Source organism: Chenopodium album, chromosome 10, assembly GCF_948465745.1.
Source record: "Chenopodium album chromosome 10, dcCheAlbu1.1, whole genome shotgun sequence".
Classification (NCBI taxonomy): Eukaryota; Viridiplantae; Streptophyta; class Magnoliopsida; order Caryophyllales; family Amaranthaceae; genus Chenopodium; species Chenopodium album.
The window spans coordinates 51993117-52047408 of NC_137843.1; the positions used below are offsets into that span (position 1 = coordinate 51993117).

At 37.6% G+C, this 54292-nt stretch overlaps 1 protein-coding gene and 2 pseudogenes across 1 annotated transcript; all 3 read left to right on the forward strand.

Moving 5' to 3' along the window:
* Positions 1–9501: 9501 nt before the first annotated feature.
* On the forward strand, positions 9502–15138 carry LOC145565378 (UDP-glucosyl transferase 79T1 pseudogene; annotated as a pseudogene).
* A 23337-nt stretch (positions 15139–38475) lies between these two features.
* LOC145565379 (UDP-glucosyl transferase 79T1 pseudogene) lies at positions 38476–40078 on the forward strand (annotated as a pseudogene).
* An 8923-nt stretch (positions 40079–49001) lies between these two features.
* LOC145565380 (uncharacterized) lies at positions 49002–49496 on the forward strand. Its single transcript, XM_081625406.1, has one exon. The coding sequence runs from the start codon at positions 49002–49004 to the stop codon at positions 49494–49496; it is 495 nt and encodes a 164-aa protein (XP_081481532.1).
* The last annotated feature ends 4796 nt before the right edge of the window (positions 49497–54292 follow it).

A 54292-nucleotide genomic window follows, 5' to 3' on the forward strand; every position in this document is an offset into this window, starting at 1 on the left:
GATCAAACCGGGCCCAATTTAGTATTTTGGCCATAACTTCCTCATTACTCATCGGAATTGGGCTTATAATATGTCGTTGGAAAGCTCTTTGCAAGCCCCATCCAACTACACTATTATTGAACCCTTGTCATGGACCAAACTAAACTGGATTGGTTGTTTTCATAAAATAGAGTTGTTTTCGAAAACAGAAAGAAAGAATTTTAATAAAAACTAAACGCAACACTTGACCTTTCACACTTTCACCTCGTTCGATAATCATTCGACGCAAAAGGTATTCATCACTGGGTTTGGTTTTGGGGAGACACATCTGGGTGTCTACAACAGGTAACCATGACACTTGTCAACACGTGATTGGTCTAAAATAAATAAAAATAAAAAAATTAAAACATAAAAAAAAAAACCAAAAAAACCCAGCCAACTTTCCTACCGTGAAACCCTAACCCCCACCCCCCAAACCTCACCGGACCTATAAGGCCACCTCCTTTTAGCCACCGAAAACAACCGGCAGCCAACCCTGACCCCCAAAACCACCTGCCCAGCAAACCCCGACCTAGGGATGGCAGTGGGTCGGGTTAAATGGGAGACCTGCCCCATCCCCGCCCAAGTGGGGCAGGGATGAAGGGAGGTTTGACGGATGATGGGGCGGGGATGGGTATAAAATGTGTACCCGCCATGGGTGATGGGGCGGGTATGGATTTTAGAGTAGACCCGCCCCATATCCGCCCCGTCCCGTACCCACCTTATACCTAAACCATATTTCTTATAGAAGAGTTTAGAATTTATGAAACTTGATACCCCCTAAGACCCAATAAGCTTGAATAGTGAAAGTCCCAATTTTCTTAATCTAATTTGATATAATTGTCATTAATGTGATACAATAGAGCATCATGGCAATGGGTTTGGGACGATTTTAGGGCGGGTATGAATATCCAAGTGAGTGATGGGGCGGGGATGAATCCTATCTTGTACCCGGTGGGGCGGGTATGGATGTAGATATTTTACCCGCCACGGGTGATGGGGCGGGGATGGGTATAAGATTTTTAGGCGGGTATGGGTATGGAGGTACCATAATCCGCATCTGACCCGCCCCATTGCCATCCCTACCCCGACCCCTAAAACCACCTGCCCGGCCAATCTCGACCTCTAAAAACCAATTGCAGTCACCGCCACCACCTGCAGTCACTAGGGGTGTGCAAAAAAAAAAAAACCGTAACTATTAACTGGTATTACCGACTCATTATATATATATAGGTTAATTAACCTTACCGTTAAAAATAAATGGTTACGATTAACCGAACCTTTAAATATAGTGGTTAACGATTACGGTTGCTGTTACACTTTTGAGTAAACGGTTAACCGTCAAAATAAATAAATAAATATATATATATATAATATATAATATATATATATAGGGGAGGGATCCGGTAAGAACCCCTCCTTATATAAGAACCCTAGTTATATAGGAACCAATCTCAGCCATAGGATTAAGTTATTTTGAACGGTTAAGATTAAAACAATAACCCTCTTCAGACCCACCGTCCAAAACTTTCTCTCTCCTTGAACTTCCAAACCTCTTTACTTTCTCTCTCCTCAAACCCCAAAATCGAACACAAATTGCTGCAAAATTGAAGTGTTTTTGTTCAAATTTCGCATGAATTTCGCATAAACAACCTAAATTGTTCAAATCAGGTATGTTTTTTTTCGATTTTGTTCAAATTTTGCATGAGTTCAAGTCAATTTTTGCGATTTTTCTGATTTTTTTTCGGAATTGCATCTCTTTTTGCGCGATTTTTTTGAATTTAGAATTCAATTTTTAGATTTCTTAGTTTTTATTTTTTTTATTTTTTTATTTTCGATTTGTTTGTTTTTTACCAGGTGATTTTTTGTTCCATTTTTTTTTATTGTTTTGCTGTTTCGATTTTTTGATTTCATCTTGCGATTTCTATTCGATTTTTTTGTACGATTATTAAGTCCTATTATTCAGTTCGAATTCTACTCATATTTATTGTTTGATTTCTTTTTTTCTTTTTTTTTTGCTTCATTTTACCAGTTTTTCGATAATTTTTAGATTATTTTTTGATGATTTTGCTACCTCTGTATTCGATTTCTTTTTTGAATATGTGATTTGTCTATTATGTTTTGCAACTAATTATGTAATTTTAGAATTTCTAAATGAATGAAATGACTTCTGTGAATTGTAAATTAGATTAGCATGTTCTAAACTATTTTCAGCATGTTCTAAATTCTTCTTCAGAATGTTCTAAGTTAGTGATACTTGTTGCGTTCTTGATTGTTAGTAATAACATTATTCATGGATCTATTGGTTGGTTGGTCGGTGACTCTTGATTATACTCTTGATTTTTCAACCAAATTGTAACTCAATTTTGTAATCTAGTTGATGTTGTATTGTTCTACATTTTAAAATGTTGGCCTCCATGAACCTAGTATAGCAAGAAGCAATATGTACTTTTCTTAGTTGCTTAGTGCCATAGGCTGTTAAGTAGTGTTTTTTGTTACTAGTAGAAGTTTTTTCTTTTTCTTTATTATTTTATCTTCCTTGTAAACATTCACAAGAACCAATTCTCACATAGTGACATAGACTATAAATTGACATCGTTAGTGGCTCAATAATCTGACCTCATAAGTATGCCATAAATTTTTAGGCTGAAATTTTGGAGTCTATGGCTGCTAAACACTCTCTGTAAATTACTCTTGAAGTTGGAATCAACTAGATTGTGTTAGATACTAAAAATATGTAGCCTCTTAGAACTAGAAAGAGGAACATCTTGCATTTTGGTTCAATTGTAATCGATATTTTATCTCTGCTAATTCTCGTGTATTAGCAGAGTATGATGATATATGATGGTATGGATTGAGGAAGTTTCCATAGGTGCTAGTACTACTATGTATATTGATGCTTTAAGTGATTAAAGAATAAGATCTCTACCACATCCATACTCCATTTTATATCCTATTATTTGCTTTCCACCTTTTGTTTTGGTAATCTGAAGTATAGGTCCTAACATAGACAAGTTTGATTATTTGACTTATTCAGGATGTGGGTGCAGTACTTTATCTTATGTACTTATGGGCATATTCTAGGCTAGAGCTATGAAGCTATGCTGATTGTATGTATATGTTGATTGCAATGTTGGACTCTCATGACATCTCGTTTATTTAGAAAAAAACTAGAAGATACAAAGACAAATTTTGAAAATAGGTAGAACATAGGCAAAATACAGTTAGAACATAGAAAAATTTAGAACATAGAAAAATTTAGAATATAGGCAAAATAAATTTAGAACATAGAAAAAAAATTTAGAACATAGGTTAAAACTTTAGAACTTAGGAATATAAATTTAGAACATAGGCAAAATAAATTTAGAACACAGGCTTACAAACTTAAGGACATGAATAAAATTTAGAACATAGACTTAAAATGTTTAGTATATAGGCTTAATAGTTTAGAACATAGGAATAAAAATTTTAGAACATATAGAAATAAGAATTTAGCACATAGTCAAAATACATTAAGAACATTGAAAAATTTTGAACATAGGCAAAATAAATTTAGAACATAGAAAAAAAATTTAGAACATAGGCTTAAAACTTTAGAACATAATCAAAATAAATTTAGAACACATGCTTATAAATTTAGGGACATGAAATAAATTTAGAACATGGGGGAAAAAATATTAAATTTAGAACATAGGAAAAAATTTAGAATATAGACTTAAAAAATTTAGTATATAGGCTTAAAATTTTCAAGACATAGGAATAAAAATATAGAACATAGCCTTAAAAATTTTAGAACATATAAAATAAAAATTTAGAACATATAAAAATAAAAATTTAGAACATAGGCAAAATACATTTAGAACATAGAAAAATTTAGAACATAGGCAAAATACATTTAGAACATAGAAAAATTTAGAACATAGGCAAAATAAATTTAGAACATAGAAAAAAAAAATTTAAATTTAGAACATAGGAATATAAATATAGAACACAAGTTTAAAAACTTAAGGACATGAATAAAATTTAGAACATAGGAAAAACTTTAGAACATAGACTTAAAAAATTTTAGTATATAGGCTTAAAATTTTAGAACATAGGAAAAAATTTAAAACATAGGCTTAAAAATTTTAGAACATATAGAAATAAAAATTTAGAACATATAGGAATAAAAATTAAGAACATAGTCTTAAAAAATTTAGAACTTAAGAATAAAAATTTAGAACATAAAAAAAATTTATAAGATAGGCTTAAAAACTTTAGAACAATAATCAATCAATCAAAGCCATAATCCCATAAGCGGGGTCGGCTACCCAAATTTGATTATTTCGTGTGGTCATCATCCACAAAAATCTTCTTCCTCCAACCCTTACGATCCAAAACCTCATCCTCGTACAAGTCCATATACTTTAGAACATACGAATAAAATTTAGAACATAGGAAAAAAATTGGAACATAGGAAAATAAATTAGAACATACGCAGGATAAACATAGAACATAAGAAAACAAAATCACTATCCTATTATTGCTTTCCAACTTTTGTTTTGGCAGTCTGAAGTATAGGTCCTAACATAGAAAAGTTTGATTATTTGAATTATTCAGGATGTGAGTGTAGTGCTTAATCTTATGTACTTGTGGGCGTATTCTAGGCTAGAGCTATGTAGCTATATGCTGATTGTATATATGTTGATTGCAATGTTGGGCTCTCATGACATCTCGTTTATTTAGAAAAAATTAGAAAATACAGAGACAAATTTAAAAAATAGGTAGAACAATAAATTTAGAACATAGGCAAAATACATTTAGAAGATAGAAAAATTTAGAACATAGGCAAAATAAATTTAGAACACAGGCTTAAAAACTCAAGGACATGAATTAAATTTAGAACATAGGGAAAAAATTTAGAACATAGACTTAAAAATTTAGTATATAGGCTTAAAATTTTAGAACATAGGAATAAAAATTTAGAATATAAGAAAAAAATTTAGAACATAGGCTTAAAAATTTTAGAACATATAGAAATAAAAATTTAGAACTTATAGGAATAAAAATTAAGAACATAAGCCTAAAATAATTTAGAACATAAGAATAAAAATTTAAAATATAGAAAAAATTTAGAAGATAGGCTTAAAAACAAATTTATAGGCAGAAAATGTTTAGAACAAAGGTTTAGAATATAAACATAAATATTTAAAACATTATAGAAAAATTTAGAAGATAGGAGAAAAAATTGAATATATATTTAGAACATAGGCGTAAAATATTTAGAACATAGGTTGAAATTACATTTAGTAACTTAGAACTTATGCTAAAACCTATTAGCTCAATTGGTAGAGCACTATGCTAATGCATGGAGGATGTAGGTTCGATTCCTACATAGGTTATCTTTAATAAACCATAATAACTCAAATGTTAAAAAAAAAATTAAAAAAATCAAATAAAATAAAATAAAAAAAATCAAATTAGCACTAAGTTATTTAGTAAGCAACAAAATTGGTTTGAAATGATAAGGATTGTTCCACTATTTTTGAAAATGTTAGTCGGACAATATTATTAAATCAAAGCAAATTCTGCCAAAGTTATGAAACTTTGAGAAAAAATTTCAGTCCACACATAAGTTGACTCACTAACACTAAGTGTGCTAGAGTATTACCCGCCCAACGAACATGACAATAATTAAAAGAAGCAAAATCAACTTTCAACCTCTTAATATCCTCATGGAACAGCTTCAAAGGAGAGTAAGATAGTCAGCACAATAGTTAGTGCATCAAACTCCAACTCAGTTCTCATGAATCCTATCTAACCAGCATTCTGAATTTCAAATCTTGCTGCTACAACCTCGGCTGGTTCTACCTCCTATCTTGCCTTCAACCTTTGCATAGCTACAACCATTATGCTTTTCATCTCATCCTACAAAATCACACCCAAACCCACTGAATTACCAACAGCTAAGTACACATCTGCAAAATCACACCCAAATACCTGTTGTAGGGAGTTTTCAGCTATTCAGAGCACCAACAACCATAGTAGCAAGCAAACACACACTGAGCATACTCTAAATAATCACCCAGCATCTTTGAGTAATTTACAGCAACCTAAATAGGATCAGACACAGGTCCTTGATGCAAACATTCGTTTCTACATAACCAAGATGCCTAAGCCAGCATATACAAAATTGCTAAGCTCCTTATTGTCAATCCTATCAGTCACCCACATGAGACGCTCGGAAAAACTAGAGGTTGGAGCATCAACTAATAGCCCCACATACTCACTTTGAGCCCATATTACAACAACATCATCGTCATCATGGCACTCAAAAATAGCATGTAAAAATGTCTCACTAGCAGACGCTATCAACAACAATATGGTGATGGTAAACCTCTTATTCATAGCAATACTACCTTTATGTTCTAAATTTTTTTCTACTTAATAAAATTATTTCTTATGCTCTAATTTTTTTCAGCCTATGTTTAAATTTTTTCCCTATGTTCTAAATTTAATGTAACACCCCCAAATCTCCCTCTACGGAAATACTAGTATAATACGTATAATTATACCGTAGAGATAGACTTATGCGTATTACCTCCGCGTGGTTACGCAAGGCTACTCAACTTACTAACAAAACAATACTTTGCAGCGGAAACTTCAAAACTCTTCTTTATTAATAATAACTATAAATAGAAACCATTGTTATGAGTACTCAATTTAAATACAAGACCAAAATTCTTAATTTAGTGAAACTAAATCCCGGGACTCCAATGCATCAATTTATTCACTCCACCTGAAATAACACTGCTTACCATTACAGTAAACAGGGTGAACCAAAACAAATAGGAAATACGGGTTAGCAAAATATGCTAAGTACGGTAAGTGCAAGATAATTAAACTCCATTTATTTGCAAACATGCTTTTGAAATCAATGCCAATAATTAATCCAATAAATTCAAAACTCATGATTCAAAACCGATTCTCAATATTCCAATATCCATAACCAATAAAACCAATACCAATTATTTAAAACCAATTCCTCATAATAAACTAATTAAACCAATTCCTCTCCCAAGTGTGCACACCTCCCAAGCTAGTCTCCTTATGTAACAAGACTATTCTTGAGGAAAGACCCGGTCATACAAAGTCCAAGGCCTTATCAATATACCAAATCCGCATAGTGGGATTACTAACATGCTTATAAAACATAAATAATAATAAATCAATGATTCAATAAATTCTCTTTTAAATCCAATAATTCAACCTTTAATTAATAATAATAATAATCCAAACCCTTTTTTTTTTGTTTTTATAAATACAACATGCTTTCAAAACCAATCCTTTTTAAACATGAATAATAAATTAATTATTTAAAACATGATATAAAATCAATACTCCAATCTAATTATTAAAACCAATCTCTTAAACATACTTTTATTTCATAAACCATAATTCAAGTCAATTTAATTCAATCACCATAAAATCATTCAAACATGCTCATTCAAATCAATCTTTTTTTTTTCAAGGTATCTAACCACCTAACGCACCTTGATCCTCGCTTAGCAAAAACACACAAAAGGAACCTCAAGATTCTTGATCGAACACACCCTACAAATAAATATAACCTTAATCAATATAAGGTTAACAAATAATCACAAATAATGAAATTAAAAAACCCCCAACTATATGTACATGAACCTTTTAAATTAATTTTCATAAACATCATTAAAAATCTAATTTTATATAATTAAAATTACTCATAATAATTTTTATAAATCCCCCATAATAATAATAATAATAATAATAATTGAATAAGAGAAGAGAAGAACAAAAGATAAGAAACCAAGGAAAAGAGAAGAATTGGATTTTCGTTGGAAAGAATAGGCAGAACTTGCAGAGGCTATAACTCCTTCGATATAACTCCGAATTGGGTGATTCTTAAGCCTAACTTCAAGGATTTTTCGAGAGGAACAATCTTCTGTGAAACAGAAATACCCCAAAAACTGACCAGAAGTGCCTGAAAATTGGATTCAAAGATAAACGGGATGATTTGTGTAAAAAGAAGAGAAGAAAAGGAGAGAATTAGTGTGAGGTTTGATCATAATTAAAGGGGTATTTATAGGCTAGCATGTGTATGAATTATGATAGGAAAATTTAGGAAGAATTATGGTAAGTAGGGTTTAAGGGATTACTTGGAGAAGTGAGTAAAGATTTAAGGAAAGTTTTGATATTAAAGAGATTGTGTATAATTGAATATGGAAGGTATGTATGTCATGAAAAATATTAAGGAAATTGGAATTACTTGGGGAATAATTAAGAAGAATGAATGGCAAGAAAATATAATGATTGGATATTAAAAATATGGAGAATTAGAATTAAGGAAAATAGGAGAATTTGGGAGATAATTAAAAATATAATTTTACCAATTAAATTCCCCCAAAATATTTCATGAGGGCCGAAAATATGGAGCTTACAATAGCTCTAATTTTTGGATTCCTCTAGATATATTTAGAAAGATTTTGCTCGGTTTTTAAGGAATAAAATAATTGTATAAATAATATAGAATAATAACGAATTAATTAATTAAATACCAATTATTTACCAATAAAATAACCAAGAAAAGTCAGATTTTCCATACATGGAAAATCCGAAAATCCTAGCTAGTTATTAGGTAATTTCGGCCATAATAATTAATTAAATAAAAAAATTATTTTGCTTTAATTAAAATATCTGAAATATGTAAATAATCCGGTTTTTAAAATAGGATAAATGGATAATAAATCTTATCCAAAATAATAATTTATTTTTTTAAATTACTTTTGGCGCCAAAATTCAAATATCATTTTGGCTCCAAGATTTAAATAGTAAGTTGAATTACTAAAATACCCTTTTTAGAAAATAATAATTAATTAATTAATTAATTAGGAAATACATATAAAAATACGGGGTATTACATTTAATTTTCAGCTTATATATGTTCTAAATTTTTGTCCTCTGTTTTAAATTATTCTTATGTTCTAAATTTTTTCAATTTATGTTCTAAATTTAATTTTCAGCTTATGCTCTAAATTTTTTCGTACATTCTAAATTATTCTTATGTTCTAAATATTTCAACTTATGTTCTAAATTTTTCCTAGGTTCCAAAATTATTTTTGCTCATATTGTAAACCCTTTCCTACTTTCTAAACTTTTTATATGCTAATGTTCTAAATTGGCTTGAATTGATTTATGGGCAAAATATTGGCTTGAAATGATTAATGACTATGGAAAACTTTGTTAACTTTAAAATCACATATAGTCATACAAACTCTCGTTTTCACATTATAATAATAAACCTACGTGGGATTCGAATCCACACTTTTGTGCATTTGCACAATGCTCTACCCGTTAAGGTAGTAGGTTTAATGCGGTACTACTAGGACTAAATGATCTAACAACTTGATAAGAAATACAATAAATAACACCAACTGCATTAGAACATAAAGAAAACATTAGAACATGAAGGTAAATTTCAAAACATAAAAAGTAATATTTAAAACTAGAGGGTAAACTTTAGAACATGTAATGAAAGTTGTAGAATATAAAAAAAAAACAGTAAAACATAGAAATAAACTTTAATACATAAAGAGAGAGTTTTAGAACATACAAAGAAAACTTTAGAACATTAAGGATAAACTTTAGAACATAGTAAATGAAGGACTTGCCTATAACATTTTGATTTAGAATATAGTGAATTACTTTAGAACATACAGAAAAACTTTAGAAAGAACATCTGTATAAACCTTAGGTAAACTTTAGAACATAGTTGGAAAAATTTAGAACATGTAAGTAAACTTTAGAACATAGTTGGAAAAATTTAGAACATGTAAGTAAACTTTAGAACATGTAAATAAACTTTCGAACATAGGAAGTAAATTGAAATGACAAGGCATCCAAAGCTAGCTCCAACCAAAAAATTTAGAAGCCCTTAGTTGTGCATACAAGTCTAGCGAATTACTCGACCAGTTGCTATATGGTGTACTCATCCTATGTTTATCTAGCCCTCAAGCACCCCAAACGTGATGTGGAGACATTCAAAACCCAATATAGTAGGCAGTAATCATAATGCTTCCTTAGCCATAGCCAATCAATATCCATAATGGAAGGTTACCAAGACTTGTATGAAGGAGTGTTTTTATTTTTATTTTTATTTTTTTTTAACTAATTAAGTTATAAGAAAAGTATATATGTGGTGGAAAGCAAAGGAGGAGAAATAGTGTGTATGCTCATGCCTTTGTTGTTTTTAGGAACATGGCCTAATGTATTAGCTAGCCTTCCAAGAAAGACGAGGCTAACTTCCTCAATATACATATCTTGGTTACTCCATTTAGTCCATTATTACCAATCTCATTGCTGCTTTGATCATAGTCCATACTCTTAGTCAAATGGGTGATGCCACTCATGCCAGACCTAACATGCCTAATTTCATCAACATAGAGTGAAAATTATAGAACATAGAGTAAAAACTTTAGAACATAGAGTGAAAACTTTAGAACATAGTAAGAAAACTGATATTAAAGCATAAAATACAACTAAAATTGCATGAATGAGTAACAGAGGAAGGAGAATTGTATTCGACATCAACTAAATCCATCAACATGCAAAAACCTAATTTCATAAACATTAAATGTAGCAAAAAATGCAAACTGAAATTAAAATCAAAATCGAACAAAAATCGAACTGATGAACCGATGAATAAGGAAACAAACTGATTTTGTTTTTTTCCATCTATCAGAAAGATGCAAAGAAATAGAAATCACAACAATATATATATATATAAACCGAATAGAAATCGAAGAAATAAAAATCGCAAAAATAAAAATTGAAAAAATAAAAAACGAATAAAAATCACAACAAAATCACAACAACATCGAGCATTAAAGCGCAAAAAAAATCGCAAAAATCAGGAAAAATAATCAGGGAAATAATCGATGAATATAACAAAAAAATTTGCATAAATATCGAACAAAAAATCAAAATAAGAAAACAATTGTATAACAATTGATAAACTTACAATAACTTATTTAAAAAGCCGAGAAAATTCGATCAATTCCTTGCTTTTGAGCTAAGCTGCCGAGGAGAGAGAAGCAGTTGGAGAAAGAGTAGGAGAGAGAGAAGCTATTAAGGAGAGAAAGAAATAAAAGCAACGTAAATTGGTTTGAAAGAAAAAAAGATTAATTGTATAAAATTCTTAATATTACGTAAATGCCATTACTGAGATTAATTTGAGTGGTTAGATCAAAAGCTAATAAACGGTTGAGATTGGTTCTTATATAGAGGAGGGTTCTTACACGAGCCTTCCTCTATATATATATGTGTGTGTGTGTGTGTGTGTGTGTGTGTGTGTGTGTGTGTGTGTGTGTGTGTGTGTTTTCGAGCAAAAGAGAGGTATAATTAAGTAAGTTAACCCTAAAATAATCTTTATTGATTTATAATCAACTAATTAGAGCTTATTCTTGTTTATATCAAACTTTGTATTAGAGTTGAAGCTCTTAAAAAGGCAAAAATTATTGATTTATAATTTATTTATTGGTTAGCGGTTAACCGGTAACCGTACCGCTAAGAAATGAGTAACCGTTACGGTTAACCGTTCCTTAACGGTACGGTTACGATTCGTGTTTTTAAGTAACCCCTCTAGTGGTTAATTGTACCGTTAAGGCTTAACGGTACGGTTAACGTAACGTGAACATCCCTAACAGTCTCCCCTTCGTTGCGAGGTGTTTCGGGGGGGTTAAAGGGGGTTAGCTAGCCGGATTAGGTGGTTAAGGAGGGTGTTGAAAGGGAGGGGGAATGCCGAAGCGACACTTCATGGTTTTTTTTTTTGGTTTTGGTTTTCCAACGCAGGAGGAGCGAAGGGAGGGAGTGGTTTAGGGGGTCGACGGTGTTTTTTAGGGGGTTGGGAGTGTCAGCCTTTCGTTTTAGGGGGGTTAGGGAGGTGGCCCGCAGCGGTTTCCGATGGTCTGAGGGTTAGCCTAGGGTTTCACGGTGGTAGGGGTAGGTGGGAATCATTTTTGTTTTTTTTTTCTTTTTTGTTTGTTTTCTTTTTTAAAAAATGTTTATTTTTCTTTTTTTCAATTTTTTTTAATTTATTTAAATTTTATTAGACCAATCACGTGCTGACAATTGACTTTTTGTAGAAAAAATAAAAAAGATTACCCTTCCAACATGTTAATGGTCATTGGGACCATTGGAGGCAAACATACTCTATAGTTAGAATTATTAGATAATAAATCTTACTTGGGATTATTAAAAGTAAATCGGTCATGGTTGAGTTTATTAAAGTGTATTTTTTCACAATTTTATGTCAAGCACTCTGCTTTTACATAAATCACTAATTTATTTTATTTATAGCCCTTTTATTTTCAAATTTCATTTTTAATTACCTTTCTCCTAAATACAATGAATCGAGTATTCGAGTGTACGTGTTTGCAAAAGAGAGAGTCAACATCACAAGACAAAAAATGTTTTATCTCAAAAATCATATGACAACAAAAGGAGTAGTCTATTATTCCCTTAACCTTATACTAGGTAGCATTTAACTCTTTCATCTTATATCAATGCGAGATAGTTATTTGTGTTAATTGAAAAGACTATACATACTTCAATTGTGTATCAATTAGCTCTAATAATAATAAAAGTCCGAGCAATCACTTGTATAAATATATGCAACACTTCCTTCGTTTTTTCAGTAGCAACCATTTGACTTTTTCTACTATTTATTTGATGGCTTTGGATTCTATTTTCAGCTAATACAAACAAATTCTATTATGCAATACTGTAATATGTTGTTAGTTGGTTGTAAGATATATTTCCATAATATTAGCGTTGTATAATTTATACTATGTAATACAAAATAAAAGATATTACGGAGTAACAATTCAATTTCTCTATCGACAAACGTGTCAAGTCAAACTCCTACAAATAAAAAACGGTTGGAGTAATAATTGCACTAAGCTTCTAAATTAAGCACATTTTTAGTGCATCATAATTATGGAGGACCCTACATTATCACTGAAATGATAATGAAAGGTTTATTAGTCATAAAACACAAAAATGAGTACGGAGTAATTTTTCCAAAAGTCAAGTGTGTCGGTATGATCGATGGAGTTGCCCTTAAAAGCCATGCATGCCACAACACAAACTAATTGAATAAACCATCCAATTAAAAGGAGGAAAAAAAAAAAAAAAAAAAAGGGAGGAAAGCAGTTGAAGGTATTGATGTATCCATGGTTAGCCATGGGTCATATAATTCCATATCTTCACCTTGCTAACAAACTTGCCGAAAAAGGTCACATCGTCACTCTTTTGCTACCAAACAAGGCCACCTCGCCACCGCGCTAGACCTCACTCGCGTTGAGTTTGAGTCTATTTTTGTTAGATTTCAACCCGACCTTGTCTTTTACGACTTCACCTATTGGGTCCCCGAGGCAGTGCTTGCCTCTGGGTCCCAAACCAAGTGTGTGGCTTACTATATTGTCTCTACCGCGGCCTTGGCTTTTAGTATGGTCCCATCTAGGGACCCACAAAAGGACAGGGCCGCGGTAGAGGAGGGTGCGTGTGTTGCTTGTGCTCCACCGGGCTACCCTTCGTCAATGGTCATCCTAACAGAGCCAAAAAGGATGCTTGGCTTGTACACGCCATTTGGCGAGGGGGTGACCTTCTACAAGCGGATCACCACGTCGCTCAAGAGTAGCGACGTCATTGCCATCAAGACATGTCGAGAGATAGAAGGTAAGTATTGTGACTACTTGTCTAAGCAGTACGATAACAAACTTATCCTCCTCTCGGGCCTAGACCTTCCCGAACCTCAAGAGGCAGAGCTAGAAACACGTTGGGAAAATTGGCTAAGCCAATTCAAACCCGCATCAGTGGTTTTTTGTGTCTTTGGAAGTCAAGTTGTACTCGACGTGGCACAATTTAAAGAGCTCCTACTCGGGTTTGAAATGACAAAATTACCCTTCTTAGTCGCGTTCAAGCCCCCCACGGGTTGCACAACTGTGGAGGAAGCATTCCCCGAGGGGTTTTTAGATAGGATCGGTGATCGAGGAGTGGTAACAGGAGAGTGGGTGCAACAACAACAAATACTTGAACATCCATCAGTCGGATGCTTCGTTAGCCATTGTGGCTCAGGGAGTATATGGGAGGCAATATTGAGTAAAAATCAGACAGTGTTGATACCACAACTACGAGATCAAGTGTTGTTCTCAAAAATATTTGCGACGGAATTGAAAGTGGCTGTGGAAGTAGAACGAGGAGAGGATGGAATTTGGGTGTCAAGGGAGAGTTTGAGTAATGCAATTAAATCTGTGATGGATGAAAATAGTGAGATTAGTGGTTTGGTTAAGAAAAACCATGATATTTTGAGACAAAAATTAGCTCAACCTGGATTAATGAGTGGTTACTTTGACAAATTTGTTAAGGATTTGCAAGCACTCGTTACTTCGTTAGTAATAATGTAGTGTGAAATTGTTTAGTGTCTCCTTTGCCATTTGTTTTTTTGTCTTCCGGTTGAATTCGTTGATATGTACGTAATAAATTATGTGTTCTGTACGACATTGTAATGCTTCCTATTTATCAAAGGGTTAAGGTTATTTAGACTATTAGGTAGTCTTATAGTTTTTGGGTTTGCAACGGCAAGTCACCTTATGTTAGATGCGAAGTTTTTTTAAGATATCGGACCTATTGATTATGCTCTTTTTTTTTTTTTTTTTTTTGAAAAAATACACTTTAATAATCCCAACTTTGCCCAAATTACTTAAAATAATTCTAACTTTTGATTATTATGCAATAATCACAACTTTGACTTGCGTTTTCTTTCTTCAATCCCAAACCGGTCAACAAAAGTCAACTGCCTATTACTCTAGGTAACATGACATGTGTCAAGTAGTAATTGGTCCAAAAATTTTAAAAAAATTAAAGAAAAAATCAAAAGAAAATAAAGGGGAAAAAAAAAACTAAGCAACAACCAGCCCACAATCACCCGCGGTGGCCGCTGCCAACCCTGAACCACCTCCTCCATAGCTCCGACCCCGGAAACCGCCAAATCTCTGCGAAAGTTCACCCAAAACCGCCGATCCTTGCGAAATTGTCATCCCTCCCTCCGTAGATCCCCTAAACCAACGATAACCACAAGCCCTAACCGCTGCCCATCACCCCAAAACCACCCATAACCTAAGCCCCTGACCTCGAAACCATCTATCTCCCCTCCCTCCAGCCCGAAACCACCCATAACAATAACCTCAGCCCTCGAAATCACCTCTTCCTCCCCTGAAACCACCAAAAATGCAACTCTCCTCCCTTTCTCTCTCCTCCATGTACCGAAAATCGCAATTAAAAGGGTGAGAAAAGCTAGTTTCGGTGTGAGGGGAAGAAAGGGAGGTCGGAAATGCATCATTAGGGGGTCGACTACGGTGATTTGCGGGTGGGCTCGCCGGTTGTGAGAGGACAACCATCAGCGTTTGGTGGCTGAAGGTGTTAATTTTTTTCCTTTTTTATTGTTTTTTGAATTAAATATTTTTTATTTTTTTTTTAACCAATTAACATGAAACACGTGTCAAATAATTTGTTTTAATTTTTTTTAACATTTCCTTCAGGTAACCGTTAATCCGGATTGAAGAAAGAAAACACAAGTTAAAGTTGGGATTATTGCAGAATAATCAAAAGTTGGGATTGTTTAGGGTATTTTTACCCCGCCATGTGGCCTAATCGGAGGGCGACACGTGTCAGCCCAAGGATAGTCCAAAGTGGACCATTCCCCGCTTGACACGTGTCATCCCAGATATTTGGGAAAATGTCGGCCTTCAGGCCCAAATCCCGAGAAAGCCGTAGAACGGCGCAGCCCACCAATGATTAGGGTTTGATACCCTAATCAGGGGCACAATTCCCAAGGACCCTATAAATAGGGAGATTCCCCTCTTTTGGAGGGCACGTTCACATTTTTAAGGTATTCATTGAAAACCGTCCCTTTGATAGAGACAACTGAGCTTGGAATCCAAGCAGATTCCCACCTTAATTTCCGCACGTTTTACTCTACTTCAAGTTACTAACTTGAGCGTTGGAGGCGGAGCACCATCCAACCGGTGTCTCCGTTAATTTTGCAGGTACAGAGCCGGCAGGATCAGTCTTCGAGTTGTAACTCTCCCGAGGGACAAAAAACCCCAAAACATTTGGCGCCGTCTGTGGGGAGAGTACCTCAAGATGGTTCAAAACTCTGTACCGATTCTCAACTCTACCTCTCTACGTCCGGATACCCAGACGGGTAACTTGGATGACTTGCAACCGGTTATTCAACCGATCGGGTTCGAAATTCCCCAGCCTCCACCTCAGCCTCAGCCAGAGGTATTCACTGAGGAGGAGGATGAGGAGGAAGATAATGATGTTGAGACTTACATCTCTAGGGATGGATCTCTCATTTCTAAATCTATTCGTTCCAGGGATCAACTGGAGCGAAATGAAGACCAGGCGGGCCCAAGCAGGCGCCCACCTGGAAGGCCAGACGGGGAAACCCAGAAGGCCAAAGGTCAAGCCCCAATCACCCGAGATGAGCTCATGAGATTCATGACCTCTTTCAAAGGTGAAATCAAGGCTATGATCAACAAAAACAAGGCAGGCTCTAGCAAGAGTCAGCCGGCTAAAAAGACTCCCACTTCTGGAAAGAAGAAGAAGCCGGTCAAGGACAGGCAGCCAACTCCTCATCCAAAGGAGAAGGCAGCCGCAACACTTGACTGGTCTAAGATTCTGATGCCCTGGCGACCCCAGCCGGAGGCACAAAATGCGTCTACCTTCGATGCACGACAAGTCATCGATCGAAGGAGGCGGCAGCAGTCTGAGTCAGCTTCCACTTCGAGCTTTCCAGACAGCTTCAAGCAAGTTTCTGCAAGGAACTCTGTGTCCTTGCATGAGAGTCGGACAGGCGGTAAAACCGTCAACACCGAACCTCAGCTGATGATAGGGTCTATACCATACGCACCCCAGGCGCAGTATGGGCAATATGGCCTCCAGTTCATGCAGCCACCTCCTTTTGGAGGTCAGGCGGCATATACTCCTGCCCAGCCTCTGGACTGGCAGCTTCGGCTAATGAGGCTAGGCGAACAGCCGTCTGCCTTTGCAGCCAATATAACCGAGGTGGCTCAGCCGACCAAGGTTAAGAATGTTTTGGTGGGCACCTATGATGGTACCACCAACCCGGAAGACCACCTGATGGCATATACCAACCTCATGTGCTTACAGGGGTGTGACGATGCCACCTGGTGTCGTTGTTTCCCGGCTACACTGAAGGGCATTGCCCAGCAGTGGTTTGGCAACTTGCCAGCCGGTTCTGTTGATAGTTTCAAGAGGCTAGCCTTCTTGTTTGCTACCAACTTCTCAATGAACATTCCTGCCAAGAAAACGAGCCTTGATTTGAGCACCGTTAGGCAGGGTGAGAGAGAAGGGCTACGCGCCTATGTCAGGCGGTTCAACCTGGTTAGAATACAGATCCAGGGGCTGTCTGACGAGGTAGCATTCACAGACTTTTTCAAGGGTCTGAGAGACGGGTCGGCTTTTAAGTTCGACCTTGTCAGAAAAGGGGCATTTACGCTACAGGCGGCCCTGAGGGAGGCGGAAAGCTATATACAGGCTACCGACCTCTGCACGCCTGGTAGCCAGTCAGACTCCAAGAAGTCTGACAAACAGAGAGACAGCCGGCCAGCTCAGCCGGGTAATAAAAAAGAAAAGAGCGGAAAGAGAAAAGAAGTCTGGGCGGTCAGCGATTCTGAGCAGCCGTCCCAGAAGAAGAAGAAAGAGTTTAAACTGTACGTCCCCAAGTACGAGTTTAACAAAGACCGCAACTCCATCCTCATGGAGGTAAAGGACCGGCTGTCCATTGAGAAGCCGAATCCATTGAAGAGCTCCGTCCAGTCACGGAACAAAGATAAATATTGCCAGTTCCATGAGGAGGTTGGCCATGACACCAACGACTGCTTTAGTCTGCAGCGGACGTTGGACCGTCTGGCTGACAAAGGGCTTTTAAAGTCCTACATTTCTAAGTCCCCAGCCGGGGCAAAAAAGAAGAGCAAGGGTCAGTCCTCCAAGGCTACCCAGCCGGCTAGTAGTTCGGATACAGATAAGGATCCGGTCTACACTATAGCAGGCGGATTTTCATGTGGTGGCCCTACCATCCGGGGCACCAAGAGCCATCTTCGAAAGATGGACAAGGATGATGATGAGCAGGCGTCTGCCTCCTCCACCTTCCCAGACGTCCTCATAACTGAGAAGAACAGGGGTAGCGTCCGCCGTCCGCATGACGACCCGGTCGTCATTGAATGTAAGGTTGCCAACCAGCTGGTTGGACGGATCCTTATTGACACCGGCAGCTCGTCGGACATCATCAGCCTCCGGTGCCTGCAGAAGCTGAAGTACAACTCCAGCAGCATGCATCCGGTTACCCACCCCTTGGTCGGTTTTGGGGGTGGGATGGTCTACCCAGCCGGCAGAATTGATTTGCCCATCCGGCTGGGAGAAAAAGGCCAGGGACGGCATGTTGTCGTCAGATTCTTGGTCGTGGAGGAGTTGACCGCCTACAATATTATCCTTGGTAGACCAACCCTCAACGAAACCAAGGCGGTGATCATCCCGTCTCTCATGCTTGTCAAGTATGAGCGGGATGATGGCTCTGTTGGTTCCCTGAACGGGGATCAGAAGACGGCTCGGGAGTGTTATCTCTCAGCCGTTAAAGATACTGTGGCCTCAGACGGCCAAGGGAAGGAACCAATAGACCTTGACGCTGTCAAGGATGCCAACCCTGCCCCACCAGCCGTTGGTAAGAAGAGAAAAGCGCCTCTGCTGGTGGAGGTGAAAAAAGAGAAAAAATAGCAATCACTGACCGGCGAACGGCTGGAGAACACATTGATCTCGTTCTGGACGATAGCCGTCCAGAGCGGACGGTGAAGGTTGGGACGGCTGCTAATGCTGCTCTGGGTGCAGACTTGCACCTTCTGCTGAAAGAATTCAAAGACATCTTTGCCTTTGAAGTGGAAGAGATGCCAGGCGTCAGCCCGGATCTCGCTGTCCACAAACTCGCCGTGGATCCCAAAAAGAAGCCCATCCGGCAAAAGAAAAGAAACCATGGCGAGGAAAGAAGTCAGGCGGCAGCTGCCGAAATCAAAAGGCTGCTAGACGCCAGGTTCATTCGGCCCTGCAATTTCCCCGACTGGGTGGCCAATGTGGTCCTTGTTAAGAAACCGAATGGGACCTGGCGCATGTGTGTTGATTACACAGACCTCAACAAGGCGTGTCCAAAGGACAGTTACCCGCTTCCAAAGATCGACAGTCTGGTCGACTCTACAGCCGGTCACGCCTTGATGAGCTTCATGGATGCCTACTCCGGCTTCCATCAGATACCCCTCTGGAAAAAAGATCAAGAGAAGACGGCCTTCGTCACTGATTTGGGGTTATTCTGTTATACTGTGATGCCGTTTGGCTTGAAGAATGCGCCTGCCACCTTCCAACGAATGATTAATACGGTCTTCATCAATCAACTTGGGAAGAATGTGGAGGCGTACATTGATGACATGATAGTCAAATCCAAGCAACAGGCGGATCACCTTGCTGATCTCCGAGAAACATTCACCACCCTCAGGCGGCATAAGGTCATGTTAAACCCCAAGAAATGCGTCTTTGGTGTTGAGTCTGGGAAGTTTCTCGGATTCCTGATTGATCAAAGGGGAATAGAGGCTAACCCCGAAAAGATACAGGCGGTAATTGACATGAAGTCACCCCGTTCTGTCAAGGAAGTCCAGAGGCTGACTAGTTGCCTGGCCGCCTTGGGGAGGTTCCTCAGCCGGTCAGGTGACAAATGCCTTTACTTCTTCCAGGCAATCAGGAAGAAAACCAGGTTTGAATGGGGAGACGATGCTGAGACGGCATTCCAGAAGCTAAAAGAGCATTTGCACTCTCTGCCTAGGTTGGTCAGTCCTCTACCTAGGGAGACGTTGTATATGTATTTGGCCGTCTCAGACCACGCTCTCAGTGCCGTTCTCCTTGCTGAGCGAGACGGCGTTCAGCTCCCGGTTTACTTCATTAGCCATGTTCTTAAAAATGCTGAACTCCGGTACCCCCTGGTTGAAAAATTTGGCCTTGCTTTGTACATGGCATTCAAAAAATTGAAGCCTTACTTTCTGGCTCATCCGGTGGTAATTTACACCGACCAGCCACTCAAGCGGCCAATGACTACCTTGGAGTCATCCGGAAGAATGCTAAAATGGGCTATTGAAATGCAAAGTCTTGAAATCACTTTCGAACCAAGAAAGGCAGTGAAAGGTCAGGTGTTTGCCAACTTCATTGTGGAAATGACCCGTCCGGTGGCTCCGGATAATCTTGATCAGGTTTGGAAAGTATATGTAGACGGGAGTTCTACGAAGAACGGCTGTGGTGCAGGCGTAATTTATGAGTCTCCTGAAGGGGACAGATATGAGTATGCACTACGGTTCAATTTTCAGGCCTCAAACAATGAGGCGGAATATGAAGCCCTGCTAGCCGAAATCCGTATGTGTAAGGCGGCAGGGGCAACAAAAATTGACGCCTACTCAGATTCGCAGTTGGTCGTTAGCCAATATCAGGGAACATATGAGGCAACTCACCCGGCTATGATCAAATATCTTCAGGCGGTCAAAGAAGAGGCTGGGTCACTTGAGGAGTTCCGGCTGAATCAAGTGCCCAGGTCTGACAATAACCAGGCGGATGCGCTATCGAAGCTTGCATCTTCCGCCTGCCATGATACGCCTCGGTCAGTCTTCTGGGAAGTACTTGAAAAAAGAAGCATCTTTGAAGATCCCATTGGAGTCCTAGACCGAAGCTCCACCTGGATGGATGGCATCCGGGCGTACCTCTCAGACGGCACGCTCCCTGATTCGCCACAGGAGGCAGCCGTTCTGAAAAAGCGAGCCGCAAGCTTTGAGTTGAGAAATGGAGAACTCTTCAAGGCGGGGTTTCTTAAGCCTCTATTGAAGTGTGTAACCCCAGAGAAGGGGAAGGAAGTTCTCGAAGACTTGCACTCGGGGTTCTGCGCCTCCTACATAGGCGGCAGATCTCTAGCCGTCAGAGCCAGACGGCAATACTTTTGGCCTACTCTAGAGGCAGACGCCAAGGAATTGGTGAGAAAATGTGACAAGTGCCAGAAATTTGGCAAACTTATTCACCGCCCGGCTACTGATCTGACGGTCATCCACAGCCCAATTCCGTTTGCAAAGTGGGGCATGGACATTTTAGGTCCTTACACGCCTGCACCAGGCGGAAAACGTTATATCTTGGTGGCTGTGGATTACTTCACCAAGTGGGTGGAGGCTGAGGCGGTAAAGAATATCAAGACATCAGACGTCATTTCCTTCATCTGGAAGAATGTCATCACCCGGTATGGGGTACCTATGTCCATGGTGTTTGATAATGGCCCTCAGTTTGAGACGCCTCAGCTAAAAACTTGGTTGGGAAATCAAGGGATCTCAACCTGTTTCGCATCAGTCGGCCGTCCCCAAGCAAACGGCCAAGTTGAAGCCTTCAACAAGCTGATCTCAGACGGCATAAAGAAAAAAATTGAAAGAGCCGGTGGCTTATGGGCTGAGGAATTAATCCATGTCCTATGGGCCATCCGGACAACAGCAAAGGGGTCAACCGGAGAAACCCCATTTCTCATGGTTTACGGTGCTGAAGCCGTCTTGCCCATTGAACACTATGAGCAGACTCTCAGAGTCATGTTATATGATGAAGAGGCAAACTGGGAGGCAATGCGCCTGGCATTGGATTCACTTCCAGAACGTAGGGGCAATGCCGCCTTGCGTCATGAGATTTACCGTCTGAGAATGACAAGAGCCTACAACAAGAGAGTACACAGGCGCCCCTTGAAAGTGGACGACCTAGTGTTACGGAAAATGGAGGCAACCGGTAGGGCTAATGAGCTTGGAAAGCTAACTCCTAATTGGGAAGGCCCCTATCGGATTTATGAAGAAGTAAGAGACGGCACCTATCGCCTGGAAACTCCAGACGGCAGGCGCCTGCCTAGAACTTGGAATGTAGATAATTTGAAAAAATACTACTTCTGAGATTTTGTAAAATTTTGTAAACAAGAAGCACATTAATGAGAAGTTGCTTTCTGTTATCATATTTTGTTTCCCGTCGGAACTCAGACGGGTCACCTGTTTTTTTTTCTGAGTTTGACACTTGAAAATTGAATTAACGTCTGATTGACGAAGAGGCCAATGGCCAGATAAGTAAGCTAAGCATAGAAACGCTTAGTGGCTATACAGCCGGTCTATAACAAGACCAGAGGCCAATGGCCGGATGGCTACTTCGACCTAAATTCGCCTGTCCCAACATGGACAAAGGCGTCCGGCGACACCCCTCCGGGTGCAATCGTCGCAGAGAGAAGCCAACCTGCTTACTCTACGTACCTATGCAGGCGGCCACAATTGGATGGCTGAATCAGCCATCCATAGGCGTCTGACCAGAGCAATCTAAGGAACGATCAAGTTTCGACAACCGGATGTCCAATGGACATCAGCCGGTGACCGACTGAGGTTCCTACTTAGATTACTTTCGAAAACACCCCAGGCGGCCATTTGCCTTCCTGCTCCATGAAGGGCCAGGCGGCCATTTGCCTTCCTGCTCCATGAAGGGTCAGGCGGCCATGAGCCTCCTGCCCCCAGGCGGCATTTGCCTTCCTGCACCATGAAGGGTCAGGCGGCCATGAGCCTCCTGCCCCCAGGCGGCATTTGCCTTCCTGCTCCATGAAGGGTCAGGCGGCTCTATTTGCCTCCCTACCCTATCAATGCAGACGGCCACAATTGGACGGCTGAATCAGCCATCCATAGCCGTCTGACCTGAACTGTCTAAGGAAAGAGCAAGTTCCGGAACCCGGATGTCTAAGGACATCAGGCGGGGACCGGCTGCATTTCTTACTTAGCGTTTTTATTTTTAAATTGTACACATCCTCATTTGGGGCAAAAGAGTTGTGCAACGGCTATTTAAATTCTGCTCAGACGGGAAACACCGTCTAGCTAGAAGCTGAGACGCCTGTTAATGTACGGCTGTATACTTGGTTTGGGGCAATCACTACTGTGATTGATTGACTTACAAACGTATCATGCTCTTTGCAGCATCAGACGTTCCCAAGTCAATCAATCAGCTTCACTTGAAACCAACCACACAGCCGTCCAGGGGCAAGACCAGCCGCATACTTTTGATAAGTTAGGCGGAGAAAATTGCAGCCGCATACTTTTGATAAGTTAGGCGGAGAAATTTGAAATGCAAAAATTTGAAAGCTCAAACACAAGCGCAAAGTAATAAAACCGACTCAGTCGGTGCATTCATAAAAGATTTCCGTCCAACCAAACGGCTGGATGGATCAATTGTTATCAAATATTGTTTGCAAGACCCGGCTCTTCAGCCGGTAAAAATACAAATATACTCGGCACGCAGGCCGGAAAAACAAAGTGTTTGGCATACTGCCGCAGAAAAACTAAGGCTTGGCGCACAGCCGCTGAAGCTACTGCCCTGCAGGCGGCCCTTCCTGGTTCCTCTCGCCCTCCTCAAGGATTTCAACGTCTGGGGCTTCTGGAGTTTCAGGCTCCGGTTGTTCCGTCTCAGCCCAGGCGAGGAAGGACTCAGGCTCTGGCTCACCTCTCTCTCGCAAGTAGACGACTTCGTCAGCATACTTGTGAGCCAGGGCCCAGACGCCGTAATCCTTTCCAGGATTCAAGGCATCCCAGGCGATCTTCATCATGGCCTCATTATCGGCGGCCATCTCAGCAACCAGACGGTCTTGCTCCGCCTGGAGGGTTGCTCGGAAGTTCTCCTGAGCTTTAGCCGCCGCCTCCTCCATCTGGGATATCTTCTTCTTCAGATCAGCATTCTCTGAAGAAGCTCCTTGAAGAGCCTGGAGGTTCTCTTTGGCCTTCTGGAGGTCCTCCTTCAGCTTAGGGAGATCCACCTCCGCCTGCTTCTGGGCCGCCTCTGCAGCCTCGGCCCTCTGGTTGGCCGTCTGCAGTGCCGCCTCCAGCTCTTGAATTTTGGCCGCCTGCGTCATTTCGGTTGCTTTAGTTTCAAGGTCGTTAATTATGGTTGAATGGAAAGCAACATCATTGGCAATGGAGGCGGACTCCTTGGCCCGTCTTACCTCATCCCGTTTGCGGGTGTAAGGGCGCTTGAGACCGTCTACCCGCAGCAAGGCCTACAAAAAATAAAGGTTAAGGATGCAGACGGGAAAGAGTGTAGAAATAGCCATTGAAAAATTGGTTAAGTGTACTACCTCCGCCAGAAGGGTGACGATGCGTTCAAGATTGAACGTCTCAATCCCTGAGATAGCATCCTTATCCCGTTTGCTTACAGCGCCCAGCATGGCCCTGGCATGCTTCTGGACGTCTGGCCAACGAGGCGATTGATCTGCATCACAATCAGCATCAGATTGGGTTACTGAAGCAGCGCCTATCTGGTTCCGACCGTCTGAGGATGACGTTTGCTGGGAGTGTGATTTCACTCGCAGCGGCCATCCCAGCTCAGACGGGGATTCAAAGGGATTCTTACCTGCAGAGCCGGCCAGGCGGGAGCCGCTGGCAGCCGTTGAAAGCCCCCCGGTTGCAGGAAGAGGACGGGCCAAGTCTAGGCCAAGAGAGCCTGACACCTGCTCATTCCTCCCTCCTATTCTCATTTGCCTCCCAGGCGGGGCAGTAGGAGTAGCAGAGGAGGCGGCCTTTTTAGAGGACTTGCTTGGGTTTGAGACGGGGGTCTCCTCCCTAGCCCGTTTGAGATTCCTCTCAAACGTCTTGTCCACCTTGCCTCCCTGAAAATACAACAACTTAATGTCAGCAGACGACGTGAGGAAACTTTGAAAGTTAACTCAAAAAGCAGGTCAGGCGTTTACCTTGGCCCTGAGCTCACGCGCCTGGGCTTCTGCCAAATCTCGGCGGATCTGGGCAGAGGACCGTCTGGGTGTCTTCTCTTCGGGCAACATGTTTAATGCTTCTCCTGCAAGGTCAGACGGAAAACAGTTAGAACATTAACAAGAAATTCATTTCTGACACAAAAGTACCCCAGACGGAAATGATTCAGGCGCATACTTCTATCAAACATGTGCCCTAGCCCGCAGGCGGCTAGGAAGCACTCGTCCCTGAACCAGGCGCTCTTTGGGATCCAGTTCTTTGGAACCTTTATTACTTCCCCGGTTGACAGGGTCGCGTCTGTGAGGCCGAAGAGATCAGCCTCAATTATTTTGTCAAAGTCCTCATCCGGAATTCGAGGAAGACAGCACTTCCGACCCATAAGGTCAGGCTTCTTATTGTACAGACGGAGCTCGTAGTTCTCCCGTCTGGTGGGAGCCGTGCACAGGTAGAACCTGTGTTTCCAGCCGTCGAATTTGGAAACCTTATCCAAGGTCATCATGTATTGGGGGAGTGTGGACAGAGTATACCACGCTCTGAACCCGCCTGGGTTGCGGCTGAGATAGTGCATCTTGGCAAACGCTTCCCAGCCGGGGTGAACCCCTTGGAATTCACAGGCGGCAACGTACCCCAGAATGTTTGCCCAAGAATTGGGGGAAAGTTGCCAGACTCCGAGGCCGTAGCCTCTCAAAATTGCCTTCACCGCCTGGTGAAGGGGGAAGCGAAGACCTGCCCTGAACGCCGCCTCGTAACAGCCGAAGTAGCCGTTTGCGTTGCGTTCAGTGTCCTCCCAAGAAATGGTGCCGTCTGGGGGAGGCACCCTTATACTCCACCCGTCTCCCATTGGGTGGGCTTTCAGGAAATTTGGAAGATTTTTCTCCATCAGGTCAATGTCTTTTGAGGAGACGTGGATTTTGAAGGGATCATCTTTCTCCTTCCACGTCTTCCTCTCTTCTTCTTCACTATCCTCAAGCGGGGGAAGATCGTCACTGCTTTTAGAGGAAGAGACGTCAACAACCCTTCTCGTCTCCTCCCCTGATAAAGAAAGGGAAACTGAGGCGGCCTCTTCCCCGCCTTGGTCATTGTCCTCTTCCCCGCTTTGGTCGCATTCCTCCAAAAAGGAATCAGGAGGAGTTGGGGGGCCGCGCGGAGGGGACCTTTCTGGAGCCGTCTGGTGTCCAGAGCCAGACGCCTCCCCCTCAGACGCTTGTGCGCCTGAGTCATCGCTCCTATAATTTGGATCTCGTGTCGTCTGCATAGTCCGAGCCATTGTGTCCTGCACAGGCGCGCAGATGGTCGGAATCCAAGCATGAGGGTGGTCCCAACACCCTGAGACGGCACTACCAGTCCTAGACTCAGCCGTCCCTGGTGAACGGCTGGATCCTATCCTAGGTTGTGCCGTGTGTGTTGGTGATGAATCCATTTATTGTAAGGAATATATACAAACGGAAAAATGAAAAAAGAGCTGAAAGAGTCAGAGACGGTACCTTTAGATTTGATATCTGAAGGTAGACGGTTCCGCCTGTGTTGGTGCGTCTGGGTTTCTTCAAATATGCGCCTGACTCAGACGGATGACTTCTGTTCTCTCTTTCAAGATTCTAAGTTTACTCTGAAATTTTTGTGAAGTGTGGCAAGATTCTGAGGGTAAACGGCTATATATAGAGGGTGAAAGGAGGGGCAACTCCGTAATTTACCCAGAAGTTAAACAGTAATTTTTTGGCGGTAAATTTACCATCGTTCAGCGAGTGACATGTGTCACAGATGCCACGCGGATTGCCACGTCACATCTGTGAGGGGCAAATGTTTAGGGTATTTTTACCCCGCCATGTGGCCTAATCGGAGGGCGACACGTGTCAGCCCAAGGATAGTCCAAAGTGGACCATTCCCCGCTTGACACGTGTCATCCCAGATATTTGGGAAAATGTCGGCCTTCAGGCCCAAATCCCGAGAAAGCCGTAGAACGGCGCAGCCCACCAATGATTAGGGTTTGATACCCTAATCAGGGGCACAATTCCCAAGGACCCTATAAATAGGGAGATTCCCCTCTTTTGGAGGGCACGTTCACATTTTTAAGGTATTCATTGAAAACCGTCCCTTTGATAGAGACAACTGAGCTTGGAATCCAAGCAGATTCCCACCTTAATTTCCGCACGTTTTACTCTACTTCAAGTTACTAACTTGAGCGTTGGAGGCGGAGCACCATCCAACCGGTGTCTCCGTTAATTTTGCAGGTACAGAGCCGGCAGGATCAGTCTTCGAGTTGTAACTCTCCCGAGGGACAAAAAACCCCAAAACAGGGATTATTTAAAGTAAACCGGGCAAAGTTGGGATTTAAAATGCATTTTTCCTTTTTTTTTTTTTTTTTTTTTTTTTTTTTTTTTTTTAAGTAAGTTCATATAGTTTTGGAATAGTTTTGCAATGGCTAAATAAAATTGTAGGGGAATGCAAGTCAGTTAATACGACTTGTTTTCTTTCATTTTTTAATTTTCCTTCTTTATTCTTTTTAAATTCCCCCCCCCCCCGGTTGTTTTATGAATACATACATAATACAAATAAAACATAAACCCAAAACCCTAATACTCTAAGAGAAGGTTTTGTGTGATTCCGTTTTACATGAGTCGTAAACCAGATATTCCTATTCTCCCTGCATCTTTCTTCAATTTCCCTAATTTAATTGTGATAATACATTGTTAGAAGTCATACTTGGCTTGATGATGATGCAGGACATGAGAAATTATGGTGTACAGGTATGAAATTATGACGATATTTTATTAATTATACAAATTGTGATGTTCTTCAAATTTATTACCACCCAGAAGAGAAGGTTTTGATATATACTATATACTATATATATATATATATATATATATATATATATATATATATATATATATATATATATATATATATATATATATATATATATATTATATAGTGTGGATCATGTGAAAACAGACATAAGGTTGAAAACTGAATCAGGTGATTTTTTGTGATGCGTTTTCCTCGTTTCACAAGCTTCTCCTTAAATATGAATATACTGAAGTAGTTGTAGTTCTGATTTTTTATTTTTATTATGAAGTTTTTTTATTCAACTCTTAGGTTGAAATGAACATTTCAATTGCAGATTTGAAATGAGCTATGATTGTTGATTTTTATTAAATTGACTTGTAATGTGGAAAGTGATTGACGATGAGAATAGTCTGAATTAAGAGATTTTGCATTTTAATTGTAGATTTTAATTGAGTTACATATTATAAATTTTAAATTAAATTGAGCACTATTATGTTTTGATTGTCGTAACTTTGTTTTAGATTGTGTAGATCAATTCATTGAAGATTATAGTTGTATGGTTAAGTTCCTCTGTAATCCATTTGAACAGAGTGTTTTGATTTGATTGCTCCGATTGATTATTTTGTTTTTGTAATCTTGATTTCGGTGAAGCTGATTAAATCGATATTGTTATTTGTATATTTTGGTGAAGAATTTTACATTTTCTCTAATTTAAATGCTTAAATGCTTTTAAGCAGTCTCCTTATAATTCAGACGACGTATTTTATTTTTATCTTTGTCACTTAAATATATTCAATTCATGATTCAAAATTGGAGAGGTATGGGCTGCTGTATGATATATGTCAAGAAAGTGGAATATGGAGGATGCAAAAGCCGCTGCAGCAAGGTATGAAATCCAAGTGGCTCATAGATTGCATGTTGCTTGACTATGGTTGAAGGTTATCATCAAAATTGATATAGTTATCTTGTTTTTGTATATAGTGACCTTTATGTAAATGTGGTCAAAATTGATATAGTCACCATACTTTGTATAATAGTGACTTTTACGAGAAAATGGTCAAAATTGATATAGTTACCTTATTTTTGTATATAGTGACCTTAATGTAAATGTGGGCAAAATTAGTGACCTTAATATGTTTTTGTAGATAGTGACCTTAATGTATATAGTTACCTTATTTTTATACATAGTGACCTTTGTGTAAATGTCATCTAAATTGATAAAGTTACCTAATTTTCATATATAGTGACCTCTGTGCAAGTGTCGTCAAAATTGATATTGTTACCTTATTTTAGTATGTAGTGACCTTTAAAGCGGTTGAATTGATTATATGTAAGGTTGGAAAGATCTTAGGGCTTTTAAACCATCTGATCTTTTGTGCTAGTAATGAATGGTTGAGATTTGTTGTTTTCAGCATAAGCCTTGTTTTCAGCGGAACCACCCCGTATATATATATATATATATATATATATATATATATATATATATATATATATATATATATATATATATATATATATATATATATATATATATATATGGTCGGGATCTGGAGAGAACCACCCTCTATGTGAGAACCCATCTCTTATGTGAGGACAAATCTCAGTCATTAGATTGTATTAAATCCAACAGCTGATAATGTTCAACTAGTAATGACAATGATGTAATTATTAAAACAAACACATCAGCTCCCAAACCCAAATTACGTACAATTTGTATACTCCTTTCTCTCTCTCTCTTCAAAGCTTGAAGGTGGGATTACAATGGAGACTAAAAATTAAAGATCGACGATTTCTCTCTCCTCTTCTTCACTACTAATTTAACAAATGAGAAAAATCTTAGTTTCTCATTTGTCAAATGAGCAAATACTTAGTTGCTAATTTAACAAATGAGGAAAAAGTTAGTTGCTCATTTGTCAAATGAGCAAACATTTCTTTAATCAACAAGCATTTCTTTGCTCATTCGTGAAATGAGCAACCATTAGTTAGCTCATTTGTCAAATAATCAAATAATTGGTTACTCATTTGTAAAATAAGCAAAGATTTCTTTGATCATTTAATTTGGGAAATGAGCAATCAATTTTTTGATCATTTAGCAAATGAGCAAGTAGTTAGTTGCTCATTTGTCAAATAAGCGAATACTTAGTTGCTAATCTCACAAATGAGCAAACTTAGTTGCTCATTTGTCAAATGAGCAAAAATTTCTTTAATAATTCATTAAATCAAAAGCATTTCTATGCTCATTTGTGAAATGAGCAACCATTAGTTTGCTCATTTGTCAAATAAGCAAATAATTAGTTACTCATTTGTAAAATAAACAAACATTTCTTTGCTCATTTTGATCATTTGGAAAATGAGCAATTAATTTTTTTCTCATTTAGCAAATGAACAAATAGTTAGTTGCTCAATGAGCAAATACTTAGTTGCTAATTTAACAAATGTCATTTGTCAAATGAGCAAACATTTCGAACAGAAATTGAATCGAAAATCCCCAAAAATGGCAAAAAAATTGACGAAAACCTTAATTAATGAAGAATTCAATTGACGAAAACCTCAATTAATCAAACTAAAATCAACGAAAATCAAACTAAAATCAACGAAAATCACCTTGACAAAGAATCAATGAAGTTTGCAGAGAAATTGAAGGAGGAGAGAAAAAATGGCGCGTCAAATGAAGGAGGAGAGAGAAAACGCTAGAAAATTGTTTTTGAAATTATGTATGATTGGGATAAATTGTAGCCATTCGATGCAATTGATCCAACGGTTGTAATATGTCCTCACATATAATAGGGTTCTCACATAAGGAATGTGGTCTCATATGATCCCATTTATATATATATATATATATATATATATATATATATATATATAAAACCTAATTTCTGACAATTATAATCTAATACATGATAAGTGTAATTTAATATCTGACCATTATTATTTAATTTCTAACACTTATTACCTAATATTTGATATTTATAATTTAAAATCTGACTATTATTATCTTATTTCTGACAACCTTTTTTTCTGTTTGTATGACCAGACTCACACGAGTCTGTTCTACACAATACTTTACGATATTCTAAATAGAGATCTGATTAGTTCTAGAGGAGATTCCAATCCTTCATTCGAGGTACAGATTTGAAGGATCGTTGTGCTACCTTTGGGGAGCATTCGTCATTGAGAACCTCGTACCGGTGGTGTCGAAATACATTTCTAGGGCAGCCGTAAAAAGCGTCACAACGTATTGAGATCTACATTCAAAGTAACGATTGCAACATTATATTTCCTACAATTGTTTGAAATATAATGTTTTAATGATTATGAAGTTCATCATAATTGACATATTTTCATTAAATAATAAATTAAATTACTTTATTTTTGGTATAAAATACTATTATCAACATTTTTTTATCAAAATTTTAATTTCATTTAAGTAATTTTTATTCTTATTTTATATAGTTTCTTGAAAAATATTTATTTTATGTTGGATTAAATTTTTATAAAATACATTTAATTAGAAGACTAATTATGTCATTATTATAATGTGAAAAAATAAACCGATCACATTGTTTAGTATTAAAATAATATATATGGTAATCATACTTCAAACAACCGTTGTAAACATTGGCTCCACACACAGACTTACATAAATTATTTCACTACACCGTGGTAGAATTGAAATTTTATGTAAATTTGAATATATGGGGTTTGTTCGATTGATCATAAAAAGTGAAAAGTAGAATGTGCAAATTCATTGGACTTTTCAATACCCACAAAATATGGGATTTAATTGGATCTTTTAATTTACTGAAGTCTCTAGTTTATCAAAATGACTACTTTCATTTCAAATTGTAATTCCAAACTAGCCAAATATTACATGTAATATTAATTAAATGAAGCTATTTAGTTGGGAGGTAGAATGATAATTTTTTTTCAAATAAAGTCTTTGTTCTCAGATATTAACAAATAAAATTGAACAAAAAATAACAAAATAAACCAATCTGGCCAATCGGTTCACAAGAAAAATGATTAAATGGTATATGTAGTATTTGGTTAGTTTTGGAATTAGAATTTGAAAGTAGCTATTTTGGTAAATAGTTTTGCTAAGCTAGCCAATTCAGTAAAAGATCCAATTAAAGCAAGCCCACCCTAGCTAACTCAAAATTTACAACTATTTTCATATGACAACAAACAACTAAGTTCCTTCTTAGGAAATTTGATGTGGAAATTTAATTTGAATGTATTACATACAAATGCCTAGAGGAATTAAATTAGATTCCCATATCAACCCGAAAAAAAAAAAAAAAAAAAAAAATTCAATATTTAGCACCTTAACGTAGATTGTATGGAGAATGAGATAAACATAAACAAACGAATGTAGTTTAATTGGAACTCAAATACTTCGTATGCAGTATGGTTGTAGGCCCTTGTACCTTTTATTGCAACTCAAATATGCCGTATGTGAGAGCTGAACTTTCTCTTTCACCATAAATATACACCAAAACAATAACTGCTTTAGCAACATAAAGGATTACAACTACAATTGTACGGAGTATGAATTTATATGTACGATATATATCTCTAACGGCATGTTTGGTTTGTGACCGTACCACAAATAATGGTTATGAGAATGAATTTGTATATAAGTTTGTGAGTAAAATAAAGGGTGATAAACTAGTAATGCTAACTCTTCCTAAAGCGACCATTTTCCTTTGGAAATTCTCGTTCACATACGTGTGCAATTAAAAGCCGCGAAATCTTGTACAATAAAATTATTACTCAGTACATAACTATGCAGATAAGTGATATATATATAGAGAATCAAGATCATGTGAGAACCAAGGTCTATAATAGGAACTAAGAACTCATCATAATTGTTGATCGATCTCAATTAGACGGTTCACGTTTCACCCGCCTCATTAAGGGTATTTCCGTAATTTCCTACGTTGAATGACCTCCCTCCTAATTAATGCCCTGCTTCATTTTCTTTCTCTCTCTTCTTCCGCATTTTCTCTCTCTACGTTCAAATTCTCTGCTAAGCGATTTTTCACGATTTCAATTCTTCGCTTGCGCTCATTGATTTTTCATATTCTTCAATCTGATCTTCTATTATTACTTCGTATCCTTCGATTTTCGCATTCATTGAGGTAATGATCTTTTGTTTTTTATTTTATTTTGATTTCGTTGTTTAATTTATTACGATTTTTGCGATTTCGGGTTTGGATTTCATTGTTTTGATTTCGACATCGCTTATTGTTTAATTTAAGTCATATTAGTCTAGATTTATGTAATTGATTGAATAATGATTCTGTCAAGATTTATTGATTACGGGATGCTGCTGTGAGCAAGAGTGCAGTCTGTGTACTGATCATTGGATCAAGGGATCTACGTATAAGGGAAAGTAGCTTCCCTGAAAGTATACAGTTTCAAGGACCTGCAGGCAGCGACAGTGAATTGCAGTACTAATCATTAGATTAAGGGAACGGTATATAAGGGAAATGTAAATGGCTATCAGGTGGTAATCAAGAAGATGGATGGAGATGTCAGCAAAGAGATTAATGTACTAAACAAGATCAACCATTTAAATCTCGTCAGATTGTTGGGGTTTGCTTTTAGGATGGAATTTGGTACTTTGTCTATGAATATGCAGGTAACGGACCTTTGAGTGATTGATTTACCAAGACTGCCCCGATAAGAAAACCTTGAGCTGGGGACAAAGAATGCAGGTGGCTTGTGATGTTGCCACTGGACTGAACTACCTACATAGATATACAAGCCCACCACATGTTCACAAGGACATAAAGAACAGGAATATTCTTCTTAACTAGTTTTCTATAATAGATTGGTTAGTATAACTGTGATTAATTTGCTTCCTTTTTTTATAATGATGAATATTTTGATTTTTAATTTCATTATACCTGATGAGTAGTAGCTATCTTTGGAAGGTTAGAGATTGAATATGCAGCAGAGCAAGGTTCAGGTTTCTTGTGGCATGTAGATTGGGTGTGAAGTGAATACGTTTGGAAGGAGATGCATTTTTTGTGATTAAGCTTTTCTTATTTACTTTTGAGTATATTATATTTACTTTTGTTATTTCCTTTATAAAGAAACTAAAAACGATTGATTGTGTTAACGAATTATTCTTACTCTATATTAGCCTAGTAGCTCAATAGGTAGAGTATTGTGCAAGTGCACAAAAGACGTGGGTTCGAATCCCACGTAGGTTTATGTGTGTAATATGAAGATTAGACTTCGTAATGTTTTATTAGATTTCCTGTTTTTTAAAAAAACTTTTGATATAGTTTTATTTACTTTTAATTTGAAAACCTCTACATCATATCGAACTCAATATATTTGTTTCTTATGATTTGACTCGCCTTATAAGGATATGAAAGTCAATGACTTGGAGTTTTTGTGCTATAACAATGTTCCCATAGTCATTTATCATTTTGAAGATAATTTATTATTCATATACTTTAGAGCTAATTTGATTTACTTGAATGATACCTTAGTTTACTTTTTAGCATTATTTATTTACTTTAGAGAATTTTGATTTACGTACTTTTGACATGTATTAATTTACTTTTTTTTTTAAGTTTTTCTTTTTACTTTTGAGAGATTTAGATTTACGTTTGAGATATTTTGAATAATTTTAGAGTGTTTTGTAATTACTTTTTAAGATAACCTATGTAGGAATCGAACCTGTACCTCTATGCATCCGCATAGTGCTCTACCACTTGAGCTAATAGGTTTACTTTAAAGTCCTTTTTATTCACTTTATATTCTTTTTTATTTACTTTTAGAGGCAAAATATGTATTTCTCGTCGTGAGAACCATTTTTTTTGTTGTTGACAGAAAGTAGCAGCAGATCTTGATTAAGAAATGCTAGCAGAATCTAGCATAACAACATCCATTACACAAGGAGGAGCCTCCTCAATCCATACTCATATGTATATACACTAACAAATTAGGGATAAGATTGCCAGTGAGTGGCTGGTCTATCATAGCTAAATCAGTTGATGGCTACAAGTTTATAGATTTATAAAAACCAGCATCAGATCAGACAAATGAAGAGGTTAGCTTGTAACACAAAACAATTACTTTAAAATGTAATGGGTTTACTTTTACTAGGTTAATATTTACTTCTAAAATTGATGAATTTTACATTTATCTTAGAAATTATTGTATGCCTCTTCTTCGCATAGAATCTAGCTGTTTTACTTGATTCCTTCAGGTGCTTTAGGAGGAAAATCAGCATCAAATTGTTGAAGTATTCAAGAAAGAAGGTATTGTGCTTTTGGCAGACGAGGTTAGCTCAAATTTATCCATTAAAATTTTGTATATATTGGTTCAAAGATTTATGGAATGAAAAAAAGATAAATAGTTCTTATCCTTTTCACAAGTTCTGCATGATTTTCTAATCTATTAGAGCACAAAAATCATGCAGATTTTTACCAGGAAAATGTGTACGTTCTCGACAAGAAATTTCAGTCATTTTAGAAAATTGCACGTTCTATGAGGTATCTTCTCCTTGGTTTCTTTTCAGGCAGTTTTTGAAGGTGCCTTGCTTGAAGTTGAAGGCTACAAGTTTACTTTTACTTGGTTTTTATCTACTTTTGAAATTGATAAATTTTACATGTATCAAGCTCCATACATTGACAACCTATTCTTCTAGCAAGCACCATTCTTATTCTCGCAGCCAAGGATTCTGCCAAACAACAACAGCCTCTCCATTCAATTTTTGCACCATAAGAACAATCCCACATTCATCACAAATTACAGCATCCAAGCCTACCCCCTTAGCTTCGAAAATCACTGCATCTTAATTGATACAAGCTTTGCCAGCAACAGGTGGCACCCAAGAGCTCCTAGCAGCTGCCCCATTCAAACTCCTCCCTAACTATCCCAATAAAAATTATATCAGTGTAATTTTTATAATCCCCAACTAGTCGAACAAACCCCATGACTCCAATATCTCAGTTCTACCATGGCTTATTAAACATAACAGAGTTCTTATAAGACCACACACCTCACACCAAAGGCAAAAACATTAAAATGTCCTAATTGTTGGCATTAGTTTACTTTAAGAGAGGATTAGTTTACATTTGGAGACATTTAGTTTACTTTTATGAGATGTGTACTTCATTGAATCTAAATTTCTAAATGAATAGGACCTTAGATCTTATCACATTTCCAAAAAAACTCTCATGATAAGAAAATTACTACTTTACTGATATAAATAGCCATTTGTACCAAAAGAGATGATAGAAAAGAAACAAATTACCTCAGTATTATTTGCTTTACTGCACTATTCTTGTGCACATTTCCTTTATTTGCTGCAACCGATTCTTTGACATGACTAGCCTTGTTCTGTATGTTAGATGCTTGTATTGTTTTTTCTGGTTACATATAATTACATTTATTTACTTTTAAAGATAACTAGTTTACTTTAAGAGAAATATCTATACTTTTTCAAGGCAAATTGAAATTCACTCATCAATGTAATCAAATAGATAATGAAATACTAGAAGAGTAGACGACAATCAAGCATCACAAATTCATAAGCATAAGTGTATCCTCATATGTATAGATAGTTTTCTTCACTAACAAGAGCAAACACAATCTACAATTTTTGATTGCTCATATGTATAGATTGTTTTACATTTTAAATTTACTTTAAAAAAGAATTAGTTTACTTCTATTTGGATTTTATCTACTATTGAAATAAATAAAATAGTAGGAAACATTAATCGTTCAATTTAAAATTTAAGCACAATATGTAAGCAAGCAACACTAGCTTAGGTTTAGCTTCAATTCTAATAACTAAATTATACAGAGCAATTATGGCTAACAAGCGGTAACAAGCAGCTAACTATTTAAAATAATCGCAATTTTTGCAGCAAACAATTAAACAACACATAATTCACAATCATATATCGCAATTATACCTATTTTGAACTCAATTTGCATCTCGAGCGAATAATTGAGAGTCGTTGCAGAAGTTATACGAACAAAATTCATCAAATTAAACGAGCATACTTCAAATTTTAGCAAGATCTTGATGAATTTACAACAAATTGTTCTAATTTTGCTATATAATTTTCAGAATGTGAAGAACCCTAAATCGATTATACTGGATGTAAAAGTAATGAAATTAAAATCGATGTTCTACGAAATAAATATCTTACCTCAGAAACTACTTCAATTGAATATAGAAAGCTAAGAAGTCGCTTCAATGGAGTAGTGAAAGCACGAAACTCCCTTCAATGGAGTAGAGAAAGCTCGAATGGCGTTGTAATGGAGGAGAGAGAAAATGCTTGAGGAGAGAGAAAGGAGAGAGAGAGCTCTTATTTTGGGGGAAATGAATTGAATATGTCTGAACAAATCTGGACCGTTAGATCACGCGCCTTTTGTGTTAGATCTGACGGTCCAGATTAGTTCATAGTTTCTATTATAGGATTGGTTCTATATATATATATATATATATATATATATACACGGGTGGTTCCGCTGAAAACAAGGCTTATGCTGAAAACAACAAATCTCAACCATTCAATATTATCACAAAAAATTAGACCTAAAGCCCTAAGATCTTTCCAACCTTACATATAATCAATTTAATTGTTTAAAGGTCACTACATACTAAAATAAGGTAACTTTATCTAAATTGACGACATTTACATAGAGTAACTATATATAAAAGTAACTTAACTATATCAATTTGAAAATAATTACATAGAGGTCACTATATATAAACTTTGGGTAATTATATCAATTTGACCTCATTTATATAGAAGTCACTATATATAAAATTAAGGTAATTATATCAAGTTATATTTATTTTGACGACATTTACACACAGGTCACTATGTATAAAAATAAGGTAACAATATCAATTTTGACGATGCTTGCACATAGGTCACTGTATATAAAAATAAGGTAACTTTATCAATTTTAACGACATTTACAAACTGTTCAATAAAAGAAATCGAATACAGAGGCAACAAAATAATCGAAAATTGTTAACCAAAAGCTTATTGTATCAAACTGCAAAACAACTTTCAAATTTGTATGATGTGACTTGTGACTTTTTGCTTGCATTCAATTTTGAATCAAGAATTGAATATATTTCAGTGACAAAGATAAAAATAAACAAGTCGTTTGAAGTATAAGGAGTCTGCTTAAAAGCATTTAAATTAGAGCAAATGTAAAATTCTTCAGTAATGCAATTACAACAAATAACAATATTTACGACATTTACACGGAGGTCATTATATATAAAAAAAAATCATTGTATATAGAAATGGGTTCACTATATCAATAGTATATATATATCAAGATAAGGTAATTACTACGGAGCATATAAAAATAAAAATAAGGTAATTATATTAATTTTGACTACATTTTAACACAATGCTCAACCAATTGAACTAATAGGCTTCTAGCACACAAAAGAAATTAAACTATTTACTCATATTATTGCACGAAATCAAAAGCAATAAAGCAATTTCTCCAGTTTCAACAACAACTATCTTTGAATTTTCATTCCACAATCATCAAAATCAGCAAATATCTACTAGAATATAGCAAAATAATTTGGCACTTACCAAATAATCTGCAGTATTAATTACAAAGGGGTAGGTAGAAGAGACATGGAGTTGCATATATAAAAACAAACTAGTTTACCATTGAACTCCATCCCACAAAAAAAAAAAAAAAAAAAAAAAAAAAAAAGGGGAAAATTGAAACAAAGAAGTTAAACTTAAAAGTGTTGATGTATCCATGGTTTGCCATGGGCCATGCAACACCATTTGTTCACCTTGCTAATATACTTGCCGAGAAAGGTCATAGTGTCACTCTTTTGCTCCCTAACAAGGCTAAGCTTTTGTTACAATCTTCAAATCTTTATCCATCTCTTGTTACCATCCAGACCATCGATGTTCCTCACGTTGACCCACTACCTCCGGGCACTCAAACGCTCTCCGATATACCTTTAAATCTTCAAACCCACCTTGCCACGGCCTTAGACCGTTTTCATCCCGAGTTTGAGTCCATCCTTGATAAAATCAAACCTAACCTTGTTGTCTATGACTTTGCCTATTGGGTCCCAGAGGTGGTTGCAGCCTCTGGGATCAAGGCAAAAGGCAAAGTGTCTAACTTATTGTGTAACTTATGCCTCAATCCTGTCCTTGGATATGGTCCCGTCTCAGGACCCACCAAAGGACAGGACCATGGTCGAGGAGAATGCATGTGTTGCATGTAATACTCCCCCTGGCAACCTTAAGACCACTGTCACGCCTTCAGTACCAAAGAAGCACCGCAGCTTCTTGGACGATCCCCACGGTGAGGGGGTTACTTTCTACCAAAGGATCACCACTGCACTCAAGTGTAGTGATGCTATTGCTATTAAAACCTGCCGTGAGATAGAAGGTAAGTACTGTGACAACTTATCTAACCTTTACAACAACAAACCCGTCCTTACAGTCCTAGATCTCCCCGAGCCTAAAGAGGAAAATCTAGACACTCGTTGGGCCGAGTGGCTAGGCCGATTTGCACCAGACTCGGTAGTATTTTGTGCCTTTGGGAGTCAAATCATGCTTAACGTGGCCCAATTCCAAGAGATCCTCCTAGGGTTTGAAATGACAAAACTACCCTTCTTAGTCGCATTTAAGCCCCCCATAGGTTATGCAACCGTGGAGGAGGCATTACCCGAGGGGTTCACCGAGAGGGTGGGTGATCGAGGGGTGGTGACGGGGGAGTGGGTGCAACAAACACAAATACTAGCACACCCCTCAGTAGGATGCTTTGTAAACCATTGTGGATCAGGGAGTATATGGGAGTCAATGCTGAGTAAAAGTCAAATTGTGTTGGTCCCACAATTGACAGATCAGATCTTATTTAGTAAAATATTGGTTGAAGAAGCCAAAGTGGCGGTCCAAGTAGAAAGAGGTGAAGATGGATCATGGGTCTCAAAAGATAGTTTGTGTAAAGCTGTTGAATTAGTGATGAATGAAGATAGTGAAATTGGTATTTTGGTTAAGAAAAATCATGAAATTTGGAGGAAGAAACTACTAGATACCGGTTATATGCGTGGTAACATTAATAGTTTCATCAATGATTTGGAAGCCCTTGTCTTCGGTTGATGATTTGTTGGTCCTTTATATCGCTCTATTTATAAAGGTTAGGATAAAAAATTAAAAAAAAAATAAAAAAAAAAGCTTTTACTAAGGTTCATCTTTTGTTGTTAAGCTTTCATAGATAACAATAAGGATATTCTTGTTATCTTATGTGCCTCTCGTTTACTCTATTGTAATGGTTTTAAATTAGTTAATGGAAAAATAATATGAGTGTTTTTTTATTAATAACTAATTTTAATTACCGTTAATATCCTTTCACTATCAAATAGAAAATATTAAAATAAAATATGATCTGATATTTTGAAAGCAAATATTATTGAAAGTGATCTAATTAACCAAGCTCAAAGTTAATAAACACAAGTGTACCGTCATGTTAAATTTTGTGGCCTTGTGCATTTAATACCTTGTAGCTTACCTTTGTACTACCTCCGTTACATATTATTTGCAACGATTAGTCATTTTTCCTCTCTACTTATGTCAAATCGTTGCAAATAATATGAAACGGAGGTAGTACATCAAATATTAGATATGTTTTGAAGTTATAAAGTACTCCTATTATGGTCAATTAGTTGTAGCATATTGTAGCTTGAAAGAAAAATAAAAATATAAAATATCGTAGTTTTTATCATGCACATGTCATCGTAATTTAAGTGGATGGTGTTTTCGAGAAGTCTAGATTGTTTGAGAAAATCAAGAAGTTTAGTTTGTTTGAGCAAGGTGGCTTAATCTAGTTAGCTATATCAATTTTTCCACTTCAATGGAAGCTACATGCTTGCAATTTTAATTAATTTGCAAGCAGGTCTTTTTTATATACCATTGAAGATAGTTAGAGCTAGGAACTTGCTAGCAATTTAGAAAACTCCCTAGCTAGTTTGACTATTGGAGCTAAAATAAAATTTGCTTGAGAAAAAACTTGCCAAAAAGAGGGTTTGGTGTATTAATAAATTAAATTATAAAAGCTAATTAAGGAATCAAGACTCATTTAAGTCACAAGTTAATACTCCCTCCGTTTCATAATGTTAGTCCCATATGCTATTTTGGGCGTTTCAAAAAGATATACCCATATTGAATATATTTCATTTATAACTTGATTTTTTTTGGAATTTATAAGTTGTGAATTGATGACATGACTCTAAGTAAGGAAATCTTTACCTTAAATTATGCAATTATGACTTGTGCTTTCCTAATAAAAAATTTAAAAGTTAAATAAGGTAAACTAATTATGAATTATGTTGTACTTTAATGTTAGATTTCAAATATATTTCTTTTCTTATTTTATGTGATTGATTCCATATGGGACTAACATTATGAAACGGAGAGAGTAGCTAATTGTTGAGGCATAAACTAGCTTAAAGAGAGGAGATTGGAGTTGCTCTTACCATATCTCTGCCAAGCTTGCATCATTACTTTATTTAATTATCTATTTATCTTTGAATAAATACGTATTTTTTTCCATAATCATTTAGATGAAACAATTCCACCTATCAATTCAAAATTTCATTTGCTAAGATTTTTAATCATCCATAATTAACAATTTTTTTAAAAAAATAAGTTGATATTGGAATTTATAGATCAAGATGAATATTTAAAAAAAAAAAAACAAAACAAAAACGTGACTAACTTTTTTCCTTACGGATGGAAAAAAAAAAACTCACCAAGAATAGAGATTGTACAGTATATGAAGTGTAAATATAGAAGTGCTCATCTAACAAAACAATGGAATCGGAATTGATGCCATATATTGCGTTCCACAAATATGATATTGTAGTTCATCATATGGCAGAGTGTTTTTAAGTTGTTAAACACAACCTTCTATTTAGTACGGAGTAATATTTTGTGGAACAGAAATATATAGCTCATCATATATTTCTGTTCCACAAATATGATATATAGTAGCTCATCCTCATCATAAGGCAGAGTACGTGTTTGTACCATGCAACTGGAATTGAAGCCTTTGTACCATGCATGCACTATAGAGGACTATGTACATCTGTAGAAGACTGATGATAAGGCACCAAGTATAACGATGACTGTATATTTAAAAGCAATTTACTTGTAGTTTTTTTTTTTTTTTTTTTTTTGTGTCCGGAGAAATTTCATTTTTATTTGGAATCTTTATATTTTCTACGTTCTTTTAATATTGCACCACTTATTTTTTTAAAAAGTTTTACAAATATTGCACCATTTTTATTTTAAAACAAAAAATATCTCTATTCAAATGCAAATATCCAACATATCCTTACCATTTCACACTTAGGCCCTGTTTAGTAATTAGCTGGTAGCTGATTGTATTAACTGATTTGATTAACTGGTTATATAAGCTGGTTTTAATTAACTGATTATGTAAAAGTGTTTGATAAATCGTTGTTAATTGTTAGCTGTTTAAGTGCCAAAAAGCTAATTGTTCAATAAGCTTATTTTAAAAAGCTCTTATAATAAGTTTTTTCTAATGAAAAAATTGATAGCATAATCCCAACTTTGAGCGATCCGCTCAAAATAATCTCAACTATTATTATTCTCAATATAATCCCAACTTTGAAACAATCTACTCAATTTGGTCCATAACTTGTTGAGAGGTGTTAGTAACCTGTAAAATAGGTTATTTAGACAAGTGTTTTGTTTTCATTAATTCTAATTTAATTAATCATTTTATATAATTAACTTAAATAAATTAGCTTTTGATTAGTTTATCCAACCCACACTATACATAGCCATCCACCACCATTGAAATACCATTGAAACACCAAATCACCACCATTGACACACCAAATCACCACCATCGTTGCCCCACTACAACTCCACCATCACTGTCATTAGCCCCCATTAACCCCCAATACACACCCTGTCACACTACAATACCTTTGAATTGTACTCCACTAGATAAATCACAGTGTAACCTGAATTGTTCTTTTCTTGATAATTAGAAGCACCACTGCACCATTAATAAAAAAAATAAGTGTATGACGGTGCTCGTGAAAGAACATGGTGACCAGTGACCACCACCCCACGCAACCACCAAACCCACCCCTTGATAGAGAAGGAAGAGTTGCGGCAAAGAGGGGGAAGGGAGACGATTGAAGAGCGAGATGGTGGCAGCGACAAAATGGGACGGCCGATGGCGACGTAACAGACTAACAGTAAAGAGATTAAGAAAGATGAACATAAGGAGGGGATAGAAAAGGGTAGGAGCAAAAAACGTAATTTATCTTTAGAAAGGAAAAAGAAAAAAAAATATTTCATTGATTTTAACTAGCTTAGCAAGTAACCGGTTAATTGGACTAAATTGAGTAGATTTTGTTAAATTTGGGATTATATTGAGAACAATGATAGTTGGGATTAAAAAACAACTACTAATATAATCTAGAATCAAATCCTCTCTCTAAAACGAGAGCTTCTCTCTCCTAATTTTGAGGAAATTGGGGCTTGCCCCTCTCAGCCGCCCACTGGTGGCCCCCAAGCCAATCACAACGTCGTAAATATTCTTTACAAGCTTGAAATTTCTTGTTTGTAGAAGGTAATCCCTCATCTTATCTTCTCATCAATGCCTTAGCTTAGACTAGAGCAAGTGAAAGTGATAAAGCATTCCCCATCATCAATGCAAGTTACTGTTTCAACCATAATTCTTTAAACTCCCAGCTATTAAACCCCACCTCACACTTACCTTTCACTCATCTTACCCACCTACCATCTCTCCCTTTCATTCTCCATCTTAAGATTTAGTATTTTCCTAAAATGGCCCTTAACCCAACACTACCAAACCCTAAAGCACCGAAGCTTATTTTATCCAGAAGATCACCAAAAATCTCCCCGGAGTCCTCTTTAATCTCGCCGGCAGCCAACCGTTATCATAATGCAGTGATGGGGAACTTCATGGATTCCAGGGAGTTCTTAGAGAACAAGATCCAGAATTGGGTGAATCTTTGGGAGAAAAGGGATAATATAGTAGTTGAAAAAGCTGGTGAGGATTGTGTAGACCTTATAAACCGTAATCAGATCAATTTTGAGGAAGCTTTACTCCTTCTCAAACCTTGGTTTTTTGGTGCTTCTTTGAGGTCTGTCAAATTTACTAAGACAACCCTCTGGGTGAGGTTTGAAAGGCTCCCTTTTGTGTTTGTAAGATCGGCAGTGGTGATGCGTATAGCATCTAGGCTGGGGCATCCTCTGCTCATTTGATGAAGAAGACAGAGCACGTCCTCACTTAAAGGCCAAAATAAGAATTAATGTGGAGAAACCCTTAGCTCCTGGCTGCTACTTCGAGTATGAAGAAGGAAACCTTGTGTAGATTTACTTTAGATACGAGAAGGTTTTCAGATTCTGTCGAAAATGTGGTTGAATTGGTCACAAAACTAGGGTGTGCAAGCAAACCCTAGAGAAAGCGGAAGCGATAATTATGGCGGTGATGAGAAGATTGTGTGATGGTGATGATAATATCATCTATGACAACGAAGAATCCCCGATGTACACGAATAAAATTAAAGGGATTCCCCCCTACCCAGGCTAACACGACGTCAATCCTGAAGTTGGGAATCGATTGCTCTTGAGAAAAAGTCTAGTGAGGACAATTCAGAAGGTGATGGTGATGAAGACGAGGAAGAGGATACGAACAATTCAGACAATCCAGATAGCTCCGGTGGCTCGAATGGTAATTCGGAAGGGGACTCATCGGATTCAGGCCCATCGGCTGTCAGTAGCACCACCATAAAGTGGCAGAGATATGGCACTACCACCTTCAGAATGACTGCACCATGCATGGATTGCAAAAAAGGCGAGGGGCAGGATGGTCTTTTACTAAAGTCAAACTTTCAGAAAGATTTTGAAAATGACATGAAGCTGCTAGAAGGGAGTTCGTGTGGTCCAGAAGGGAGGAGTGTTTCAAAGACCCACGTGCATCAAGTGGACCCTATGTTGGGAATTATTGTCTTTCCTTCTTTCGAAAAAACCAATCATTTAAATGAATTAGAAGGGAGGAGTGTTTCAAAGACCCACGTGCATCAAGTGGACCCTATGTCGGGAATTATTGTCTCTCCTTCTATGGAAAACCCCAATCATTTAAATGAATTAGAAGGTGAGTTCACTTTTCCTACTTTGGAAAAAAAACACTTCCTTTGCTGAACATCCTTTTGGTTTGACTGCTTCCCAAATTGAAAATATGGGCCCCCTTGGGGAATTTTTTAATACTGATGTTGATAAAACCCGACATATAAATGAGACCCAATTTTTTGGGACCCATGGGCTGAACCCGCCTAATGTTGAAATGCTGGAAGCCTTGGGCCAACCTGCTGATCTATATGGGCCCAATTCGGACTTTCATGTCCTAGTTGATGATGACCTAATTTGGCTTGATCCATTAGAATCAGCTTTCCACTCTTTCAGTCTTTTTCCCACAGATCGAATCACCCCACCTTTATTCACTCCTAACCTTGCTTTACTACCTCAATCAAATCCCACCCACCACCAACACTATGACCCCACCACCAACATTGAGAGTTTTCACACCCCAAACTCCTATCTCCCTATTTATTCGGTCTCATCCTTTGGGTCAAACTCGTCCTATGACTCGGATAGCTTCCATAGCACAAATACTTCACTAAACTCACCTCTTCAACACCGAAAGAGGAAAATCTACCCTAGCACCTTAGCTCCGCACCCATCTGACGCTGATTCGAGTTCTGAAGATTTGAGTGGTGAAATTCGTATCACAAATACGGTTCTCCGGGAATGACTATCCCAATCTCCTTCGTTGAACTCAGCTATGGCTGCTTTTTCTAGCACTGCAGATCGAAACAAGAAATACCAAAGGAAAAATTTATGGGCCTCAAAAGGGTTTCTTGCGGGTATGCTTCACAAAATAGGGCAGGCATGGGAAAAATTGAATGGGAGTGGGAAGAAAAAAGGGAAAGGAAAGCGGAATCCCTCCACGAAGCCGGCAGGAAAGAGATCAAGGAACTTATCTTGCTTCTTATGAGGGAAAAAAAGGAAAAACTTGTAGACACCTAATTGTGTCTCCCCAAAACCAAACCCAGTAATGAATTCTTTCACGTCATTTGATTATCAAATGAAGTGAAAGTGTGAAAAGTCTTGTGATGCGGTTGTTTTAATAAAAATTTCTCTTCTTTCTGTTTTAGAAAATGTACTCTATTTATGAAAATGTCCAGTCCAATTTGGTTTGGTCCATGATAAGGGTCATTAATAATTTAGTTGGATTGGGCTCGAAAAGAGCTTTCTAACGATATATTATAAACCCAATTCCGATGAATAATGAGGAAGTTATTATCATGTTACTAAATTGGGCCTGAAATGGTTTTATGGCCCAATAATCTAATGGAGGGCCCATTAATTAATATTCCTAAATTTATTAGGATTGATTTTAATCTTCTAGAATAATCTAGAAGGTTGTTTTGAGTTCTAATAGGATTAGGATTAATAATTATATCTTTTATGAAAATAAAGAATTCTATTTGGATTAAAATAAGTGTATTTAAAGAGATTAAATCATATTTTTAAAGATAAGTACGAACATTGTTAGTCGAATTTAATTAGATTAAGGATTCCGTACAAGTTTTTTAGAAAACGCGTGAATTAGAGCGGAACGACAAAGCTAGCGCTGAACGACAAGCCTGTCGCATCGCGCTGGACTCTGTCGTTCTGCGACAGAGGCAGTTTTACTCCTAGTAGGATTCGGTCTTTTTCTGATCGTTTCCGGGCTATTTTCTCTATAAATAGGGTCGTATTTCCCCATTTTTAATCATCAATAATCATTAACAATCATCTAATTTTATTCTCCTATCTCAAGCTAGAAGCTTATTCTTTCTCCCTTTTTCTAAGTCTTCCCCTTTTCAAATAAAAATACCGCATTCACAAGTTCTAGAAACACCTAGCCAAGCTCGAAGTTGCCTTTGCCCTAGACGTGTAAGGTTGATAATTTCTGAGGGTTTAGTCCCAAATCCCTATTTCAATTATTTAAATTAGTTGTTTAATTTAATATTTTCCTTGAAGTTACTAACGCGTGTATTTTGTTATTAGAAAGAGATACGAGGCAACCAAGTAAGTTGTTTTAATTGCTCTATTTTTATAGAAAATCATGCTTAGATTATTTTAATTCCTAGTATCATGTTAAGATGTCTTTATGATTCCTAGTATCATGTTTAGGGTATTAACTAATATTTCTAATATCATGTATGTTTCTAGTATCATATTTAGGTTGCTTCCTATTTCTTTTATCATGTTAGTATCATGTTAGGGATAAAGCTTTGTTCTTTAATGTTTAGTGACATGCTAGGTTTTGTTATTAATCTTGTTAGTATCATGCCTAGGATCTTGCTATTATTATGCTTTGATGAGATTAAGATTGATTATGATGATGATGATTGTTGTTATTATGTTGCTTGATATATTATTGTTATTGCTTGATCACGCCCTCTCTTGCAGGATTAAAGGGAATTTGTACTTGTAATCGCGCTTAATAAGATAATTAATAATCTTGTTTAGGCTAATATGATTATAATTCAAGTGATCACCAATAATATATTTGTTTGTGCATTAATAATCAACCAACATAGATTAAACATGCTTAGGGTTAATATATTGACTGAATGTTAGTCAGAAAGCGCATATGAATATGAGAAGAATAAAGTAGAGGCCTATTCTTAGGGCAGGTTCAATCTCTTTTAGGTTGGATTTGTACCTTCATCCTCGAATATCTAGTCATGGTTCCAGACCACTATGGAGTTAGCGATCTCATGGATCGTGAAGGGGTGTAACCTTCACCCCGTGAACGGTTTACAAGTTCCTAAAACTTGTTGGTAACTCTTTTACTCTAGCTTCCTTCCCTTTGGATGCCACCATACTTAAGTGTATGATCACAGTGGGGATCAAGTGTGGGATGCTTGAAATATTCCCTACAAAACTGTTCAGAAGAAAGATGCTCTTCCTGATCTGAATTTTGATCCGGTCAGTTCTGAGTTTGTGTTTACAAAGCCAAGGGCAGTTCTGGGCCGGAGTGAGGTGGTCGACGGAATAGGGCCCCCAAATTTCAGGGGCCCCAAAATTAGATATATGTAATTAAGTTGGGTATAATATCATAAAATTTTAGTTGGAGTAGTGGTCAATGCACTTATGCTTTGTATAAGAGATCCGGTTTCAAGCCTTTGGGCCAACATATATTCTTTTTGGTTTTGGGAAATAAAGTGTACAGCTGTCATGTAATGTCGGTTGAGTGTCCAAATACAATGAATGAAATTGCTCAATAATCCTCCGCCCAAACCCAAAATTAGATCTTTCCTCTTTTCAAATATTTTTCTCCCAAAAAAATTTCAATCTATCATTCTAATTCCCAAGAAAACTCTATATTTCCAAAATTAATTTCACACTTAACTATTAAAACATCTTGTTTTCAACATTTCTAATTTACTTTTTATTATTATCTTTAATTATCCAATTAATTTACAATTTTTTTCATCTTCCAAAATTATTTTACCCATATTAATTTTATATGGCTATTGAATCTGATCTTTTAGATGAAGTCGATATGGACGAATGTCATCGATGATTTTGCTACAAAACATGCAAGAAGAGCTACTCTTTTTAAGTGATTTCTAGGAATTTTTAGGATTTCACTTTACTTTTGACGAATTTTCTAATGTAATGAATTTTTTTATCAAATAAAAATTAGGTATTAAATTTATCAAGTAAAAGGCCCCATTTTGAAAAGTTGAACAGGGCCCCAAAAATAATTTGCAATTTTAGCATAGGCACTATACAGAGCTCACGCTGGGCAGAGCAAGCTGGGAAGATATGGGTAGGCGCCCAAAAAACCCCCCCAAGGCGCCCATGAGGATTCTAGCGTGGAATTGTAGAGGCCTTAAATCTGCGGACACCTCTACAATTCCATTCCTTCAATGGCTAGTCCGCAAATTTAAGCCACAAATTTTGTTTTTAATGGAAACTAAATGTACCTTAGTGGCCTAAACTGGTTGTTAAATGGTTATGGCTTTAGTAGTATTGTAGGCGTTGACGCCATAGGACTGAGTGGTGGATTAGTTGTGCTCAGCTCCCCCCTAGTTTCCCTTTCAGTCATTTCTATTTCCTGCAATTTCATTTCTTGTAATTTGATGGATGTTTAGAATAAAGAATGGTCCCTTGTTTGCTTGTATGTGCTCCGGCGGTGTCGGATAGGCTAGATGTTTGGAACAACCTCACTACGACACTCTCATCCTTGCGCTCTCAAACTGTGATCATCGGTGACTTCAGTCAGGTGGACAAATTTGAAGACAAGAAGGGGGGCAGTGACACTATTAGTGGATGGTCAGTGTTCATTGTGTGGAAAATTGCAAACAACCTTATTGATGTTCCTTTTTCAGGAGTACCCTTTACTTGGAGCAATAATAGGAAGGGGAATGACTTAATTTATGAAAGAATTGATAAGGCCTTGTGTACAGGGGAATGGATGGACTTGTTTCCAAATGCAATCCTTTTAAATCTTCCTATCCTCATCTCTGATCATTCTCTGATTAACTTGGAAGTGGACCCGCCACAATCAAGGAAAAATCGGCCTTATAAGTTCGAATATTGGTGTTTGTCCCATGAGAGTCTGTGTGAAGAGATCCGGATGGAATGGGCTAAATAATCGAAAGGCTCGCCAATGTACTCTGTCGCTAGGAAACTTGGAAGATCAAAATCAGTACTTTCCATAGTGTCGCGCCTTCAAAAAGGAAAATAACATAAACTTGGAAGAGATATGCAGTGATGCAGAACATGATAAAAAAAAATTACTTAGAACCTTAGCTTCTGATGAGTAGAGGTAGGGGGAAATAGGTGGGCATGAAGTACATAGAAGACTAGAAACGCATGAGGTTATTTATTCGAAATTCATGCTCTGGAGACAATGGTCCCGGTTTAGTTGGCATTCGTGGGGGGACTCCAATACTTCCCATTTCTTCCGAGCAACGAAGTAGAGAATGCGAAATAATGAAATTTCATGATTAGAGATGATACTGGGAGATGGTTGTCAAATAATCTGGAGATGGAAAAGGAGTTCGTTGGATACTTTAAAGCTCTTTTCAAAATAAATGAAGTGACCTCTTCAGAGGACACCCTTTATCGAGGTAGGGAGCTGGATGGCATCAAGATTCAGTGGGAGGAGATGATGCTGAATTCGGACCATATGGACCTACTCCAGAGATCGTTCACGAGTTCTGAGATTAAGCAAGCGGTGGTTTCTATTGCTGGTTCCAAGTCGCCGGGTCCAGATGGTATTCCTAGTGAGGTGTTCCACAAATTCTGGAAAGAAATGAGCTGCGACGTCATTGATAATATTCAAAGTTTCTTTGTGAAAGGGAAACTCCTCAGGGAATGGAATCACACCTTCATTGCTTTGATACCGAAGGTTCCTTGACCCACCCAGGTAGGAGAATTCCGTCCAATTAGCCTCTGTAATGTGGTATATAAGATCATATCAAAATTCCTCACTTTGAGTTTAAGGATCTCATGAGCCACTAACATTCCCCGTCTGATGGGGGATGTTAGTGGCTCATGAGATCCTTACTCACATAAAACGCAAGAAGCATGGAAAGCAACCTCTGGCAACAATTAAAATCGACATGAACAAGGCCTATGATAGAGTACGATGGGATTTCTTAGAGTGTGCACTGGTAGGCATGGGTTTCCCAATGTCTTGGGTCGGATGGATAATGGAGTGTGTTTCGAATGTTTCTTATAAGGTTTTGGTGAATGGAGAAGCTTCCCAGAAAATCATTCCGAAGTGCGGGCTTCGTCAAGGTGATCCCTTATCCCCATACCTCTTTATCATCTGTATGGAGGTTCTATCCCACATGATCCATGACCTAGAGAGGGAGGGGAAGCTCAAAGGGATTAAAATAGCACGGAGAGCACAACCGATCTCTCATCTCTTCTTCGCAGATGATGCTTTGTTCTTCCTCCAGGCGGACACCCCGGACTGTCAGCAGTTTCAGCATACTATGGACTTGTTTTGTAGAGCCTCAAGGGAAATCATCGACTTAAAGAAATCGTCGATCATTTTCACCCCCAACATCTTGGCCGAAGATAGGTGTCACATCAAGAGTGTCCTAGCAGTCTCAGAAAAGGAGGATGCGGGAATCTACCTTGGCAGCCCGATAACTTTCACCTCATCAAAGACGAAGGACTTTTAGTTCATGATAGATAAGGCGAATGCTGAATCTCTTCCTGGGTGTCAAAATCTTTATCGCAAGCAGGTAGGATGGTTCTAATTAATGGCATCCTAGCAGCCCTGTTCACGCATGTCTTTTCAATCTTCCTTGTGCCAAAGAAGATCACAGACACCCTCGATTCTATGTTCAAAAGATTCTTCTAGGCTTCCAAAGGTAGGGGAGAATCTATCCACTGGAGAAACAAGAACCTTCTTGAGCTACCGCGAGGCAAATGGGGCTTAGGCATCAGGAACATGGGATTCTTCAACAAGGCCCTCTTGAAAATGTCAAAATAATCCTTCTTGTCTACTTAGCACGCTCTATAGGGCTAAATATAAACTTTTTCCTTTGGAGGCCGCGGAGAAATTAGAGGAGAAGGGACATTGGTCATGGGGCTATAAGGGGATTGTGCGGGTGGCAACTCAGATAAAGAAGCACACCATGTGGAGGTTAGGCAATGGCAACCGGATTAACTGCTTCACTTATGCTTGGGTTAAGGGTCAGATCCCGACACTTAGAGGTTATGACATGAGCATGGACAGGGAAGGGCTTCAGAAGGTGCAACAACTGTTTGATCCGACAACGAAAAGCTGGAATACTGCACTCTTTTGGAGGCTTTTTGACTTTAACGATGCTCGAGCAATGCTTATCATGCACATCATGTCCAGTGAGGAGGAAGACACACGCATGTGGAGCCATACTTCTTTGGGAACTTACACTGTTAAGTCTGGATATAGTACTCTAATCTCTTCCAGCCCAAGACACTGCATGCTGGAGCACTCTACCGATTGCTGGAAAAGGTTTTAAGCTATCCCATCGGTCCCGAAAATTAAGCTCTTTGTGTGGAAACTGCGTAATAATGCTATTGCAGATAAGCAAAACCTGGAAAAAAAAGGGGTTACTATTGACCCCGTCTGTTTGTTGTGTAAGGCGGAGAATGAGACCCGGGAGCACCTATTTCGAGACTGTGAATGGGCGTCCCGAATGTGGGCTGCATCAGTCTTGGGCATCAACACCCGAGCGAGTAGAGGCATCCCCATGGATTAGTGAGTGCAATCTTGGATCCGTGTCCTAGTAAAAGATGATAAATCGAGATTTGAGATAACTAACTCCCAATTTTCGGGCTTATGGGCCATTTGGAACCACAGGAACAAAGTCACCTTTCGGGAGATTAGATTGGATCCAACAGGCCTTATGGAATCTATGAGTTGGTGGGAGAAGACAAGCTTGGCTGAAGTTTCACATAGGGTAGAATAGAAGGGGCTGATAGTGGAGCAGCATGACAAACCTCCTTGGTTCATTGACTTGGGGAAGGAGAAGACAGGAAGGATTCGGGCGATAATTCATGTGGAAAAGGAAGAAGGGTCAAACAGGAACTGCATCTCGATGGATCTGAAAAGATATGGGTGACGAGTTTGTCATCGGGAAGGGGGGCCTCTCGGTCCTATATGACTCTGCCCTTCAGGAAGAACTGAGAGGGATTCTGGAGGCTTTGAAATGGTGTCAGGCTAAACATCTACAGGAAATCTAAGTGAAAACTGATTGCCAACTGGCGATCCGACTCCTAGGCCAGGATCACCATCTACAGGACCGGTTCAGATGCAACACCTTTTAAAGGATATTCGCCTGCAGGGTAGTATGTTAATTTTATGTAATATCATGTATGTTCCTAGACATGTCATACAGGATGCCTAAAGATTTGGGCATCCTGCCGTGCCGGGCCATCACAAGCCGTGCCTGGGTGAGGCTCGTGCCGGGCCGTGCCGTGCTGTGTCGGATTCCCGGTGGACTGTGTCGTGCCGTGCCAAGTTTTGGCACACCCAGGCCACGGCACGGCACGACCACGTGCCTGGCAGGCCGTGCCGTGATGGGCTGCGGGCCAACCCGAATTTTTTTTTTTAAATATATATGTATATTAAAAAAATCGATATATAATTTTTTTTTTAACAACTTAAGTTTATATAAATAATTTCATTAATTTATGTTTATGTAAATGTTAATATATTTTTTTTTGAACAACCTTAATTTAATTAAGTTTATATAAATAATTTATGTTTAAGTTTATATAAATAATTTTATTAATTTGGCAAAAAACAATAATTCATATAATTAAAAAAAATTTACGAGTGCGATAAGCCGATAACACAAAAAATTGATGAATAACTTATTTTATTATACGCCGGTAGTCGGTATGATAAATCGATAATACAAAAAATTAATGATAATTAAAAATCGTACAATAATTGGTGAATAACTTCATTTTATTGTACGGAATACAAAAATTGTACAATAGTATGTAATGTAAATATGTAATTATTATTCTTCGTCTTCGTCTTCTTCTTGTTCAAGTTCATCGGCCAATTGAATTGATTGAGAACTAGTAGAACCTGACGTTCCTTCATTGTCGTTGTTTTGTGCATAAGTACGTTCTTGGGAACGAGTTTCGGCTTCCAACCAATCCTTGAAGCAAACACACATTTCAAGTGTTTCGGGTTTTAGTCTTGTTCTTCTATCGTCTAAAACTCGTCCCGGTGCACTAAAAGCTCTTTCGGAAGTAATAGAGGAGACTTGGATAGTAAAAATATCACGAGCCATGCCGCCAAAATTGGATGTTTTGTGCTTTGTGATTTCCACCAATCAAGGATGTAGAGGCCGAATTTCTCTTCATCGTCCATGCCTTTCATGAAGTCGTAACTTAAGTACATTTGCAACTCCAAAACATCGCGTTGAGTTCTCCTAGATGATGATTCCGTACCTGAAAACTTAGACATCATTAGCAGCTTGTGCAAATAAACCTTTGGCCCTTTTACTTACGTTTTTGGATGTTTGAGAAAGGGCAAATCGAGACACGGTTCCATATTTAGATTCATAAACTCTATATAAAGAGAAAAAATATTAGTCACCTTAGTTTTAAAAGTTTCAACATCATCTTCTAAATTCATGGTAGTATAATAAATATAAATTAATAAAAAAGTGTCAGCATACTTTTATCTAGGATCTTAAATAGAAGCAAAAATATAAATTATAGGAATAGTAGTGTAATATTTACACCATTTTTCCTCCATAGATGGAAGATATCCATCATAATCGTGTTGTGATCGGTGTTCGGCAAAAAGTTGTGCAAGTAAACATGCATTGCTAAGAAAAGAATGAGAACAAGGATTACATACGGAAGAAAAACAATGTGTCATACTATATAATAATTGTAAAAATTGCATATATTTTTCATAATTAG

Excerpts from the sequence above, each read along its gene's own strand:
- LOC145565380 (XM_081625406.1), top strand. The coding sequence starts at position 49,002 with ATGGTCCCTTGTTTGCTTGTATGTGCTCCGGCGGTGTCGGATAGGCTA.